At 31.7% G+C, this 70,850-nt stretch overlaps 8 protein-coding genes and 1 pseudogene across 14 annotated transcripts; 4 read left to right on the plus strand and 5 right to left on the minus strand.

Moving 5' to 3' along the window:
- Positions 1–6,545: 6,545 nt before the first annotated feature.
- LOC110660431 (E3 ubiquitin-protein ligase CIP8-like) lies at positions 6,546–7,206 on the minus strand (annotated as a pseudogene).
- Positions 7,207–7,653: 447 nt separating this feature from the next.
- On the plus strand, positions 7,654–8,301 carry LOC110658676 (putative RING-H2 finger protein ATL35). The gene has a single exon (XM_021816403.2). It carries the CDS (start codon positions 7,654–7,656, stop codon positions 8,299–8,301), a length of 648 nt encoding a protein of 215 aa, XP_021672095.2.
- A 14,759-nt stretch (positions 8,302–23,060) lies between these two features.
- LOC110660433 (E3 ubiquitin-protein ligase CIP8-like) lies at positions 23,061–23,744 on the minus strand. Its single transcript, XM_021818763.2, has one exon. The coding sequence runs from the start codon at positions 23,742–23,744 to the stop codon at positions 23,085–23,087; it is 660 nt and encodes a 219-aa protein (XP_021674455.2). The 3' UTR covers positions 23,061–23,084.
- A 447-nt stretch (positions 23,745–24,191) lies between these two features.
- On the plus strand, positions 24,192–25,239 carry LOC110660434 (putative RING-H2 finger protein ATL35). The gene has a single exon (XM_058133159.1). The coding sequence runs from the start codon at positions 24,192–24,194 to the stop codon at positions 24,837–24,839; it is 648 nt and encodes a 215-aa protein (XP_057989142.1). The 3' UTR covers positions 24,840–25,239.
- Positions 25,240–25,383: 144 nt separating this feature from the next.
- On the minus strand, positions 25,384–26,963 carry LOC110660418 (uncharacterized). The gene is made up of 5 exons (XM_021818745.2): positions 26,692–26,963; positions 26,522–26,571; positions 26,313–26,436; positions 26,125–26,223; positions 25,384–26,052 (listed from the first exon to the last, which is right to left on the minus strand). Exons 1-5 carry the CDS (start codon positions 26,876–26,878, stop codon positions 25,433–25,435), a joined length of 1,080 nt encoding a protein of 359 aa, XP_021674437.2. The 5' UTR covers positions 26,879–26,963; the 3' UTR covers positions 25,384–25,432.
- A 2,783-nt stretch (positions 26,964–29,746) lies between these two features.
- LOC110660417 (ABC transporter A family member 7) lies at positions 29,747–38,258 on the minus strand. 3 transcript variants are annotated; one of them, XM_021818742.2, is made up of 18 exons: positions 37,961–38,257; positions 36,682–37,063; positions 36,404–36,483; positions 36,153–36,294; positions 35,774–35,893; positions 35,565–35,689; positions 34,622–34,780; positions 33,872–34,034; positions 33,676–33,801; positions 33,493–33,576; positions 32,723–33,084; positions 32,190–32,390; positions 31,571–31,680; positions 31,380–31,464; positions 30,867–30,995; positions 30,663–30,768; positions 30,464–30,552; positions 29,747–30,185 (listed from the first exon to the last, which is right to left on the minus strand). In XM_021818742.2, exons 1-18 carry the CDS (start codon positions 38,036–38,038, stop codon positions 29,907–29,909), a joined length of 2,820 nt encoding a protein of 939 aa, XP_021674434.2. In that variant the 5' UTR covers positions 38,039–38,257; the 3' UTR covers positions 29,747–29,906. The 3 variants fall into 3 exon arrangements, with proteins under 3 accessions (XP_021674434.2, XP_021674436.2, XP_057988437.1); XM_021818744.2 differs by lacking the exon at positions 33,676–33,801 and having other exon boundaries at positions 37,961–38,258; XM_058132454.1 differs by lacking the exons at positions 36,682–37,063; positions 37,961–38,257 and adding an exon at positions 36,645–36,663.
- A 7,289-nt stretch (positions 38,259–45,547) lies between these two features.
- LOC110660419 (ABC transporter A family member 2) lies at positions 45,548–52,540 on the plus strand. Its single transcript, XM_021818747.2, has 16 exons — positions 45,548–46,033; positions 46,853–47,084; positions 47,283–47,452; positions 47,679–47,864; positions 47,962–48,057; positions 48,725–48,934; positions 49,159–49,318; positions 49,399–49,625; positions 49,747–49,864; positions 49,968–50,044; positions 50,155–50,244; positions 50,376–50,519; positions 50,608–50,913; positions 50,994–51,074; positions 51,791–51,967; positions 52,132–52,540. Exons 1-16 carry the CDS (start codon positions 45,665–45,667, stop codon positions 52,399–52,401), a joined length of 2,913 nt encoding a protein of 970 aa, XP_021674439.2. The 5' UTR covers positions 45,548–45,664; the 3' UTR covers positions 52,402–52,540.
- Positions 52,541–53,019: 479 nt separating this feature from the next.
- On the minus strand, positions 53,020–59,433 carry LOC110660420 (protein IQ-DOMAIN 31). 3 transcript variants are annotated; one of them, XM_058132455.1, is made up of 8 exons: positions 59,293–59,433; positions 59,070–59,109; positions 58,400–58,524; positions 57,439–57,735; positions 56,390–56,593; positions 55,598–55,675; positions 53,737–54,811; positions 53,020–53,344 (listed from the first exon to the last, which is right to left on the minus strand). In XM_058132455.1, the coding sequence occupies exons 3-8, from the start codon at positions 58,481–58,483 to the stop codon at positions 53,313–53,315; spliced, it is 1,770 nt and encodes a 589-aa protein (XP_057988438.1). In that variant the 5' UTR covers positions 58,484–58,524; positions 59,070–59,109; positions 59,293–59,433; the 3' UTR covers positions 53,020–53,312. The 3 variants fall into 3 exon arrangements, with proteins under 3 accessions (XP_057988438.1, XP_021674441.2, XP_057988439.1); XM_021818749.2 differs by having other exon boundaries at positions 58,400–58,542; XM_058132456.1 differs by lacking the exon at positions 59,070–59,109 and having other exon boundaries at positions 58,400–58,542; positions 59,293–59,415.
- A 6,548-nt stretch (positions 59,434–65,981) lies between these two features.
- On the plus strand, positions 65,982–68,651 carry LOC110660421 (uncharacterized). 3 transcript variants are annotated; one of them, XM_021818753.2, is made up of 6 exons: positions 65,982–66,147; positions 66,240–66,336; positions 67,091–67,448; positions 67,617–68,070; positions 68,151–68,209; positions 68,336–68,651. In XM_021818753.2, the coding sequence occupies exons 1-6, from the start codon at positions 66,096–66,098 to the stop codon at positions 68,375–68,377; spliced, it is 1,062 nt and encodes a 353-aa protein (XP_021674445.2). In that variant the 5' UTR covers positions 65,982–66,095; the 3' UTR covers positions 68,378–68,651. The 3 variants fall into 3 exon arrangements, with proteins under 3 accessions (XP_021674445.2, XP_021674446.2, XP_021674448.2); XM_021818754.2 differs by having other exon boundaries at positions 65,983–66,147; positions 68,154–68,209; XM_021818756.2 differs by lacking the exons at positions 65,982–66,147; positions 66,240–66,336 and adding an exon at positions 66,588–66,996.
- The last annotated feature ends 2,199 nt before the right edge of the window (positions 68,652–70,850 follow it).

The following is a 70,850-nucleotide window of genomic DNA, read 5'->3' on the forward strand; positions in this document are numbered from 1 at the left end:
CGCGCCAATCCAAGGGTGACCTCAACTTGAACTCCAATCATAAGGAAAATTGAGGAAAAATTAGCCTTTTGGAAAGGCAAGATTCTTTCACTTATTGGGCAGGAAACTCTAATCAAATCTTGCCTCGCTAGCTTGCCTATATATTACCTGTCTATTTTTAAAATTCCAAAAGGCGTTGCCAACAAAATTCAGAGACTTCTCCGTGCCTTCTTTTGGTCTGGTGGTGGCCCGACCAAGAAAATCCACCTTGTAAACTGGAGCCTAATTATGCAACCGAAATCCAGAGGTGGGCTTGGAATACAAAATATCCTTCTTCATAACCAAGTAGTCCTTTTTAAATGGTTACGGAGGTTACAACAAAATCCAACATCTCAATGGGCATCTGTTTTGCACTCCAAATATAGATTCCAGGTTGAAAATGGCATACCACAAGCTTTGGGAAATTCTATCTCTTCCGTATGGCAAGACATCAAAGGTCAGCTACTCTGTCTTTTAATAATTTTTCTATAATGGAAAATGTCCAGTTTATTATTGGCAATGGGGAGGCAGTTCTGTTTTGGCATGACAAATGGATTAACAACATGGCACTCAAATTCTCTTATGCAAGACTATTCAACTTATCTACTTGTCCTAACGACAAAATCAACAAATTCGGATCTTAGATTGGTAATTTTTTGGAGTGGAACTTCTCTTAGAGGCAGAATTTATTCGAATAGGAGCTAATTCTTCTTTCACACCTACTGGTAACACTGAACTCCATCCAGCTTTGTCCAAACAGGTCAGACAAATTAATATGGAAGCCTTTATTGAATGGTGTCTTCTCTGTTAATTCACTGTATAAATGCATTCTGAGTGCATCTTCTCAAACCATGGATCCTCTTCCTTTTATTTGGCAGGGACTAGCTCCACCCAGAGCTAAAATAATTGTCTGGCTTGCTTGCCATGAGAGAATATGCACAAGAAGCTGGTTATCTGATATTAATATTATTGAATCCTCCATGAATGTTTGCCCAAGATGTCAGGAAATTGATGAATTTGTATCACACTTGTTCTTATTTTGCAATTTCTCTTGGTGGGTGTGGTCCTGGATATTTAATTGGTGGGGTACCTCTTTTTGCATACCTAAGTCGTTTGCCCAATGGAAGAATCTTTCTATTGGGAAATTTCAGTCCAGAGTTTGGATGTGCCTATTTTATGTGATACTCCGGTCCTTATGGCTCTTTTGTAATAATATTGTATTTAATGGAAAGGAAGTATCTTTCATGGACCTCTGCTCTCTTATTCTGTTCTGCCTCTCGGTCTGGATGAAGGCAATAAATCCATCCTTCCCATTTTCTAGTACTGACCTGCTTATTCCTTCACAATCAATCAGATGTTAGACCAATCCACCGTATTTCAAGCCGCCTACGTCATGGTTCATGCCCCTAACTCTTGCTTGAAGCGGAATGTAGATGGTTCAGCTTTGAGTAAGCTAGGTAAATGTGCAATCGGTGGTGTCTTGCGAGATGAGAATGGGCATTTTATTTGCATTTTTTCGTGCCTGGTCGACTTAGATGAGTCTTACAGTGCTGAACTGAAGGCAATTGGAAAAGCTTTAGAGCTTCTATGCTCCACCCCCAACATTTTTAGAAATACTACTTGATTCTCGGGTAGCCCTTTCATAGGTTCAGAACCCGAATGCTGCTCCCTGACGTTTCTCCCAAATCATAAATGCAATCAGCTCCTATTTAATTGAGCTGCCAAATATTACTTTTTGGCATGTATTGAGCGAAGCAAATTCGATTGCAGACTCCTTAGCAAAGCAAGGCCTTAACAGACTTGAGGACTTCGTGGCATTTTTTAAAAAATCTAGCCTCAAAGCTATGAAGTTCCAGTTATGTAGGGGCTGCCATACCGATATCAATATTGTTTTATTGGTTATTTGTACTTTGGTGTCCATTAAAATGGTATTCTTGTTGGCATCCAGGAGTTGCGTTGTTCTGGCCATCAGGAGTCCTAGTTGCCTCTTTGGACTATTCTTGGTGGCTGTTGTCGCTGAGAATTGTCTGGTGTCCGAGAGCTGTACTGTTCTTTTGTCCAACTATCTGTTATGGTTGCTACTTGACTTGTCCTTTTGTCAATTTTGGTTGCTACAAGTTTGATCAATTCTGGTTTCGCATTTGTATTCTGTGAACTCCTAACATTTGTGAGTAGCTTGTTTACTTTAATTACAGGACCTCTCTTTAGTTGTAATCCTATGCTGGTTTTGTCTATTTTTTATTGAGTTTTTCTCTAGATTTTTTCGCTTAGCATTCGTTGTCCTAAGTTCGGTATACTAAGTTCGGTATACTAGGAATGTCTGATGATCGAGTTTAACTGGACAATAAATGCTAAGTTTTTCCTGAATATGATTTAATAAATTTTTTTGAGCTTATCGAAAAAAAAAAAAACTGTCCTGAGGAAATTGCAGTTTGAACATGCCAGTTTAAATTAAAATTACAAATAAACAAAATGCAAGCTTTTTAATTTATATATAACAACAAATTAATAAAATAAATAAAAGAGAGAGATGTAGACCATATTTATCAGGGAGAATGGCGGAAAGCATAGTTGCACCATAATTAGTTAATTTGATTGGAAAATCTCCCCTCTGCTGTTCATACACTTTAATTTGATTCTCTGCTAGACAACCAATTGGAATTAGAAAATAACAAAGCCACCAAGAGAAAACAACAAAACGAAGAAGAAGACATCCTGGCCATTGTTGATATGTCAAATGATCAGAATGACAATCTCAAATACCCGGAACTAAGCATATATAGACAAGAATTCTAATGGGATTATACAAGTGAGGATAAGGATGTAAACGCCAAATTTTCCAAAAAACAAAAAATTCGACAGATCAGAATTTTAGAAAAAGGAAGCTATACATGTGACTATTTTGTTATGATTTTTCCTTTTTTTTGCTTTATAATTTTTAAACTGGAAGATATTCTACCTCGTATGTTGGAGTCAGATCATAAGGAGGTATTTTTCTCCCCCGTAAATCCTTAATTTTAATGTAAACATCAGGTGCGAGGAAGCTGATGCTTGATTGTTTAATTACAGGTTTCAGCTGCCAAGGTGTTGCAGGAGACATACAACTATATCAGAAGCTTGCACAGAGAGGTTGATGATCTTAGCTAGCGGCTATAGGAGCGATTGGCAACCACAGACACTGCACAGGCTGCCATTATTAGGAATTTACTTATGCAATAGAGCTGACAATTGCCAGTTAGTTTAGCTATCGTCTTCCTTAATTATTTCCTCGTACTTCTCTCTATATCCTTCTTTCTTCTAGGTTTTTATCGTCACTGGCTAGAGTACCTGGCCTAATGATCATGATGAATGTGTACGTAGTGCATTTTAGTAGTTAGAAATCCCTTTTGCAAGCTTTAAATACGAGGGGCCTACCATTTTGCTGACGCATGAACTCATGCCAATTTTCTAACTTACGAATTGGATCTACTGTGCCAAGCCCCGCGCAGCTTTTGGTGGCATAAGGCACTTCTTGAAGGCTCCCCTCTCCCTGTACTTTGACGATAAAAAAATAAAAATAAAAATAATAATAATAATAATTCACTATTGGATATGAATGGTGCGGATCTAGAAAATACACTAAAAAATAATATATTTAATATTTGTGTCAAAGCAATTAAGTTTTAAATTTAAGAAAATAATATTAATACTTTTTATTGGTAAAGATGAACTTACAATAAAAGCACACAATAATTTATTTAATATATAGAAATTAATTGATTTTTTATTAATTAAAATATATTCTCTATCTTAAAAAGAGTATTCAATACTTAAATTAATGAGAAATTAATTTAAATAAATATATAAATGCATAAGAATCCTTTATTTTAAAAAAAAAATTCAATTGATCCCTCTTTTCTTGTAGCGGATCTGCCACTGCGAATTGCATACAGCATATCTCAACACATAAAATATAGGGATATAGGCTAAACTTCTAATGAGAAAAAAAAATAAAATTATGAGCTTAAAAGTAAAAAATATTTATCAGTGAATTTTAGCTAAATAATAATATAGTCATTTTGTAATTGAGAAATTTTTAATTTTAATTTTAATTAAAACCAAGTGAATAATAAAAAAATTAAAAAAATCCACATTATATATTAGGATGTCTCTACTTGCTGATGGGCTTCATTGACTTTGTCCTCCACTATATATAACATTATAATGCAAAATATATTGTCATTTATTTATATAAATGAACAATTAAAAGGAAAAAAAAGTAAAAATTTAAAATCTTAACCTGTTATATTATAAAATAATATTTATTTATTTGCTTCCTCATACAAGATAGAACATAGAAGCAATTAGTTAGCTTAATAAAGTCCTTAATTTTAAGTATGGAGATTTTAAGGTCTCCATTATAATGACGCCCTTGTTATTAATGGGCTTAACAAAGCCATTAAAGCTCTAATGGACACTATTTGTGTTGGGCAATTTGAGTGGCCTATGAGCTCATATTATCTGTTGAAGTAGACAACAATATATTCTTTTTCTTCTTTCTTTCTTTTATATTTTTTCGTTGAAGACTAAATTGTTTATTTACTACTTTTATTTGGTAAATTATAATATTAAGAAAAGATAGCAAAGTCGTTGGCCTTATTGATTTATTGATTTTCAAATAAAAGTCTCCACAAGCTACAAAACCTCCCCATACTCCTCCACCTCGTCTTTTTATTATTCTTCTCTGTGTTAATAATTTGATGTTTGGGCTTTTAATTAAAAAAAAAAAAAGAATTATATTAGTGAGATTTGAATCCTAATACTCACTCTTAATAACCTTTACCTCAAGATTTAAACACCAATTTGAGTGCTTATAGATATTAAATTATTTCCATTGTTTTTTTTATCTTTTTAATAATATTTTACCTATAAAAAAATTTTGATATTAAATCAATGATAGATTTTTTTTCTCATTTTGTAGTCCTAGCTTGGCTTTCATGTTAACGAATAATTTCAATTTTATTAATTTTTTTTATTTATATTCGATTTATCATGAATTTAAAATATAAAATATATGATAAAACTCACATATTAAATATATAATTCTACATGTTTATATTTTAAATCCATAGTGGACCGATTCGAAATAAGAATTTTCACGATTTTATTAGTTTGGTTGCTATGTTTTCAGCTCTTTCAGTTTCTTCAACCACTTCAGTCTTACTAATCAAGAAATTCATTTTATAATCATCTTAATTAGGTTTATCGATTAATTGCAAATACGAGCCTCTATAATTATATAGTATAACTGGTATATGCACACTCTGGTGCTTTTAGTTTAAGAATTAACACTTAGCCATTTACAATATTTGTTCTCTAAAATTCAAAAGGGGTTAAATGAAAAGCCTAATCTCTGATTTCTACAATTTGAAAAGGAAAAACATTAGCCATCTACAGTAGCACCCACCTTCTCCTTCATATTAATCCAACGAGATCTTAAACACTCACTCCACCTTATCTGCTTCCTATTGACTCACGTCAATTTTAGTTGCTTTGCTTTGGGTGTTGAGTTGGTGCCATTTTCATCATTACGAGGGGTTGAGTTTTCTCTAGTTCAGGTATTGATTGTCATTTATATGGAGAAGACATATAGAAGTTGGTTGTTGGGTTTGACTGCATTTTCTTCGATTCTTTGCTATGTTTAGTTATTAAGAAAATTAATAAGAAAAGAAACAGTGCGTTTTGAAGGTATAAGAAAATTACTTACTTTCATTCATGTATAAACGCTCACATTAATTTTTATAGGAAAAAAATGTACTTAATTGTTATGAAATTTGCATATTGAAAATATTATAGGTTTCTCAAATAGTTTAGACATGTAATAGGATAAAATGAATAAATTCAGAAATAAAATAATGTATTAAGCCAATAAAAGATATATTATAAACATAAACAGGATAGGGTATCATAAGCTCATCTTCTCCCCACATATTCCTTCCATGCCTGGTTCAAAAGCGAGGCACATTTTCAATCATGATGGGTAAATTTCCCAGCTCTAAACAAAGCGACATATATAAATAAAAGCAATTATATGAGAGCATTTGGTTGCAAGGAGAGTCCCCTTCACAGGTTCAGATGAAAGATTAATTTTCACTTGATCTCCAATCTCGAACTTAGAGGGCACTTGCACAGCTATTTTGTCCTCAATTAATGGCATATATGTTGCATGCATTGTCTTTTTTTTTTATAAGCAATATTTTATTGATAAATGAAATTCTAAAAAAACTTAACATGGACGTCACTAGCTAACTTAAACCTATTGTTGCATGTACTGTCTCTTACTCATATCATCTTGCATTTTTATTCAATTAATCAACTCCATAATTTTAATAAAAAAAAATTGTCAACTCTATAATTTTGATAAAAAAAATTAACTCTATAATAATATCATAGTAATGAGAAATGTTAGAATGTAACCGTTATAATTAATCATTGATCATTATGAGTATCATATGAATCACATCATAATCAATTGTTGGTACCTATAGCTAGGCAATTTCAAACCTGCACAATGGACAAGCTCTGTTCTTTTCTAACCAATTAAGAATGCACCCACTGTGATAAAGATGGAAGCAAGGCATCCGAGTCACCTCTGATCCAATCAGTTGCTCCTCCAAACAAATCATGCAGTGTTTTGTCGAATCTTCATTTTTTATTATCTCCAAAGCCTCCATTGCTGTCTTGGTTGCGGGCACTAAGCGTGATGCTAGGTCATCATCATCTCCACCGCCTTCAGTATCCATTGCCTCAAAACCAGGAGGAACATCAATTTCCACCCTTATATGCAAAACCTTTCGACCCATATAGCGTTTATTGCTTTCCATTTGACGAGCAAACCCCTAATATCCTATCCACCATGTATGGCTGAACAGGGATGTCCATGTCAAGCAGGATTTGATATATGGTTGACACGGATGTTTCTGGGCAAAACAACTCGTTTCGTTCAACTAGGAATCTGTCCTGGATCACGTCACACACCTCATCATAAAATTCCAATTCATCTTCCTCCGTTGCTGAATCATCCAGCGGAGGCATGAAGGTGGCCACAACCTCTATTCAGAACATATGGCAGGAAAAAGAATGATCTTCAGCTTCAGCTCTGTCCAGTGGAGTCACATGGCAACAAATTTCTTGACCTTCGGTTGACATCTCTAAGCTTACTATGAACATAAAGAAGGGAGAGATGTGAAAAAGAAATTAAATTTTCGAAGGAAAGAGATGGTAAAATAATAGCAGATTCAGTATTGCAGAACTGGAAAGTCTAATTCCTATGAAATTAAAAATCTCTTTAAAAATAGAAAGAGGAATAAAACCTAATATTGCTGTATTTGAGTTATAAACCAAATCCAAGTCTGATAAGGAAGTTAACCGTCTTGATAGGGACTACCTAATTAATAGCTTTGAAGTCAATCCTTTTCTAATATTGATGTGATTGCACCCAAAAATCCAAATCCATTTAGACTACGGACCCTTTTCCCAAATTCACTATAAATAACTAAAGCTTACCTATTATTACCTTGTTCTTGATCTTTAAGCATTAGATAGAAGAAAGATAATCTCTCTGCGTTGTTCTCTTCCTTGCTGTTCTTGTTCAAGATGCCCACAACCTATCAATGCGAGGCATGGCTGGGGGAAGCAGAAGACATGGATGATTCTTTGGCAGAAGCAGTGTTATTCATTCACATATATTCGCACATTATACCTTTTGATTCCACGGAGGAAGGTACCAGCAGTGCCGGCGTTACAATCACAATCTCGAAGGAGTTTCAAGTGAAAAGGGAATATCTAATACATGACTCCACTTCTTGGTCTACCATAATGAATATGCTTTCAGAGATGAACATGCCTTTATATGTTCAACCCATAATGATAATGAAAATAGCAGAATGTGCACAAGAAAGTCGAAACTTGGAACGAAAGGTTATTCCAATGTTTGTACATCTTAAGACTATCCAGTCAACTAATAGTAGTACAGGTCCTGATGAGGCTGATGCTTTCATGGAGTCTTTCGACTCGCAGAGCTTAAGGTTCATGGGAGCTAGTCGGTCAGCCATTGAAGCATTAGAGAAGGTAAAAGTTAATAAAGGTTCTTGGGAGCAATGTGTGATATGCTTGGAAGACATTTCGATTGGTATGGAAGCTACCCGCATGCCATGTTCGCACATCTATCATGGAAGTTGCATAAGAAATTGGTTAGAGAATAGTAATCTTTGCCCATTATGTAGGTTTCAGGTGGCCAGTTGAGTTAATTAGTAGTTCAGTACGATTTTGGCTTTGGATAGAACGTAATGACTAATGTATTCAATTGAGAATTTCTTTACTTTACTTTATTTTTATTTATCATATTCTTATCATATTCTTTCTTTTCTATAAAATTTTCGCCTTCTTTGTACAATCATCTGACGAAGACCCACCTTTACACTTACATTGGTTACAACCAAACCCAAACAAACAATAGGAGCAAAACGGGTAAAGAGGCGTTAAGTTCTAAACTCCTTTTTTAATGATCTAATCTTATTGGAAAACAAAAAAATGTGATCAAGTCCCAATATAGTATAAAAAAATCGAATATTCTACCAAATTCATTTGTTTAGGATTTGTTTTTTTTTTCAGCAAAAATCCTTAAAACAAAATTATTCATTCCCTCTCTAATAGAAGTGGGATCCTTATTTTTATTTGATCTTTATTTTTTTAATACCCCCTTTCTTTGGTAATGAAATGCATAGAATATATTAAAACTTCAATGCGCAATTTGAATGAGATAGATTGTTTAAAATTAAAATTTTGAATTGAGATTACACAAAATTGGAACAAAAAAAAATATATATATATATAAATAAGAACAATAAAAGAATAATAAAAGAATAATAATAATTAAGGACCCCCTTGGGAATGAAATTGTGCTATTTGCCCCCCTTTCGCAGAAAAGGGAGAGATGAATTGATGTATTTTCCAAATTAATGTTCCAATATCTTCTTATCATTTCTCCCCACACTTCCTCTCTCTCTTTTTCTTTTTTTCCAAGAAAAAAGAAAAAGAGAGACGGGGTACCCTGAAATAAATAATTGTTCCGATGGAACCTTCTCTTTTCCCGGAGATTGGACGTTGATATACGATCCAAGCGATTAATTTCTTTCTATTCTTTACTTTCTTTATTACTATTAACAAATCACATGTAACAAATCCAAATCACAGGACCGCGATTAATTAAAATAAATTTAATTAAAATAAATAAAATAAAAGGATGAATCCGCTCTTAGGAATCATTAAATCCTATAAATGGTTGTTCTGATGTATCATAGAAATTTTTTGAAATGCAAGAATCAAATAACTCTCTGTAGTGGAAAAAAATATCTCTATCTCTAAATTCCCCCTCGAATAAATGCTTCTTTTTGGTTTTCAAAGGAATGTTCTTATGTTGCCTTGAGCCTTGCACTAATCCTTTGAATCCGGTACCAACGTGTATCATACCGCCTAGAACAACGTTTTCTTTCATGCCTTTCAACCAATCGATACGATCATGGAGAGCGGCTTTTGCTAAAACGCGAGTAGTTTCTTGAAAACTAGCCTCGGATATGAAACTTTGAGTATTCAGAGATGCTCGCGTTATTCCCAATAATATGGCCCGTAATGATGGCTTCTTCCAAAGCGTCCCGTTCGCTCCGCTCGCAACAATCCAATTAGTTCTCGGATGAAAAAACATTAGACATTCCGTCTTAAAACCAATACTTTTGATGTTTTTTTAGGTACAATAATTTTTATATGCATATTATGGATCTGCACCCTTGGGATCGATAAACCTTTTGATCTTATTAACTAAACAGATACGACTTTGCACTATAGTTAGCTCGGTACCAATCAAGAATCCCCAAGGAATTCCAATTCTTGTTATACACTGCCCAACCCTCCACTCTCTTTTCTAGTTTTAATGATAGTGAATCAATTTAACGAACTTCTAACACTTGTTCAACTGTAGGAAGAACCTGAGTTATATCACCAGATATCGATTTTTAATATATAAATGAAACTAATGTATTTCCTTCGTAAAGTATTTCTCCATAATGGCCATGAACGGTTGCTCCTGGAGTGGCCAAATAAGGCTTAGCGGATCTTATTACTACAGAGTCAATGTGAACAATTATAACTTGACCCGATTTTAGATGTGGTCCCTTTTTGGCCATACATAAATTTTCACAAATAAACTGTCCCAGGCTAATTATTGTGAATTTTTCTTCACAATAATTATGATGGAGAAAATACCAATTCAAATTGAATGGATTCAAAACGCTGTTACTGCATGGATCGGGATTATGAAAGTAATAAAGAGAGAAAAAAGCCTTTATTTTTTCAAGCCTTACTTGTTGTGTAATGTAACATAGTAATTAATTATCCTTTTTCAATCAGGAGAGATGGCTGAGTGGACTAAAGCGTCGGATTGCTAATCCGTTGTACGAGTTATTAAATCAGGGTTCGAATCCCTCTCTTTCCGGTTTCGGTGATGACTTTGGAATTTTTTTTATCTTTTCTTTAAAATTTAGCGAACCTTTTTTGTTTTATTTAATATTTAAAAATGTAGAATAGATAAAAAAATGCTAAGAACATTTAAAAATCAAGAAAAACCTTATTTTTTTTTATTCTTCACGTCCAGGATTACGTCCTGGATCATTAGATAAAAATCCAAAGATGAAGAGAGAAACAAAGAATATCACTACTGTGTAAACAAAGAGTTTGAGATTAAGCATTATAAAATCTCCAAGATCTTTTTTTGGTTTAGAAAAAAAAAAAATAGATTCTCTATTTTTATACCACATATTCTATTTTAACACCAAGAAATGCAGTGGTTTCTAGAAATAGAAAAGACTTTTTCTTTTGTTAAATTCATTTGTATGTAATAAGAGTCGAGTCTTTCATTGCCAAAAAATTTCTTTCATACCTAAATTTAGATGTTTTTTTTCATAACTACAATTAGGGCTCTAATAGGATCTGGAATGGAAAAAAAAGTTCAGAATGAGAAAAAGTGGGATGATCTCAATAGATTGGCGATAAATAATTGAATTGAAGAAAGGGTTTGACGAATGCAACTCTATAGGACAACAAAGCGTATATACAAAAAGCTTTAGGTAAGCCGTTGAGAACTTTTTGAATCACTATATTACTTGATTCAAAAAGTTCTTACAAATGCCAATTTGGTTACAATTCATTTTTTTTAACTTAAATTTAAGAGACGAAAAAAGAAGTTTTTTTCATTGTATAACATAACAATTTTTAATTTTTAAAAATCATAGGATTTCTTTTTTTTTTTTTGTTTTATTTAGAAAAACTATCTAACTATCTATAAAAATTATTAGATAGAATAGCTTCAACCCTGTCAACTGATAATGAGAAAATAAAATCCGGATAAATACCAATACCTATTACGATGAAGGATAGAGATCGAAACAAATAACTCCCGGTCCGTAATCAAAAAAGAAGAGTTTGGGGCATTAAGCCTTATATCCATAGAACATCCGGCGTAACATTGATATTAAATAAATAGGATTTAATATCATTCCATCTTCAATTACAAAATTATTTTATATTTTTGACATTAAAAGATATTTTTGGCGTAATTATTCCAAAAATACTATCAATTCCGCAAAAACCGCTCATGCCTGGTAATGCAAGGGAAGCTAGTGATAAGATACTGAATGTCGTGAATATTTTTGGCATTGAGGTAGCCATTCCACCCATTTCATCAAGATAAACACGACGTATTCTATCATAACCCGTTCCTGCCAAGAAAAAAAGTGCGGCACCAATAAATCCATGTGATATTATTTGTAAAATGGCTCCATTGAGTCCCATATCACTTATAGAGCAAATTCCTATAATTATGAAACCCATATGAGATACAGAAGAATAGGCTATTCTTTTTTTTAAATTTCTTTGACCAGGAGATGTTGAAGCTGCATAGATTATTTTCATTACGCCTACTATTATCAACCAGGGAGAATAAATAGAATGAGCGTTAGATAATTATTCCTTATTGATTCGAACCAATCCATATGCCCCATTTTTAATAAGATTCCGCTAGAAGCATACAAGTACTATAATGTGCTTCCCCATGGGTGTCTGGTAACCATGTATGTAAGGGTATAATCGGTGATTTGACAGCAAAAGCAATAAGAAATCCAATATAGAAAAATATTTGTTCAACAAAGATGTGAATTAGGAAAGATTGGTCGATTAAATATGAACCGGAGACTGAATCTTGATATACCCCATAACAATACATTTTTGTTACCACGAGATATATTGGCAGCTGCAGATCGTTTGATTGAAATGAAATTTGGAATGGGTACACTTGACGATATGAATCATTTCACAAATAAACGTATTCGCTCAGAGCGGATCTCTTACAAGATCAATTCGGATTGGCTCTGATTCGTTTAGAAAATGTAGTTAGAGGGACTATATGTGGAGCAATTAGGCATAAATTGATACCGACCCCTCAAAATTTGGTAACTTCAACTCCATTAACAACCACTTATGAATCTTTTTTTGGATTACACCCATTATCTCAAGTTTTGGATCGAACTAATCCATTGACACAAATAGTTCATGGGAGAAAATTGAGTTATTTGGGTCCTGGAGGATTAACAGGACGAACTGCTAGTTTTCGGATACGAGATATCCACCCTAGTCATTATGGGCACATTTGCCCAATTGACACGTCTGAAGGAATCAATGTTGGACTTATTGGATCTTTAGCAATTCATGCCAAGATTGGTCATTGGGGGTCTTTAGAAAGCCCATTTTATGAAATCTACGAGGATCAAAAAAGTACGGATGTTTTATTTATCGCCAAATAGAGAGGAATACTATATGGTAGCGGCAGGAAATTATTTGGCGCTGAATCGAGGTGTTCAGGAAAAACAGGTTGCTCCGGCTCGATATCATCAAGAATTCCTGACTATTGCATGGATTTGTTGTGATACAAAAGTTTTTTTTGATTGAAAAAAATGTATAAAAAAATGTTATTGTTATAGTTATAAAAAATATAGTTATAAAAAAGTATTTTTCTATATTTCTATATTTATATAAAAATATAGAAAATAAAAAACATATACATATACGTATATATATGTATAATAAATTAATATTAGAATGGATAGAGAATATAAGAATAGATAGCGTAAAATACAAGAGGTGATCTATAAAATTTTATTTTATCTATATCTATATTTTTGATCTCTTCTTTTTTTGTTCAATTGATTAGAAATTTTTATATTTCTTTTATTTTATTTTTTTGCTAATTTATTTTTTTATTTGTGTCTTATTATTCATTCTCTTTTTTTATTTTGATTCCGATTGTATCTACATAATCTAATTTTTTTTAGGAGGGGGGGGGAAGGGTTGCTAACTCAATGGTAGAGTACTCGGCTTTTAAGTGCGGCTAATATCTTTTACACATTTGTATGAAGAAAGGGATTCTTCCATACTATCGTTATTGTTATAGTTTGTCAGACCACGATTGATCACGAAAGGAATGACTGGAAAAAAAGCATGTCGTATCAATGGAGAATTCTGAGAATATTTCATTTTTGCCGGATCGACCCAAACTTTATATGAATTTTTGGTGCGGAACATAAAAAAATGAATTCAAAATTGGGTCGAGTGAATAAATGTATAGACTCCTAAGGTTCAAATTAAAGTGAAAAAAAAAATCAAAGAGCATAAGTTCTAAATTTCAATGATAATAAAATATAAATAGACGTTAAAAATAAATTAGTACCTAATGCGGGAATTTCTATGAGCAGATTTTCTATTTTCTTTTAATAAGTCCTAACTATTAGGTATTCTCCACTATGAGGGGGAGATGGATGTGTAGAAGAAAGAGTATATTGATAACGAGATTTTTTTCCAAAATCAAAAGAGCGATCGGCTTGAAAAAATAAAGGATTTCTAATTATCTTTTTATCCTATCCTATAATACACATAAATACACATAAACCAATTAGATGGAAAAAAAGAGGGGATGGACTTATAAAATTTTGTATAGAATAGCAAAACAAAAAGTGATTCAATTTCTACCATTATTATGATATTACATATTCCAATACGATTGAATACCAGTAAAATAAATGGATTCGGGATTTAATCTTTCGATGAGATAAAGAACCAATAATCAGAAACAATATAAAGTTGATTTTTTTTAGTACTTAGTTTTTTCGTGGATTTCATTGTTTAGTTCAAAAAAAAACATAGAAGAAATATATTTTTATCTATTTTTTTAATCGAGTTCATATAATACGATTGAAATGCATAAGAAGGTTTGTTTATTAAACATACGCAGACATAACTATAACTATCTATAGTTATAGTTATAGATAGGCATACAGGCATTCCAACCCATTTTAGTGGAAGGCCGCGCTATTTGTTTACATCCATTAGTTTGTAAGGGATTCAATGCAGACTTTGATGGGGATCAAATGGCTGTTCATGTACCTTTATCGTTGGAGGCTCAAGCAGAGGCTCGTTTACTTATGTTTTCTCATATGAATCTCTTGTCTCCAGCTATTGGGGATCCCATTTCCGTACCAACTCAAGATATGCTTATTGGGCTCTATGTATTAACAAGCGGGAATTGTCGAGGTATTTGTGCAAATAGGTATAATCCATGTAATCGCAGAAATTATCAAAATAAAAGAATTGACGGTAATAACGATAAATATACGAAAGAACCCTTTTTTTCTAATTCCTATGATGCACTTGGCGCTTATGGGCAGAAAAGAATCCATTTAGATAGTCCTTTGTGGCTCCGGTGGCAGCTAGATCAACGCGCTATTACTTCAAGAGAAGCTCCCATCGAAGTTCACTATGAATCTTTGGGTACCTATCATGAGATTTATGAACACTATCTAATAGTTAAAAATATATTTAAATAAATTCTTTGTATATACATTCGAACTCTTGTTGTTCATATTTCTCTTTATCGAGATATCTATGTAGCTATAGAAGGGTTTTGCCAAGCATTCTCATATAGTATCTAATCTAATCATAGGGATCTATGGTAAGTAATTATATGATACCGGCAAGAATTCCAATCTCTTCGGTTCAACTAGGACCATAGTTCCTGAAGTTATACTCGCATCAAGATAGAGAATAGGTAGTTTCGAATCATTGACTCAAATCCATTGTCGAACCTTACTCAGCGGAATATGGAGGTACTTATGGCCGAACGGGCCAATCTGGTCTTTCACAATAAAGTGATAGATGGAACTGCCATTAAACGACTTATTAGCAGATTAATAGATCATTTTGGGATGGCATATACATCACACATCCTGGATCAAGTAAAGACTCTGGTTTCCAGCAAGCCACTGCTACATCCATTTCATTAGGAATTGATGATCTTTTAACAATACCTTCTAAGGGATGGCTAGTCCAAGATGCTGAACAACAAAGTTTGATTTTGGAAAAACACTATCATTATGGAAATATACACGCGATAGAAAAATTACGCCAATCTATTGAGATATGGTATGCTACAAGTGAATATTTGCGACTAACTGTTTTTACGTATATTATAAGTAAAAAAGCAGTAGGAACTAGAATGAACAGTGCAGTCGCAATAAATGCAAGAATATTTACTTCCATAATCTCATCGTTTCGTTTTTCTTTACTTCGCAATAACTCGGGATTTAATCCCATAGAGATAATAAATCTTTCGCCTCTAAATTCAATGGGATGATTTCCATCTCGATGATATCGAGTCTGATCAATATCATGAATAACAATATCTGAGCTATCAAATCGATTCATCGTCGAGAATTGAATATTCTTATTTTATTTCATTCATTTACTTTCAAGCACCGATTGTTCTTAACTAAAGTCAATCAGGTGCATCATATACCTGATTTTGTATAGTTTGGAGCTTTTCATTATTAGTTCATGCCTTTCTTGATCAGAATGTACTACTTTTACTTGAGTTGGTATGATAAAGACTCCCTTACAGGTTCAACTGGTATGGGTACATTTATTCCTGTAAAGTAATATCAAAATCAATTCACCAAAATACATACTAGTATCACCTAAAATTTGATTTAAAATCGTTTCATAATGATTAAATTAGTCTGTTAGAAGAACCAAAAAAAGAAAATTGACCCAATAGGAACAATTTTCATTTGAGACTCCATCATAAAACTAAGATCTAATACTAATAGAAGCCATAGGAAGAGTGGAACTTATTTTTTAATGATACATAAAACAACATTTTTTTCTAAAAAAAAAAAATAAAAACCAATTATTCATTAACTGAGCTGAAACGACAAGCTAATTAATAACAAAATTACTATTTATTTCTTGAAGAGGAACTCTGGTAGCTAGCTAGTTAACGAGTCGGCTTTGAACCTATAAATCATAACGTGCTTGTAAGTCTCTCCTGGATTCACAATCTGGGATGGAAAATTGGGGTGATTAACCAAATCAGGAAACCCTTGAGTCTTCAAGCAAATTCCAGCATGCTTCTTGTAGACAAATCCATCTTTACCCTTAACATTGTCCAACTTATTACTAGTATAGAACTGCAACTCAGGTTTATTAGTCCACAGCTCCAGCTTCCTTCCATATGCATTTTCTTTCACCACTGCAGCCTTCTTCAAAGTGCCCAGGATTCAAGTCCTCTACCACATAGTTAACATCAATATATGGGGGTCAATTAATTTATTATTGATAAAAATACATTCTCCATTAAAAAAGAGTGTTCAATGCTTTAATTAATAAGAAATCAATTTAAACAAATATATAAATGCATAAGAGTGCTCTATGGAAAAAGAGGAGTCAATTAACCCCTCTTCTCTTGCAGGGGATACAATGGCATATAACATATCTCGACACATAAAATGTAAGCATATAGGCTCAACTTCTAACGCGAAAAAAAAAATTATGAGCTTAAAAGCAAAAAATATTTACCAATGAATTTTAGCTAAATAATAATTTAGTTATTTTATAATTACGAAATTTTAATTAATACCAAATGAATAAAATAAAAAAATCCACATTATATATTAGGATGTCTCTACAAAAGCTGCTTGCTGATAAGCTTCATTGACTTTGTCCTCCACTTTACATGACATTATAATGCAAAATATACTCTTATTTATTTATATAAATGAACGCTTAAAACAAATAAAAAAATAAGTAAAATTTTAAAATCTTAACTTGTTATATTATAAAATAATATTTTATTTATTTATTTGTTTCCTCATGCAAGATAGAACATAGAAGCTATTAACTGGACTTAATAAAGCCCTCAATTTTAAGTATCGAGATTTTAAGGTCTTTGATTATAATGATGCCCATGTTGTTAATAGGCTTGACAAAGCCATTAATGCTCTAATGGACACTATTTGTGTTGGGCCAATTTGAGTGGCCTATGAGTTCATATTATCTGTTGAAGTAGACAACAATGTATTCTTTTCTTGTTTCCTTCTTTTATATTTTTTCATTGAAGACTAAATTGTTTATTATATAATTATACTAAAACACACAACACTTTCACTGTTTCTAAAGGTGAACAGTAAAAGTGTTGGTTTATCCCCTACTTATTTTGTTTTTCCCTTACCTATATGGCTCCTTATAACAATGTGTGTGAGAGTATATTTTTTTTTTTTCTACCTTTACACATGGGTTTTTAGGATAGTGAGTGTGAATGAGTGTCATGCAACAAGAATATTAAAATTACACTTTTATCCTTTATTGTAATTATTTAAGTGATAAGTTTTTAGCATTTTCCTTTTTTCTTTCATCTTCTACCAACTTCTTCCACCAAGCCTCCCTCTATTAAAAACCTGTGCTGGAACTCAAGGTACTCTTCCTTCCCCTTTTTTTAATTTCTTTATTTGTGCATGCTTTTGCTATTTTCTTATTGAAAATAAAATTATGCAAAAGAGAGTTTTTGTTTTTTCTTAGTTTCTATATATTTTTAAGAGCATACTATTTTATTGACATATTATTTTGGAAGCTCCATGACTTATGGGAAATAAAGGAAGATACATGATTTTTTTTAATAATGAATATTTTTTCCTTATTGAAAATAAAATTATGCAAAAGAAAGTTTTTGTTTTTTCTTAATTTTTATATATTTTTAAGAGTATACTATTTTATTGACATATTGTTTTAGAAGCTCCATGACTTTTGGGAAATAAAGGAAGATACATGATTTTTTTTAATAATGAATATTTAATATTACAACACAAATATTTAGGTATCAAATTATTAATTCATTTATTGAGGTAATTTTTTAATTATGTATAATTGATAAAAAGAAATATATTAATCTCATTGAATTATAATAGAGAAAATTATCATATAATATGAAGAAGATACATTATATAATATATTTATAGTTAATGATAATGATTATTAGAAATTGAAAAATTAAATGGTATTATCTTGGATTATTATTAGTAGTATTATGATAATGATTATTAGAAATTGAAAAATTAAATGTATCATTTTGGGTTATTATTATTATTAGTATTATTACTCTTTCTTCCCCTTTTTTTATTTCTTTATTTGTGCATTCTTTTACTATTTTCTTATTGAAAATGAAATTAGGCAAAAGAATTTTTTTTTTTAGTTTCTATATCTTTAAGAGTATGTTGTTTTATTGAGAAATTCTTTTGGAAGCTCCATGGGAGATAAAAGGAAGATAAAAGATTTTTTTTAATAATGATTGTTTAATATTACAACACAATTATTTAAATATTAAAATATCAATTTATTTATTGAGGTAATTTTTTTAATTATGTATAATTGATGAAATGAAATATATCAATCTCATTGAATTACAATAGAGAAAATGATCATATAACATGAAGAAGGTGTATTATATAATATATTTATAGTTAATGATTATATTTAAAATTGACTATATATATATATATTTGAATTCATATCATAGGGTGTGACGAAATTTTTACGCTGGTTGTCACCTACGCTTGTGTCTCCTCCCGCTGTGCGCAGAATAGTAGTTGCTCCTTCATACATATCTTTCAATACTTATATGTACCTAATAGATACCCTCTTTTATTCTAATACATTCCATAAGACCTCTCTTGGAACACTATCATAAGCTTTCTCCAAATCAATAAAAACCATGTGTAGATCTTTTTTCACATCTCTATATTTCTCCATCAAGCTTCTAATAAGAAAGATCGCTTCCATAGTTAAACGACCGGACATGAGGTGGATGAGTGGCCATACTAGACTAGATAAAGTCCGTAATGAGAGTATTAGAGAAAAGGTAGGAGTGGTGCCAATTGAAGATAAGTTGAGAGAAGGGAGATTGAGGTGGTTTGGTCATGTGAAGCGTAGACATACGGAGGCTCCAGTTAGACAAATATAGCACATTAGGTTAGAGGATAGAAAGAAAAAAAGGGGTAGACCTAAATTGACTTGGAGGAGATTAGTACAACATGACCTAGAAGTATTATACATTTCTGAGGATTTAACCCAAAATCGTTTAGAGTGAAGAAAGCGAATCCATATAGCTGACCCCAAATTTTTGAGATAAAGGTTTAATTGAGTTGAGTTGAGTTATATATATATAGCTGACCCCAAATTTTTGAGATAAAGGTTTAATTGAGTTGAGTTGAGTTATATATATATATATATATATATATATATATATATATATATATATATATATATATATATATATATATTAAAAGAGGCGGCACATTTTCTGTTCCTAAGAAGTAACAGTAAAAGTGTTGCTTTGCCCTTTCTAAATGTATATATTATATTTTGAGGATTTTCTTTTTTTTTTTTGAATTTGGATATTTGCTGCAGTTTAAAAAACTAAGTATCAGTGACTGCTGAGCCCTACCCTCCCTCCACTGGAATTTCTTCTTTTACCTTTCACCTCTTCTTTTTTTTCTCTATTTACAAATCTCTCTCTCTTTTTCCCTCTATTTTGCATGTGTTAATTTAATTTGTTTTTTATTTCAAATTTAAAATTATTAATTTAATTTACTTTTAATAAGTTATCTTGACTCCAAAAATATAAATATAAAGTAAATAAAAATTTCATGTGTCATAAAATTTTAATCTATATTATAATAGATTAAGTTAAATTAATGTATACATATATTTTTAAGAAAAATGAATATTTACATGTCTCATTTCAACTTTTATTTAAATTTTAATTGTTTTAAATTATTTAATTATTATACATATGCATTATTTTTATCTACCAAACCTATTACCATAAAAATAGTATTAGGCTTTTCTTAAATGGGTTAATTAATTTACTTTTTTTAAAACTATATTATTATTATTGTCTTCTTTTGTAACTAGATTCTATAATTAATTTTTTCAATTATCAAATTATATTTTATTTGATGTATTATAATAAGTATATAATATTTATAAGCAAATAATAAATATTATATTATCAATATTAGTTAATCTTAAACTAAACTATACATATATAACTGATATGTAATATAATGAAGAATTAAAACTTTATTTTAATTAAATTGACTAAATAATTTTTATAATTATTGATATATAATAGTCTTATTTAAAAGATGCAAGTTTAATATTTTATATTTTAATAAATTAAAATTGGATATGTTTTTCTTTTTTATTTTTATTTTAAACTATTCTTTTTCCTGATTTTTTTTTTCTTCATGGGCAAAACAAGTGGCAAATTTTTTTTAGTGCACACTTTTTTTTTCAATGAGTGCAGCAAATGGCAACACAAAAAGGAATGATAAACAGTAAAAGTGATACATTACATCACTGAAAGAGTTCATATTTATTATTTTTAATTAATTTTTATTTATTAACAATGGAGAAGGAAAAAAGTTTCTAATAATACAATCTAAAATTTACTGAATATTTATTAATGTGAGCTGCAAAATACAGTTGACCTTAAATTCAACAAAATTAATCACTTTTATTTAATCAAGTTTTTATTCTATTTTTTGTAGCTCTTATACATTAATTTAAGAGGTATTTTTTAATTTTTTACTTATTATCATCATTAATTATAAATATAATTATGCATATCATTTTGTTTGTATATAAAAAAAATAATATTTTTGAATTGTTAAGAGCTATATAGATATTTTGATAATTTATATTACATATATATATATCGATTATTGAGAAATATTATGTCAATCCGGGCAAGCACTGGCAATCATGCTTGTTTACTACCTTTATTTGGTAAACTATAATATTATAATATTAAGAGAAGAAAGCAAAGTTGTTGGCCTTTTTGGATTATTGATTTTCAAATAAAAGTCTCCGCAAGCTACAAAACTTCCCCATGCTCCTCCTCGTCCTTCTGTTATTCTTTTCTGTGTTAATAATTTGATGTTTGGTTTTTTAATTTTAAAAAAAAAAGAATTATATTAGTGAGATTTTAATCCTAATACTTACTCTTAATAACCTTTACCACGAGAATTAAACACCAATTTGAGTGCTTATAGATATTAAATTATTCCCATTGTTTTTTTATCTTTTTAATAATATTTTACTTATAAAAAAATTTAGCCATTAAATCAGTGATAGATTTTTTTTTTCTCATTTTGTAGTTCTAGCTTGACTTCCATATTAATGAACAATTTCAATTTTATTGGTTTTTCTTATTTAGACTCAATTTATTATGAATTTAAGATACATGATATACGGTGAAACTTACCTATTAAATACATGATTCTATATTTAAGTTCATAATGAACTAAATCTAAGTAAGAATTTTTCTAATTTTATTAGTTTGGTTGTTTTGTTTTTCAGCTCTTTTGGTTTCTTCAATCACTTCTATCTTACTAATGAAGAACTTCATTTTATAATCATTTTAACTAGGTTTATCGATTAATTGCAATTATGATTTCATTAGCCTCTATAATAATATTGATAGAAGTGATATATGCACACTCTGGTGCTTTTAGTTTAAGAATTAACACTTAGCCATCTACAATATTTGTTCTCTAAAATTCAAAAGGGGTTAAATGAAAAGCCTAATCTCTGATTTCCACAATTTGAAAACGAAAAACATCAGTCATACCTTCTCCTTCATATTAATCCAACGAGATCTTAAACGCTCACTCCACCTCATATGCTTCCTATTGACTCAAGTCATTTTTAGTTGCTTTGCTTTGGGTGTTGAGTTGGTGCCATTTTCATTATTATGAGGGTTGAATTTTCTCTTGTTTAGATATCGATGGAGAAGTTGTTGCTTTTGTCATTTATATGGGGAAGATATATAAAAGATGATTGTTGGGTTTGATTGCATTTTCTTGAATTCTTTGCTATGTTTAGTTATTAAGAAAATTAATAAGAAAAGAAACAATGCATTTTGAAGGTACAAAAAAATCACTTGCTTTCATTCACGTATAAACACTTACATTAATTTTTATAGGAAAAAATTGTGCTTAATTGTTATGAAATTTACATATTCAAAATATTTTATATTTCTCAAATAGTTTAGAAATGTAATAGGATAAATTGAATAAATTCAGAAATAAAATGATGTATTAAGCCAATAAAAGATATATTATAAACATATATAGAATAGGGTATCATAAGCTCATCTTCTCCACACATATTCTTCCCATGCCTGGTTCAAAAGCGAGGCACATTTTCAATTATGATCGGTAAAATTCCCAGCTCTAAACAAAGCTACATATATAAATAAAAGCAATTACATGAGAGCATTTGGCTGCAAGGAGAGTCCCCTTCACGGAATTATATGAAGATTAATTTTCACTTAATCCCCATCTCGAACTTAAAGGGTACCTGCACTACTATTTTATCCTCAATTTATGACATATATGTTGTATGTACTGTCTCTTGCTTATATCATCTTGTATTTTTATTCAATTAAGTAACTCTATAATTTTGATAACAAAAATTAACTCTATAATGATATCATAGTAATAAGAAATTTTAGAATATAACTGTTATAATTGATCATTGATCTTTATGGGTATCATATAAATCGCATCATAATCAATTGTTGGTGCCTATAACTAGGCAATTTCAAACCTGCACAATGGACAAGCTCTGCTCTTTTCTAACCAATTAAGAATGCACCCACTGTGATAAAGATGGAAGCAAGGCATCCGAGTCACCTCTGATCCAATCAGTAGCTCCTCCAAACAAATCATGCAGTGTTTTGTTGAATCTTCATTTTTTATTTTCTCCAAAGCCTCCATTGCTGTCTTGGTTGCGGGCACTAAGCGTGACGCTAGGTCATCATCATCTCCACCGCCTTCAGTATCCATTGCCTCAAAACCAGGAGGAACATCAATTTCCACCCTCATATGCAAAACCTTTCGACCCATATAGCGTTTATTGCTTGCCATTTGACGAGCAAACCCTAATATCCTATCCATCATGTATGGCTGAACAGGGATGTCCATGTCAAGCAGGATTTGATGTATGGTTGACACGGATGTTTCTGGGCAAAACAACTTGTTTCGTTCAACTAGGAATCTGTCCTGGATCACGTCACACTCCTCATCATAAAATTCCAATTCATCTTCCTCCATTGCTGAATCATCCAGCGGAGGCATGAAGGTGGCCACAACCTCTATGCAGAACATATGGCAGGAAAAAGAATGATCTTCAGCTTCAACTTTGTCCAGTGGAGTCACATGGCAACAAATTTCTTGACCTTCGGTTGACATCTCTAAGCAGACTATGAACAAAGAGAAGGGAGAGATGTGAAAAAGAAATTAAATTTTCGAAGGAAAGAGATGGTAAAATAATAGCAGATTCAGTATTGCAGAACTGGAAAGTCTAATTCCTATGACATTAAAAATCTCTTTAAAAATAGAAAAAGGAATAAAACCTAATATTGCTGTATTTGAGTTATAAACCAAATCCAAGTCTGATAAGGAAGTTAACCGTCTTGATAGGGACTACCTAATTAATAGCTTTGAAGTCAATCCTTTTCAAATATTGATGTGATTGCACCCAAAAATCCAAATCCATTTAGACTACGGACCCTTTTCCCAAATTCACTATAAATAACTAAAGCTTACCTATTATTACCTTGTTCTTGATCTTTAAGCATTAAATAGAAGAAAGATAATCTCTTTGAGCTGTTCTCTTCCTTGCTGCTCTTGTTCAAGATGCCCACAACCTATCAATGCGAGGCATGGCTGGGGGAAGCTGAAGACATGGATGATTCTTTGGCAGAAGCAGTGTTATTTATTCACATATATTCGCACATTATACCTTTTGATTCCACGGAGGAAGGTACCAGCAGTGCCGGCGTTACAATTACAATCTCGAAGGAGTTTCAAGCGAAAAGGGAATATCTAATACATGACGCCACTTCTTGGTCTACCATAATGAATATGCTTTCAGAGATGAACATGCCTTTATATGTTCAACCCATAATGATAATGAAAATAGCAGAATGTGCACAAGAAAGTCGAAACTTGGAACAAAAGGTTATTCCCATGTTTGTGCATCTAAAGACTATCCAGTCAACTAATAGTAGTACAGGTTCTGATGAGGCTGATGCTTTCATGGAGTCTTTCAACTCGCAGAGGTTGAGGTTCGTGGGCGCTAGTCGGTCAGCTATTGAAGCATTAGAGAAGGTAAAAGTTAATAAAGATTCTTGGAAGCAATGTGCGATATGCTTGGAAGACATTTCGATTGGTATGGAAGCTACCCGCATGCCATGTTCGCACATCTATCATGGAGGTTGCATAAAAAATTGGTTAGAGAATAGTAATCTTTGCCCATTATGTAGATTTCAGGTGGCCAGTTGAGTTAATTAGTAGTTCAGTACGATTTTGGCTTTGGATAGAATGTAATGACTAATGTATTTAGTTTCATTCCTTTACTTTCAAGCACCAATTGTTCTTAACTAAAGTCAATCAGGTGTATCATATACCTGATTTTGTATAGTTTGGAGCTTTTCATTATTAGTTCATGCCTTTCTTGATCAGAATGTACTACTTTTACTTCAGTTGGCATGATAAAGACTCCCTTACAGGTTCAACTACTTTGTATGGGTACATTTATTCATGTAAAGTGATATCAAAATTAATTCATCAAAATACATACTAGTATCACCTAAAATTTGATTTAAAGCCGTTTTATAATGATTAAATTAGTCTGTTAGAAGAATAAAAAAAGAAAATTGACCCAATAGGAATAAATTTAGTTCGAGGTTCCATCATAAAATTAAGATCTAATACTAATGAAAGTGGAAGAAGTCAAAGGAAGAGTGGAACCTATTTTTTAAAGATAGGTAAAACAGCATTTTTTTTCTAAAAAAAATAAAAACTAAACTGAACTGAAACGATAAGCTAATTAATAACAAAATTACTGTTTATTTCTTGAAGAGGAACTCTAGTAGCTAGCTAGCTGTGAACCTATAAATCATAACATGCTTGTAAGTCTCTCCTGGATTCACAATCTGGGATGGAAAATTTGGTTGATTAACGGAATCAGGAAACCCTTGAGTCTCCAAGCAAATTCCAGCATGCTTCTTGTAAATAAATCCATCTTTACCCTTAACATTGTCCAACTTATTACTGGTATAGAACTGCAACCCAGGTTTATTAGTCCACAGCTCCAGCTTCCTTCCAGATATATTTTCTTTCACCACTGCAACCTTTTTCAAGTGCCCAGGATTCAAGTCCTCTAGCACATAGTTAATATCATATCCATCAGGTAGCTCATTGAACTTGCTTCCAATCTCGCGGGGCTCTAAGAAGTCAAAGGGTGTGCCTTTTACGGGGGTAACTTTTCCAGTAGGAAGGAGATCATTATCTACTGGAGTGATTTGAGATCCAAAGAGCTGGATAGTGTGGGAGAGGATATTACCACTATTATGGCCACCAAGGTTCCAATAAGTGTGCAAGGCTAGGTTCACTGGAGTAGCCTTGTTGAGGGGCTGCGCGAACATTTTCACGGCCAACCTGTTCGTTCCAATTAGCATATATGTTACCGATACAGAAAGATCACCCGGAAAACCTGTAGAGAATCCATTAATTCAGGTTAAATATTTGGATTCATACAAAGATTGGACCCATGAAATATATTTACCTTCCTCTCCATCAAAGCTGTCATAGGTGAATGTTATATGAGAATTTTTATTGTAACTATGGACTTTCCATACAACTTCACTGAAGCCTTTGGGACCACCTGATAACAAAAACATGAAATTGCAGAGGATTCATATACAAATAATACAAACTAACTTCAAACTAAGAATATCATGGGTAGAATGTTACCATGAAGCATGTTTTTCCCTTCATTAGGAACCAATTTGTAAAGGGTTCCATTCAAAGTAAATTGGGCCCCTGTAATTCTATTAGCAACACGTCCAACAATATTCCCAAAGTAGGTTGAATCATTCTGGAAGAAAAGATATGAAATTGATTTATGCTATTTTTTATGATGATTAGAGAGAGGAATAGAGTTTAATTATAATGAGACCAACCTTGTAATCCTCAACCGAATCGAACCCAAGAACAACATCAGCCAACTTTCCTGAAAAAATTGCATGCAAGTTGAAATTAAAATTACAAATAAAAAAAATGCTAGCTTTTTTAATGTATATATAACAACAAATTAATAAAATAAATGAAAGAGAGAGAGAGTGATGTAGACCATATTTATCAGGGAGAACAGCAGAAAGCATAGTTGCACCATAATTAGTGAATTTGATTGAAAAATCTCCCCTCTGCAGTTCATACACATCAATTTGATTCTCCGCTAGACAGCCATAGTAATTAGAAAATAACAAAGCCACCAAGAAAAAACAACAACAGGAGGAAGAAAAAGACATCCTGGCCATTGTTGATATGTCAAATTATCAGAATGCTATAATCTCAAATACCCAGAACTAAGCATATATATAGAGAAGTCAGATAAAAAAAAATTAAAAAAAAAAAAGCATATATAGAGAAGAATTCTAATGGGATTATACAAGTGAGGATAAGTCAGATAAAAAAAAAAAATATATATATATATATATAGAGAGAGAGAGAGAGAAGAATTCTGATGGGATTATACAAGTGAGGATAAGGATGTAGACACTAAATTTTCAAAAAAAAAAAATTAATAAATAAGAGATCAGAATTTTAAAAAAGGAAGCTATATGTGTGACTATTTGTTATGATTTTTTCTTTTTTTGCTTTGATAATTTTTAAATTGGAAGAGGATAACTCCTCAATATTCTAGTTCCTATATTGGGGTGAGATCATAAGGAGGTATTTTTCTCCTCTGCAAATCCTTAATTTTAATGTAAATGATTTGTCTTTGAGATCGGATAGATTAATTTGTATTATCACCTCATTTAAATAAGAAATTATAAGAAATTTTAATATGGGCCTTACTTTTAATTAAACTTAATGGTTATAATTTTTTTTAAAAAGATATATACTTTTATATTATTATTTAAAAAGAATTCCTATTATTAATCAGCTTTAATCCTATAATAAGATTTCAGCTTTTGATGAGTTATCAATTATACTAACGAAAGATTTTTTTGTTTTTTCAAAATAATACAATTAATTTTAATTTTGATTGAAACTAAAATTTGAGATTTTGTAATTCTGAATAAGATTCTGGCATTAAGTTAACTTTTTTTTAAGTAAAAAAAGAAAAATATTTTTTGATAAGAAAAAAAATTATATTATAAAAAATTAAAAAAAATTGTATAATTAATTTTAATTAAAATTAAAATTCGAAACTTTATAATTTTAAATAATATTTTAATACCACTAAATTAACTTTTTTTATGAGAAAAAAAAATAGTAAAGGGTGAGTACTTGGAAGTTAAAACTATATATTTTTCTTGGATATGCTCAACACGCAGATTAGATTTGTTTGGTAAAGCTTAATAAATGTAAATAAATTAGTCATTTTACTCGTGTGTGTTGTATAAATTATTTATTATTTTAATAATATAAATTTATATATTTTATATTTTTATAATTATATTATAAAATTTTATTAATGATAAAATTTTTAATTAATTATAATTTATTTTTAACATAAATAAATAAATAAATTGGCTAATATATTATTTTATTAGTTAGAAATACATTTAAAAAATATGGGTCACTTATTTTTTAATTTAATCGGACAAAAAATTTTCAAATTATTAAAATATAATAATTTTAAAATTAATTCTAATTTAAATATACAATAATTTTTACAACAAAGCATTCATATGAAATATTTAATTTTTAAATTGAACGTGGGTCAATAAATAAGTTTCAATTTAGTATTTGTAATTTAAAACTTTTTAGTACATACAAATTATTAGAATATGAGAGCATTAAATTTTTTGTTTAATAAATCCTTTTAATTGAAAAATTTTTGCATTACTAAAAAGCATTTATTTAAATTGTCTAATAATTTTAAATTGGTACTTTAGATGCAAAATGGAGCATTTTTAAATTTTTTTTATTAGTTAAAGTATATTAAAAAAAATATGCTACTTTGGCCCATATTTTTAAATGTATTTTTTTACCCAACATTCAATTTAAAAATAAACCATTTAACCGTGCATTAAATGAATTATTTATTATTTTAATAACATAAATTTATATATATTTTTATACTTTATATTTTTATAATTGTATTTTTGTAATTGTTGTATTAATAAAATTTTTAATTAATTATAATTTTATTTTAGACATGAATAAATAAATAAATTGATTAATATATTATTTTTAAATTGTGACTAGAAACTAGCCATAATTTTTATACTTTTTAGACATTAAATTATTTCAAACTCTAAATCTTTTATAAAAATATCTATTTTTTAAAGCACAATATATACTTATACTCACAAATAGATGAGATTTGACAAATAATTTATTAAACATAAATATCAAAATTTTGAAAAAAAAATTAAAAATATAATTATATAAAAAAAATTAAATTAACAAAATCAGTGAGTAAAAAGAGAAAGATTTTAATAAGCATTATATTCAATGTCTAATAAGTGTGAGAAATAAATTTATTTTCTAATATTAATAAATTTTATTAAAATTTAAAATTTAATAAATAATAAATTATTTGTATTTTATTTAGTTCATACATATACATATTATCAGATAAAAAAGCAGAATCAATATTTAATATTTTTTTAATCTAAATTTTAAAAATTAAAAGAATAAATTAACTCAAGTGAATTTTAAATAATTAATATCACTATATTCTTATTTGCATATCAATTAATTTATATCTTTTGCCATGTACTATATGAATTAATTAATAGTTTTTACGAAGTGATATTTTTTATTAGTTGGCTTATAACAATTGGCTGACTAATTACATATTTTTAAGTTAATTACTTAAATAAATGACATTCATTTATAAGTTTAAGTATATATATATATATATATATATATATATATATAGACCAATCCGATTCGCCTTAACACCTTAGAAGGCAGTCCTTAGTCTTAATATTCACAAAAATATTTCCATCATATATGATGAGTATAGGCAAATTTTGTGACACGTGACATTGCAATCCTTCCTGACCACTAAAATGGAGGGACTAACATTGAATTATTAAATATTATTTACGTTTCAAATAAAAAGTAGTTAATATTAACAACATTTTAGCAATTTCTAAACACTAATTTGTAATTCATGCCATGTTAACAATCTCTAAACGGATCCAGTGAGCAAAAGGATAAAAGTATAAATAAATAGAACATAAATATATTATGATTGGAAAATGATATTGAGTTACATGCAGAGGTATGCGTCTACTATGCATATTACATTTTCTAAAACTAAAGCTGATTATTTGCAAAAGAAAATGATCTCCAACAAAGTAAAGAGATGTTGAATGGCTATAGCTAGGCCCCATTAGCCACCTTGATGAAGACATCCTCTAAGGTGGTATCAGACAAACCCCAAGCAAAAACTGGGAATCTGCTTTTAGCAATCTCAACTGCATGAAATACATCTGCAATTCTGACCTCATTTTTTGGCATCTCAAACTTCTGTGTTCCAGATGTATGGTAAGTCCGTTCAGCATTGGGGGAGAGTTGTTGCACCATCATCACCACCTCTTGCTCATGATCCAAAGATGTTGTCATTGTAAACACATAAGAACCACCATATCTACCCTTCAGCTGTCATGAAAATTGTAATTAAAACATGTCCTTTTCCATTCCTTATTATACAGTAGTGGGTTTAGCACATTCAAAAGGGGAAAGACTAAGATTTGTGTAACAAATCGACGGGCAGACTACAATAATCAAGAGGATTTGAAGAAAAGAAATGTTAAGCACCATGTTCTCTGCTCTGCAGTATGACATTCAATGCAGATATAGCAAACAAAATTTCAAAGAAAAGAAATCATTTGGATAATTTTTTTTTTCTCAAAAAAATCATTTTGATATGAAGTTACCTCTTTTGGGTTTCCTATGCACTGCAAGCTGCCATCAACAAAAACTCCTAATCGGTCACATAAGGCTTCTGCCTCTTCCATTGAATGTGCTGAAAACATGAAAACAAGCATAGTGAATGACAAGGGGCCAAAGTTCCTAAAATGCTGTTGCATGCCAGGAAAGAATTGAGAGGGATAGAGAAAGAGAGGGACAGCTTACTGGTGAGAATAATTGCACGGTCTTGCTTTGCACGCTTCACTACATTCCACAGATTGCTTCTCGAAGCTGGATCTAATCCAGTACTGGGTTCATCCATGTAGACAACCTTGCAAATTTTCAACCATTATGAGTGAGGTGGCTCTGAAGATGTTATATCCAAAGGTTTCATAAAGCAAAGTACTTTAAGGAGAGACTACAACATACTTTGGGATCCCCAATCAGTGATATTGCAACACTAAGCCTCCTCTTCATACCTCCACTATATTTCCCAGCTTGTTTATCAGCAACCCCACCATTAAACAAGTTGACACTCCTGAGAGATTCTTCCACTGCCTACGGTAACAAGAAGGTAAAAGCAAAGTAAATTTCAAATGTCTGATTCCATTAAGCAGGGCTAGAAAACCACAAATATAATCCATCTCACCGCTGCTTTACCACATTGTTTGTTTTCCACTCCAAAAATTTGAGCAATCACTGTGTAGTACATCCATGCATTCCACAGGTTTACTTCTAATTACATGCTCATATGTGTCACCTAAATCTAATTGCTATGGCCTTGTGTGTGTGTGTGTTTATTATAGCTTCTTTGTTTATAGAAACTATGCATGCCAATTTTCCATCCAAAAATCCTGCTAGGCTCCTACAGCCACCAATTGTTTAAAGAAAACAAACCACCTTTCAAATGACAATAAAAAAGTAAAGAAGATAATAGCTTACTTGGATCAAGGCAGAACCTTTTAGGTTTTTAAGTCTGCCATAAAATAGCAAGTGTTCCCTTCCTGTCAAAGTTTCCCAAAGCAGGCTAAAATTTGTCCAGAAAAACCAAAGCATATGTTACAAATGGACTGGCATTGAAGTGGAGGGCCAAAATGCATTCATTGAAGAAAATAACGAAGACTTAAGCTTACTCATGCTGAGGGCACACGCCCATACTGGTATAAATCCAATCCATATGAGTCCGTATGTCCAAACCCTGAACATAAGCCGTCCCCGATGTTGGCTTTGTGAGCCCAATCATCTAATCAGTAGAATAAAAAAATAAAAAAAAAAAATAAAAAAAAAAAGAAAGTTTCAGAAACACAAATGAATCTGATTTTGACAGAAAATTGAAGCCTAAAAATTGCATCCACATCAGGCAGAGCTTTTCACAGTAAGCTCAGAATGTCATGGAGAAGCAACTATAAAGGACAAAGTAGAGACCAAATATAAGTGTGTGACTTGGAGTGGAGAGTTTATGTGAAAATGCTGAAAGGAATAACCATTATCCAAATCTCTCCTCCAAAGAACTTTCTTTGGCATCAACAATTCAGAATGAGGCTTATATAGCTAACATCCCTCCTGAGCATTTATTAGTTCCATTAGAGAAAGAAAAATATAAAAGCTTGAAAAAAGTAATTATAATCATGTTACACTCCATCATCATCTTTCCAAAGTAATCCAGCTTGTAAAAGACTATTAAGGCATTTTTAGTGCTATGGAGTCTCTATATTCATGCAGATTAGAAAACAAAGAGCACTTTGTACTAACCATACTAATAAAAGAGGTCTTCCCAGCACCATTGGGACCGAGCATACCAAAGCACTCTCCTGGAGGCAAAGCAAGAGAGATCCCTCGTACTGCCAGTTTTTCAGGGTTTCCATCCCTTCCTGGATACACCTTTTGTAGGTTGTCACAGATAATTGCATGAGTTGTGCTTGGCTCCAGCAGTAACTGCTCAACCTTCTCTCTCTGTATTATTGAATAAAAATATATTGTGAGATCTACATTTATACATGATGACGTTGCTCAATTGATGCTAAAATTTTTGAAAAAAGATAAAATGGCAAATTCTGAAAAAGACATGAAGTAAACATCCTTCAAAGGCTTTTAATTATGTAGCTCTGCTATTATTGAAGGCAGAGGTAGAATACAACTCAAGACCATCAGCACTTGAAAATCTATTGTTGGATAAACAATTATTAGAATTGCAAGAACTACCCTAAGAGGTGCCCCAGATACACCAGCTCTATACCAGTAAACTGCATACTACGTAACAACACTAGATGTAAGGAAATTATTACCTCCTGAATGACATCAGGTTTATCCATATCAACAAAAACTTTAGATCCCTGCCTTTGCAAACTAGGCTTCCGAAAAGATGATGGACGCTTCTTCCCAAAATTTTGCAAGAAAAATAGAGGACTTTTTCCACTTCCAGAGGATAAAACTTGATCCACATAATATGCAACAAAAAGTAGCACTAACCACTCAACAAACATGATAATCAAGACCTGTCTCATTCCATTTTTGCTATCACTCAAATTTCCCCAACGCATCCCATGTGTCCCCATTGCATTCCCTGTAAAAGTGTATTGTGAAAACTCGTATAAACCACGATATAGAGAGAAACCAGGATATAACTCCAACACAATGATCCAGCCTCCTGCAGCAAACAGTAAAGTCCCATAATGAGTTAATATGGTAAAAAAATGAAGCATACAAAAACATTAAGCACTGAATCTAAGGCAACAACTGTTGGAAAATTAGGTGCCTTTTAAACCAATGACGTAATAATCATAGCATACTTTGAAGCGGCTTGCTGCTGGTTTTTAAAATCAAGGAAGTGATTGTTAACACCTCATATTTGTTAAAAAGCTGGAATACTGGATAACTATACAACCATTACAACAATTGATGTAATAGCACAACATCCAAATGTATGATCCCATTCCCATACATGGCATCAGTTAGCTTAACAGAACAAGAGAAAAAAAATGAAAATGGTTTCCTAATTTAAAGAGTACCCTAGGACCAGTCAAATTGCAGATGCTTCACAAAGTGTCCTACTTACTAGGAAATGATGAGTCTTCAACAAAGTTTGCGAAAAGGAAACCACCCAACAGCCCCGTTCCAAAGACGCCTATGTAGCCTACAACTGCAGCCATCAAAGTTCAACCACAAAAGATAAGAAAACCAGCTAATATCTTCAAAATGAATATTGACTGAAAAATATATCAAATAGCTAACAGAAAACCTGTAGCAGTCTTAACATTGGAAAAGAATGCAGCGACTAGAAAGGCCACGGAAATTTGCAGGTTTATGTATATAAAATAAAACACAATTTGAATGCCGTAGTCATTCAATGTGAAGAATTTCAACCCTGCAATGTAACTGCATTAGTAACTTGAAGCCAAGGCAAAAGAAGAAAGCACAAATGACAGGAATATTACCTATAACTGAGCCAAATATCACAAAAACCAACATGTACATCAAAGATATGGAAAGAAAATATGCATAGGAAATCATCCAGTAAGGACCATCACCAAGTCCATGCATTTTCATCATGATTCTCAGTTTTTGTTGTTTCTCATATACCAATGATGTCAGCACCACCTACATAAAAGAAAAAATATGAAATTAGGTGGCATGGCTACCATTCTTTAACTTATTGAATGAAACTAGAGACAAGGAAGTAATCGCAAGAGTAAACATACAGCTCCCAATTAGAGGAAATTAGCATTAAGGATGAAATCAGGGAAATGAGATTTAAACCATTGGACTCCTAGTGAAATTAGCAAAAACCACCCCAAATTAAGAGAACTTTTCTATATAGGCTTTGTTGGAATGTGAACTAAGCATCAGTGGAACACTTTTCCCCAGTGACTAAAAACACGTCCCCTTGAGGAAGAATTCTAACTCGATATGCTTTATGTCCCACAATGGAAGATTCCTTTTCATGTTTCAGCTCAATGGACAAGATAAAACTTGATATGAAAGTTCATTTGCCAAATAAAAGAAGACAACAGATGCTAATTCTGCCACAAAAAAACTTGTTGTGGTCACATAGTATAATCCTCAATACCCATAGTTTGACCTTTCCAGCCGATACAAAAAATTATAATAAACTGGTGATGGCGTACATGAGTCAAACAAAATTTGCAAACAGTTTAATCCTAATGAACTATGGTTCACATGCTTACAGGAAATAGCTGTAGAATAACCCATGTAAAGAAGAGTGTGCCAAGAAGAGATGCCAGATCCACATTGATTTTGCTGGCAGCTTTAGGCATTTCTTTGACAAACTCAAATAGCATTTTTGTACCAGGCCCTTGGAAAAACTGTAGGTAGGCATTTGACACCTGCAGGCAAGGATAATAAATTTCAGCAGTTTATACAGTTCAATTCAAATGAAGAATAGCTGAGAAAGCAAGAAAACAAGTAAAACAAAGAAAGGCATAATAGAAACAATGAAAATCTACAATAGTCATTGTAAATGATACAAATCCTAGAAACCAAACAAATAAATTAAACAAGAATGCAAATTTTTTAACATATTATAATCAAAATTGCAACCTTGTTCTTTTGACAGAGAAAAGACTTCCCTAGAACATAAGTTGCAGGCAGCATAACTGGTTGCCCAATACCCCCCTGCAGCCATACTAAAAAGATGTAACCCAGCTACAACAATATTGGACATATTACAATACCTCCCCTTAAATTGACAAATGAGATATATCAAAGTTCTCATTCACAAGAACAGGAAGTTTTCATGAAATAAATGGAAAAATAAACCATTAAGAAAAAATGAATAAAACAATAAAAAGTTTGCAGAAATTTCCACAAAATACTGAAATAACAAAGTATAAATTAAAGACAAAAGGGGACAGAGGGGGGGAGAGGAGGAACAATCAACTGTTCAAGAGAGTGCGCAAATGAAAGACCATATTCCATAATGCAGAGGTATTAGACACCCAAGAGAATCAGTAATCTTAAATCTATTTTCTATATCCATTAATCTTACAAAATCATAGTCCATTAAAATTCTCAGAACCATAGTTCTCAAGAGTCAAACCAGAAGGCCTAACAAATATTTAAACCTATAAAACCAACGTCTCATGATGCATACAAGTTTCTGACATTTACCAGATTCACAAAGCGAGGAACTCGCAGATAGTTAAATTGGCCTTGAATGTCACCCTCTTTATAGGTTGAATTGTACCATATGCTCACATTAAAATTATTACCGTTGGAGTTTAAGAAATCATAGGCTGCAGAAGGAGACATTGTAAGGATACATCAAACATGATACTACACTCACACAAAACAATTGCACGAGAATTAGGAAGGGCAACCTGCAAGTATCTCATTAATCTTCTCATCAGAATTCCCTTTACGGTATCCTTTGAATAGCTGTTCATTTATCTCAGAAGAACTATTGCGCCACAACTTTAGATCTTGAACACATGCTGCCTCTGAATTTAAGACACAAATGGAAAAAGAATTCAGAATATTACAAGCAAATGATCTTACATGATTAGAGAACCAAGTGGCATGGTGACTGAATAAGTTAGAAGGCATGGTTGTGGGACTTCAGAAAAGTAAAGCCCGTAAGCATGGGATTTAAAGGCACAAATAATTTCCATTGTGCCTTGTGAAGTAGCACAAGCCAAACTAGTAAGATGTGAATCCAACAGCACAATTTGCATTGTATATAAGGTGATAAATCTATACCTTTTTGAAATTCAATGACTGACTGAACAGAAATAGATAATGTGGAGTTTGATGCACATTGATGCTGAACATAATAGAGAGTAGAATTCTCAATGAAAGCTGGATCAATAAAATTATCTCTTTTTGGCTCTGTATCTGAACCCTGAAACATTTTGAGAATTCACATTAGTAGCCAAACCTACTAGCAAAAAATTACAATAAATGAATAAAAAGTGAAAGAAAATGCATAGAAAGAGAAGGAAAAAAATTACCAGCGCATTGTAGGCTAAACTGTCCATATAATTGGAAGAATTGACAGTGAAAGAACTTGGGAACATATTCCCAGCCAAATCTGGGTAGAACAGCAAAATCCCAGATTAAGATTCAGATAAAAACCCAACTGTTAATTTCCAATTTCCTAATAGGCAAGACAAACGTGATAAGGAGAATAAATAATAAGATGCATATAAATGATTATGAAGGTGGACATCAGACACATGTACACACACGCACCACACAAAAGGAAGGAGGGAGAGAGTGAGAGAGATACTTTCTCCAAGTGATTGATTATTTCCAGTGAAGAGTATAGTTACAGGACAGGACCCTGTACTCCTGCATGAATCATTTGGCAAGTCTGTAAATGGAATAACTTCAGATCTGACTGCACGATACTGAGGAGCTGGAATTTGTAAGAGAGGAGGCCATTGCGGGGGGCTCGGAATGGAACAGGTGGCAGCTTGAAATGCATCTGAGTATTGCAAACCACAAACTTTCTCCAGTTGTCCATTTCCATTTATATCAACATCTTTACAACCACACTTCCTACTAGCCTTGTTCAATTCATGGTCAAGCAAACTTTGAGTGATAACAAGTAGTATGCAGAGGATAAATGGAAATAAAATGAGCCTGCAATTTGTCTTAGCATTTCGTTTCTGGGGAAAAAAGAAGCAGATAAATCAAATTCAGTATCTTCATCATGTAACTGAATTTAAGAGACAGACAGAAAATCATAAATAAGTTTACCTAGAAAAGATTAGCATTTATTATATAAATAATTGTTTGCAGCACACAGACAAAATAGAGTTACTATTTGTTAATTAACGAAAATAGAATCAACCAAAAACAAGAGTTAAGAGGAGAGCACATTCCAATTAAAATCTGCCCATCAACTGGAAACGAAAGTTTCTCTATGAATTTGAAAATTGGACCAACTAAGCAATGAACTTAACATAGGTTTTAGAGAGGGAAAGGATAAAAGTATCAAAAATAAAAGGAAAAATGAAAAGCAAACTCTCAATCAACAACAAAATTCAAGTATGAAAATACCAAAGCGAAAACCGAGAATAGATACCCAAAACCCTCCTTGTACCCTCTCTCTCTCTCTCTCTCTCTCTCTCTCTCTCTCTCCCTTCAATTTCTCAGACCAAACACCCCCACTACACTCACATCTCAGAACTCACGCCAGTAGGTAAAAATGAAAAAAGAAAAGCGCATGCAGGCACGCGAACCGGGCTAGCAGTAAACCCAACAAAATCAATCCGTCACAGAACCCAGAAAGCAAAACACAAAGAGGAAGAGGGAAAAAGAAATACAGGAAACTTAATCAGCAAGCAAGAATCAAAACATAAAAACAACCAAAAAGAAAATCAATCATAAAATCAGCTCCGATTTTTCAATCAAAGAACCAACACTAGGCTCACAATTCACCAGAAATCAAAATTAGAGAAAGAATCTACTCGCAAATATCACACACACACACATAAGGAACACGTACACACACGTAAAAATGCCACGACAGAGAGTGAGAGAGAGATAGAGAGAGAAATAACCTGATAAGTTAAGTTCTTTCTAAGCAAAGCATCAGCTTGAGTCCAGAAACTTGAAGGGCCATGTGATGTGTCCGCCATGGATGTACTAAGCAAGGATTTGAACGCACAGTAATATGCCCAGTTGAATTGCAAAGTAATGCACAGTTGAACTTTCCCGCAACAACGAGAGAGAGAGAGAGAGAGAGAGAGAAAGCGAGAGAGAGAGTGTGTGTGTGTCAGTGTAAACTACAATTAAAAGAATGCGATTTCAATTATCTGCCATTTCCTCTGCTTTCTGCGGACTCTGTCTCTGTTCCCCATTTTATGCAGTTCGTTAGGCATGTAATACGCAGTTAGGCGCGACGTATGCGAGCAAAATTGAGTCATTTACTTGCCGAAATTGCCCTCGGTTAAAGGTCTATATTACCCTTCACGCATTTGGACAATTTTTAATATCATTTTTGGAAGTCCCTAAATGCCCTTTGATTGTCCCAAAATATCAAAAGTGCCCTTCATCCCCTCTTAACAGCAATCCCGGTCAATGCATTGTGGAGATGTCGTGCAATTTCCAAAAGTCAATGACCCATGCATTTGGTTTACCATTAAAGTGAAGTGACTATATTAAAGAAATTATATAATGATCAAATCTTGTGTTTGTTAGATTAAAATTTGATATAGAGAAGTAGCAGTATGTATATATATATATATATTCGATTGCATATTAATACTCTATTTATTGTTTTTAATTTAATGCTTTTTAATTTGTTAATGTTGTTTTTGTGGTTTAACATGCCTAAAAGCAATTTCAAAGGTAGCAACTCTCATTCCAGTCAATTTCATTTAATAATATTTTAATGGGAGTGAAGATTTTAACTTAATTTCACGTCAAGTAATATGCATATCTCCCCTACAATCACATTATTATGGGCTTACTTATTCCAGTGGTAGCATAATCCTTCAAACTAACAATATGCTTTTTACAGGTTTCATATGTCATTTTCGTATGAGCCTTATGAGATAATAGTTGTGATTGTGGTTGTGGTTGTTCCCATGTTCAGAAACGACGCTTGCTTGTGGACGTGAAATATGTTCCAAGTTGTTGGTGTTTACGTTTAATTTTTATTATTATTTTTTTAATTGTAATTTTCAAAGGAGGTAAAGGAGGAGGAAATTCTTCGATGGGTTGAAACTTTGAAACCTGAAAGTGATTTATATGGACAAAATATTAGTTGGAGAACCATCGCAGCATTCACACATAATTCGTATGACCAGGAAAATCATGGGAATTGGGAAGTGACTCAGCTGCTTCCACTTTTTATATGAGCCGTGTAGGCCTCCGCGGTGCCGCGGTTTCATTTTTCCATATATTACTTAGATTTTGAAGCACGTAACGTTAAAATTATATAATATATTTTAATAAATATAAAAAATATATATATATATATATATATATAAATAATTAATTTTAACTTTTTTTTTAATTTCGGACATCAATTTAGTTATTGATGATGAATTAAAGTTGTATTAAAACAATAAAATAAATTTGATCTAATTCAATTTTGTCTTTACAATATTATTTTTTTATTTTTATTATTATCAATATCAATTTTTTTACCAAATTAAAATATTTTAAACTGTGCATATTTCTTATTTAAAATTTTGCTAATAATAATAATAATAATAATAATAATATTTTTTCTTTATAAATGTAAAAGATAATTGTCAATATATGGTATAATGCTAATTGTATATATTAATTTTTGGCAAAAACATAATTAAAAAAGACTAAATGGTAAAAAAATAAATAAAAATTTTTATATCAATATTAATTTTAATCAAAATTTTTAATTTTATTAATTTAATCATAAACTTTTTATATTTTCAATTTTTGCTTTAAGTTTAACTAAAAACAATTAAAATTATCGATTAATATTTTTTATTTTTCACCTATATTTTTATTTTAACTAATTACTTCTTATAAAATTTTATATTTAACTAAAGTTATAAATAAATATAATTTTAAATTTTAAATTTATATGAATTATAAAATTAAAAATTTTAAATTTACTCAAATATTAATATTAAATAATAAAAATATAATTATAATTAATTTAAAGCATGGAGGACATTTTTTGCAAAGCCAATATTCCCATCCGTTGCCACATTTATATACAATAATAAATAATATAAATAAATAATATAATATAATATAAATAAATAGACGTTGGTGATATGATTAATAAATATAAAAATATTTATATAAAAAATGTATTCAATTTTACTTAATAATAATAAAAAATATTATACCTACATTTTATAAAATGAAATTATTATTTATTATTAAAATCATTTACTCAATTCAATTAAAATAAAATTTAATTATTTGTTAGTCATAAGTTCAATTACATATTTAATAAACGAACAATCAACTTTAAATAGATAATATCAAAAGTTCATTAGATATTATTTTTTAAAAATTTTTAAATAATAATAATAATAAAAAAATATTAACAAAAGAGTATAATATTAAAATTTACTAAATTTTTAATAAATAAAATCATACTAGTTTAAAGTAATGTTTATAAAAAAAAAAAGAAAAAGCTGAAGAATGATATTTCATTAATACAATATTGATATATAAAGTAATATTTAAAATTTTGTTTAATAAATATAATAATAATTAATATAAATTTATTAATTAAATAATTAAAAATAATAATAAAATTAAATAATAAACAATAAATTGAATTCACATGGTTTAAAATTAAAATAGATAAAAATTTAAAAATTTAATTAGTAAAACAGAGACTTAAATATTCGTTTTAGTTTAAAAAATTAAACTAATTGAAAAAAAAAATGGAGTATCATATAAAAAATTCAAAATATATCATGTAAAAATTAAAATATTTATTTTAATTAATAAAATAAAAAAAAATAAAGATAGTAAAACTAAGAAATCTCAATGGGAGAAAATAATTATAACACTGTTATTAGAACGGTAAATTTGACTTTATTAAAAATAAAATTGTTCTAAAATTATTTTATTAATAATAATTAAATAATTTAAAATGTATTTGAAATTAAAATAAAAATTTAAAATAATATATATATATATATATATATATATATATATATATATATAGTTTAAGATAAAAATTAAAAAAGAAAAAGAAAAGAAATAATAGGAACAGTAAAAAAAGAAAATATTATTAGAAAAGGAAAAACGGCATATGAGCAACGCGCAAAAAGGCTCGTCAGCAAGTTTGTTTGGATAAGTGACAAGCATGTTCTACTAACCACGCATTAAAAAAAAAGAAAAGGCTAAAGAGGTCATTTTACTATTCTTTAGAACAGTAGGATAATAATGATGAGATCATAATCCCATAGTTTTATATAAAAATAAGAGAAATATTAGTAACTAACGTTGACTATTTCGCAAAACTATAGCGGGGACAAAATATTGCCAACAGAAATGGCCTTAAGCAAGGATTTTTGAACGCACAGTAATATACTATGGGAGTTAAACTTTCGCGCCAACAATAGAAGCAATTTAAAAAAAAAAAAAAAAAAAAAACACTATGGTCATCAATAAATGTTTCGTTGGGCAGGAAATGAATAGGAAAGTGGAGTTTCAATGACTCATTTGCCCCTGTAAGCTTCTTAATTTTCTCGATTTGTGCCGCGTCAGTGAAAAGTGAAAATTGTGCCGAAACTGCACTTTTTGTTGTTATTTTCCGAAACTGCCATTGCCTGAGTATTCAGAGTGTGGACCAGAGTGCATGTGAAATATCATTGAATAATCACAATTAAAGTATAATTAGGTATCCAGTTCCACGTGTGCTTGTTGATTTCTTCCCTCAGTGGACTAGAATTAAAATATTGTATAGGCAGATCCATCGTACGTAATCTTGGAAGACATCAAGAAAATGCTTGCAGCCAATTTTTAAACGGAAAAATACGTAACAAGAAACAATTGCATTCGTCCAAGGTCAGAAGAAATGATTTTTTTTTTTTTTCTACAATTCAAAATTGCTCACAACGAACCCGCTTGACACAATACCATGCAAAATATTTGAATATACAATTTAGTAAACTGGATGATAATTATTTTAATTAACTCTATTTATTGGAAATAAACATTCTATTCTATTTAGAATTTTGAATCTACTTTAATTATATTTTTCTCAATGAAATCACTTTAATAGAATTTTCTTAACTGAATTTTAATAAAATATATAATTCAGTCAATTGAGCATTAATTATTTTAATTAATTTTATCTATTAAAGATAAATATTTTATTTTATCCAATATTCTTAATCCTAATTTAATAGGATTTTCTTTAATTAAATCACTTTAATTAGATTTTCTAAATTGAATCCCAACAAAATTTTATTCAAATAGTATATAAAGGATTTAAACCTCAAGTATTTCATTTCCTCCTATTCAATATTATACACTTATTTTTATATTAACTCTAATTTTAGCGATTGCATAATTAAGCAATAAGAAATTCCAAATATATATATATATATCAAGTTATAATTAATCTTCTCTTGTTTTTCATGAGATTTTTTTTTATATTAATTATAAAAATGACGGCAGTTCTAATTACAAATTTAGTAGTTCCTTAAGGTCTAAGTAAATAAGAGTATGGTTGTTGGTGCATTATAGTAATTACAAAAATATATATTGACTTGATAAAACATTATACTTTGAACATAAGAGCATATTCAAAAGATTACACGTCCTTATAATATTTTTTTATAATCGAAGTCAACAGATTGTAAAAATATATTTTCCGAAGATATTATTTTAAATATTTTGAAAAATTAATTAATTATAATTAAAGAAATTGACTTTTTTTTTCCACGTCAAAACGACGGGAAAAAGCAGCTGGTTCAGTTATTACTATGAGCGTTGTCGTATTGAATTGATTTACATTTTTAAATTAGAGGTTGCTTTTGTTTCTCATGTATGGATGTTTGGATTTATTTATTAGACAAATACTATATAAAAAATGAAATGACAATTAGTAAAAGGCAATTAATGAGTTTGTTCTTTCTCTTTCACGAATGCGATAATCCAATGATGACTTTTTCAAAGTAAAATTTTTAAAATTTACTGCATATCACCATTTAACATCACTGTCTGCCAGAAAGGCTAATAGCCAAATCTCCATAATGAGACATTCGGGAGCGACTACTGGTTAATTAGTTATATTCATTAATTAATTAACCTTTAATCAATTTTCGAAGTATTAAAAAATTTAATTAATTAACCTTTTAATTCATTTTTAATCGAAATTTATTATTGAATTAGAATGCTACATATACAATTGGATTTTTCTCACTGAAATTTTTGCATTATTATTCACAAAAAATATATTTTTATAAATGAAATTGAATAACACAAATTACAAAACCCTATATATAAACCTGACTTTTTTACAAGTTAATAATATAAATTTGGTTCTAATCCTTAAAACAAAATTTATTTATTTTTTCTAATTTATTGAAATTAGGTTTTATTAGAATGTTCTGGTTCCTGGAAACTGAATGAGTTTGCATCTAATCTCAATAGATTTGCTTTCCTAAAAAAAAATTATATTTATTATAATTTTCACCTATGTTAATAAAAAAATTACTTAATTTTCTTTTTCTTAATTAATAAATTGATCTTCATCCGTCTCCATATATAATTAAGAAATTCCTCAACTAATTTTTAGCTGGTTTTCTTTCCTTTCTTAATAAATTAGCTTTCACCACCTTAATATGAAATTACTTAATTAATTTATTAACTAATTAATAAAAAGCATTTTTCTTTAATTGTTTTTATACATAAATGTAATTATAAAAAAATATTTTATTTCATTTTTAATTTTTTTTTCTTACCTATGTTAATAGAAAATTAATTTCTTGTATGCATGAGAATTATTATATAGTACAAGTAACCTAAAATTAATTTCAAATTTAACCATTCATTCTTAAAAGAAAATTAGAAGTTAACCATAATATCAATTTTTTTTTCTTTATAAATTTACAGCATACTATTTGAGTTAATATAATTTTGATATAGATAAAATAATTCATAAAAATAAGATATGGATCTTATTAACTAAAAAGATAAATATTTTAAATATGTTAATATATATTTAAATAATAGAATAATTAAAATTAAATATATAAAATAAAATTATTAATTATTATAAAAATATAAATATTTAAATCTATAAAAAAATACAATTTGAAAAAAAATAATATTCTTGAATATTATTTAATTTTATAATTTATGAGTGCTATTTTATTATTATCATTACTTTTACTCATTACAAAGTAAAGTTTATTCTAAAATTACTTAAAGAAAAAATTTAATTGATATACATAAATTAACTTATAATATATTTAAGTATAAATATTAAAAAATATATAAAACATGGGAAATTATACAATAATCCCGGTGTGTCATGTCATCAAGTGACGTGATACACCCAATCAACAATAATACGATACATCATATGTATTGTTTAATAAAAAAATTTTTTTTTGATAAATTTTTGACTCATTTTTTTATAGTTGATGTTTTATTATGTATTTAATTTAGTGTACCAAATCATATCTATATTTTGATTTCAGGGAGATTACACAATAATTTTTCATAAAATATAATTAAGAAATTAAATATAAAGAAAACCATTAATAATAACCATTTCCGAAGCATGGAGTTTGGCTAGTATTTGAGAATAGTACGTAAATCTCAACAAAAACAACCAGATCCGTAATTCTCTATCTTAAGTAATGGCTACATCAATTAACGGTTAATATATTCTTGGCTTTCCTACTCCCACGAAGTTCCTTGTTACGTCTTGAGTGGCATATTTCGTAATTTCAATGAGTTAGTTTGTTCTTTCTCTTTCACGAATGAGATAATACAACGATGACTTTTTCAAAGTAAACTGTTGAAAATTCTATAATATTGTGAAATAATCATGGATTTTTACACTAGTAATTTTCTTGATATCATCATTTAACATCGGTGTCTCCACAATAAGACTTTCGGAAGTGCATTAAATTTACTGTTTAAATAAAAACTTCAATGAATTTACAAAGTATTATAAAAAAAATTGTATTAATCTCTCTCTCAAGAAGCAAAAACAAATAAAAAAAAATTGTATTAACTTTTAATTCATTTTTAACCCTTCTTTCTCTCTCTCCATATCCATAAGATTTGCTTAAAACAAATATACTAAAATATATTTATAGTCTCACCTGAAGGTTCGGAGGGAGAAACTCACTCTCTGAGCGAGAAGTAAGGGTGGGGAGGCCACGGTATCAATAGAGACAAGACAAGGACTTAGCCTCAGAAAAAGCAACGGTGAGTTGCTGCTTTCTTAAGTATCGTTATTAATGGCTACTTCAATTCCAAACCAGGTCAGTATACTCTTGCTTTCCTGCTTCCAATAAGTGTCGCTGTTACTCCTTGAGTGGCACATTTCATAATTTTAACTAAAGCCAAGCCCGATTTATACCCCAGTCACTCTTACCACTTTACCCCTGAGCGTTCCAAGTCAGCACAGATTGTAAATTCCGGGAAATTCGGACCCGATTATTTTCCTATCAGCGTTCCCAATCTATCCCCAGGTGTTAACCATGAACCAGAAACGAACCATGAACCGCGCTTTTTAAAGCAGCTGGCCGTCTCATTAAACCAACAAAGCGTTGAGAGCTATGGAATTACAGAGAGGATTTCCTCTGCTATACCAGCAATTTAAAGCTCTATTGAAGAAGAACCTGTCGCTTTCATGGAGGAACAAGAGCGCCTCATTCCTCCAGTTGTTTTCATCCTTGTTCTTCATTTTCCTCCTCTTCTGCATTGAAAAAGCCATGAACGCTGCCAACTCCGACACCACGGCGTATAAGTCGGTACTCGATCCTCAGCCTCTGGTTTCGCCGCCGATCCCTCCCTGCGAGGACAAGTTCTACATTAAGAAGCCTTGCTTCGACTTTGTATGGAGCGGAAACTATAGCGATAGACTGAATCGTATTGTCAGTTCAATCATGGCAAATAATCCTGGCAGGGTGATTACGTCCAATAAGGTATGGCACAAGGAAATGAGAACTTGTTTGATAACAAATGAAGAAAAGAATCTTGTTTATAATTAAAGAAATTTCGTTTCATTGTTATTGCTGTCTATTGATGTGTTTTAGGAATGTCTAGTTTTGAATTTAAACAAATTCTAATGAGAAATGAGAAGCTTTACTGTGATGATGAATGATCATGGTGTAAGGTAGTACAATTTGACGGTTATTATTCGGAGTTTTGATTTGGTATGGAGCTTTACCTGTTTAGGTTTGTTAGTTTGCCATATTGATTTCTTTTTTCCTTTTATATTCGTTGGATTTTTTTTTTATCAGAATCATCTCTCTCTCTCTCTCTCTCTCTCACACACACACACACACACACAATTAACAGTTAAACAAGCTATGAACAGTATTTATATGGCTGTAGATAGTAGCTTTTCGAATAAGTTGCAACTTTAAATTTTCTATTAATTTTCTGAGAGTGTAAATAAACAAAACAAATTTTGAGGGTTTCAATCTTTTTAAAGAGAAAGAAGTATTCTGCTAGCACCAAATTCATAGTGCTTTTTTTTTTTTTTGGGTTAGGTTTTCTTTAGTTATTAGGTTAGTTATGATTAATCACGTCTTTGAGCAATATGTAGCTTTCTCTTCTTTTTCAAGTCCAAGTACCGATTTTATTTTCATGCCACTAAATTTCTTATCATTTAATAATTTCGTTTTGGTTGTTCCAAAAACTAGTTGGGAGAAAAAATCTGGCAAACTGAAAAACCAAACTTGATTTCTTAGACATAAACATCATCATGAAAACGCTCCTGTTTGCCTTTCAATGTACAGGTTAAATCATTCAGAACAACAGACGATGTAGACTTTTGGCTTTTGAATAATCCTATGCATTGCCCTGGAGCTCTGCATTTCAAAGATATAAATGCCACTGTTATCAGCTATGGCGTACAGACTAATTCTACCCGAGTTATGAATCGGGGGTATTCTGAAGATCCTACATTCAAATTTCAAATCCCACTTCAGATTGCAGCAGAGCGTGAAATTGCTCGGTCTATCATTGGAGGTGTGAAATGACACATCTACTTTTCTATATTTGATTTACTAATTATATATATTGTAACTCCACATATCCAGGCCCAAACTTTAGCTGGGTATTAAGGAATTTATTTGTGCTCTTTTGGTGAAATTTTGACATATATGAAGAGTCTTATTTATTCATTTGAATAAATATGTTTCTTATTTTGTTATTCTGGATAATCAGATCCAAACTTTAGCTGGGTAGTTGGACTTAAAGAATTTGCACACCCAGCAAAAAACAATTTCTCTGTGTTGGCTTCAATTGGACCAACTTTCTTTCTTGCGTTTGCCATGTTTGGGTTTGTGATGCAAATTGGATCTTTGGTGGTAGAGAAGGAACTCAAACTTCGCCAGGTTTGACTCTATCTTTATTTGACTTGAATAGCACTAAAAATTATAGCTACATAGCAAGGGTATCTCTCCCACATCTTAAAGATCTCCATTCCCCATCTGAGTGTTCCAGACCTGAGACCTCCAAGTTGGAATCTCAAGCTTTAGCTATTAAGTTGTGCCCTCAGGGACCTGAATTTCTAATATTGTTGATGTGTATTATTTATTTATCTTTTATCTGCTTCCACAGGCAATGAGTATGACAGGTCTTTATGAATCTGCTTATTGGTTCTCTTGGATCACATGGGAAGGAATACTTTCACTCGTATCATCACTTCTCCTTGTTCTTTTTGGAATGATGTTTCAGTTTGACATGTTCAAGAAAAACAATTTTGCAGTTGTGTTTCTTGTGTTCTATCTTTTTCAGCTCAATATGGTAAGACTACTCACTGTCTTCTGTGCAGTTTTCACTTATTTAATTTATGCTTATTCATACCAACTCTTTTCTGTTATTTTCTCACATTTGATGCCAGGTTGGTTTTGCGTTTTTGTTGTCAAACTTCATTAGCAAGTCATCTTCAGCCACAACAGTCGGTTTCTCGGTATTTATTGTTGGCTTTTTTACACAGGCAAGATTCCTCCTATGTATTATTAACCACTGTTTTAAAAACCAGACTGGACAACCCCATTGTATTGCGTGAGCCTTAAATCTGAGAGTATATTTGTCTGGTTGATATGTATCACCCATTTTAAGGGAAAAAAGGGGAGATACTCGTTTGACATGACAGTCAAACCTTCAACTAACTGATCAAGACTGGGTTTCTGAAAATTCTCCTTTTTTTTTTTTTTTTGGAGCTTGATTTATTATACAAGTCTTCTATTGGGCCCCTGCAGATGAATAGCACGAGTAAATAGAGTCCCCCCTCTACCCCCCTCTTTAAGGCCTAAAATAGAGTCAAAGTCAAATTCTTGATTTCATCTCTTTCCGCAGAATTTCAAATCAATCTCTTTGTCCTCACATGACTTACATTGATAATTAGCATTTAAATTGTTTCAATATTTTATTGGAGGTTGCTGTTTTATTTAAAAGAACAGGTTAAATTAAAGCCAGTTTGTCCTCACAGTAGAAAATGAAAGGAGATGTCTATTAAATAAAAAATATAGAACAAATATGAGTCATTGTACTTGTTATTATTTTTATTTTCATATTTGTTATTTTATATTTAATATATTTTTAACTTCATAAAGTCATCCGTAATCAGTTCAACTGAAATAATTGTTCCCTTGTTGTTGCAGATTGTTACCATATTTGGATTCCCATATGGTATCCATGTCGCTAGTATTCTACGAACTCTCTGGTCATTATTCCCACCCAATCTTCTTGGTATAGCTGTGAATTTGCTTGCTCAGGCAACTGCCACTCCTGAAGATGTTGGGATCAGCTGGAGTAGACGGTCAGAGTGTGTACGAGATGATAGTGCAGCAGACAAGTGTGTAATATCAATTGTATGTAAAAACTTTTAAAGCTCACTCATAAGAAGACACACACACATGCACAGACACTATCTTATTTTGAGCTCACTGTTTATTTTTTTTTAAAAAAAAAGGTAGATCAGGCCATTGACAAAATGATTTTCTACTTTTTCCCCTATAGTTTTCTTCTCTTTTCTATTGAAGTTAAGTTGAATTCGTCTCATTCAAGCTGATTGTAAATTGTATGTTGTTGACAGAATGATGTTTACTTATGGCTTACATCTACGTTCTTTGTCTGGTTTGTTTTGGCAATCTACTTCGACAATATAATTCCAAATGCATATGGTGTCAGAAAACCTATATTTTATTTCTTAAAGCCTGGGTATTGGACTGGAAAAGGTGGAAATAGAGTGGAAGGTTGGTGAGCTTTGAGTTCGGTCTGTTATCTGCATATCTCCTTAGCTAATATTCTGACTGTGTTTCCCCGTTTTTAATAGAGGGTGGCATTTGTAGTTGCATGGGTTCAGTCCCACAACAAGAGCATATTACTCCAGAAGATGAGGATGTGCTTGAAGAGGAAAATATTGTTAAACAAGAAGCAAAAGATGGCTTAGTCAATCCAGAGGTTGCAGTTCAGGTACGTGGACTTGCAAAGGTATATGCTGGGACTACGAAGATTGGTTGTTGTAAATGCAAGAAAACTTCACCTTACCATGCTCTCAAGGTAAGCAACATCTTTTCAACTCAATTGTCTAGTTACTTTAAGAATGTACACAAACCTCCTTTTTTCCTTTGGCTCTTTTAATTATGTTGTTTGGACACAGCTCATTAAGAATTACCTGCAGGGCTTATGGATGAACTTTGCAAAGGATCAGTTATTTTGTCTCCTTGGACCAAATGGCGCTGGAAAAACTACCGCAATCAATTGTTTGACAGGCTTAACACCTGTGACCAGTGGAGATGGTATTATGCTCATTTGTTTCCTTGTTTATCAATCACAATTAAATTGGAAATGGGGATAAGGTCAACAGAAAAATAATAACTTCATGCACTGACTTGTTGACAGCTTTGATTTATGGATATTCCATTCGGAGCCCTGTTGGCATGTCCAACATTCGAAGAATCATAGGAGTTTGTCCCCAGGTGAAATATCTATGAGTATGCATGCACACACATTTGTTTGTGCAGATTTTGTCTTTCTTTATGTTTGTTATTGTGTCTATTTACAGACTAGTTTTTTCATCCTTTTACAGTTTGACATCCTTTGGGATGCATTATCTGGTGCAGAGCATCTCCATCTCTTTGCTAGCATTAAAGGCCTACCCCCAGATTCAATAAATTTGGTATGTGCTAATTACTTAGTGAACTTGGAAAGATGTTGTCATAATGCTTTCTTTCAAATGATAGTTTGAAGATTAATTGTGCTTTGACCATATTTTGCTTTTGCGGTTATTTATACTTCTGTTGAGTGTAGGTTGCTGAGGAATCATTAGCAGAGGTAAGACTCACTGAGGCAGCTAAAGTGAGAACCAGGAGTTACAGTGGAGGAATGAGACGCCGGCTCAGTGTTGCAATAGCACTTATTGGGAACCCAAAGTTGGTCATTCTAGACGAACCGGTATGAAGAATGGAATATTTTGAATTGTGCTTGCATGTTTGATCTAATTGTAGATGCATGTTTGTTAATTTCAATTAGTAATCTGCAGACTACTGGTATGGATCCAATATCGAGAAGACATGTCTGGGATATAATACAGAATGCAAAGAAAGGTCGTTCCATTGTCCTGACAACACATTCAATGGAAGAAGCTGACATTCTAAGTGATCGCATAGGAATTATGGCCAAGGGTAGGCTCCGATGCATCGGAACATCAATCAGGTTGAAGTCGAGATTCGGTACCGGTTTCATCACTAATGTGAGCTTTATTGAAAGCAATGCTGAACAATCTCCTCCAAATGCATCCGTGGATCTTTCCAATCAACACGAGGATGTAAAGCAGTTTTTCAAATATGTATGTTGATGACTAACATGGTTGAAAAGTCTCTATACTTTCAGAGTGCTCTATTTCTGACTCGGGTAATGTCTTGACAGCATTTGGATGTAATGCCAGCAGAGGAGACCAAATCCTACCTGACTTTTGTCATTCCCCATGATAGGGAGAAGCTTTTAACGGTAAGCATTTTTGAAATTCCTATTTTGTTTTCTTATTATTGTAACAGTGTCACTGTCACCTTCACGGCTTATATGTGCTATGTTGGCTTATATATGTCAAGTTGAAAGTAGGTTGATGGAAGAAATTGGTTATTTATATACATAATACGGTGGAAAATGGCAATTGCTGTGAACTAAAGATGCATTAGTGTGTATCATCTCAAAAAAAAAAAAGGGGGTTTGGGGGGGGTGGTTTGCGGGGCGTGGTGGCATTGGAGAAGAAAGAAGATACACTAGTGTATGGATTTAGCCTGCTAATTTAATAAAGCACACAGTTTATCCTTCCTGCAAATTACTTTGTCTTGCTGAAAAAAGATCACTTTGTTCAGAGACAAAGTATACACTTTGTTTTGGTTTGTGCAGAGACAAAGTATACTCTTTTTAAGGGAATTGCATTTTCTATAATTTAATCTGCTCGTTTCACTATTTACTTACAACAAAGGAGCAGGCCTGTTGGTCATTTTCTTTAATATACTCGCTCTTCAAATCTTCAATAAAAGCAATAAAATAGATATCCTGAATCTTCAATAATTGAAACAAATGTGGCTCTAAGAGTAACAGAGTCCTAGTAGCTGTAGAACTCTAGTTTGACCTTAAAGCCATTGAAGAGTACAGTCACAAACATTTTCAGCCCCCTTTTTTTACAAGTTTTATTTGTCATTTAAATCTTAAAACAGAGATTTTTTTCGGAGCTTCAAGATAGAGAAAGAGAATTTGCTATAGCCGATATCCAAATTGGCCTTGCAACGCTTGAAGAAGTTTTCTTAAATATTGCCAAGCAGGCAGAGCTAGAAAGTGCTGCAGCTGAGGGGAGGTTGGTTACTTTGACCTTAACATCTGGAGCCTCAGTTCAGGTAGGCACGATTTATTTTGAAGTTATATATATATATATATATATATATATATATATATATATATATATATATATATATATATATATTATCAAGCTACTTAGTAGGAAAAACAAAATCAAGTCTAAATTTGACTCTTTTATTTGCTGCCTAAAATGAAAATGTAGATACCTATAGGAGCTAGATTTGTTGGGATTCCGGGAACACAATCTCCAGAGAATCCTAGAGGCATAATGGTTGAAGTATACTGGGAGCAAGATGATTCCGGTTCTCTGTGCATTTCTGGTCACTCTGCTGAAATGCCTCTGCCTCTTAACGTTCAACAATTTATTTCTGCATCACAGCCACGTTCTAATATAAATTTCCTCCGCCGGGGTAAAGAACCAGTTTATGGAATCATGATCGATCCGAATCAGATTAGTCCTAGTAATTATTAACAATCATAAACTCTTATTTATTCTATTATTCTACACCTCTCTGATTTAGCGGTATTAGTCGATAGCTTTTTCTTTGGCTATTTGTATAGGACTTGATATTTGAATAGTTCAAAATAATATCTCTATTTCCCTTCTGGTATTTCATGGGAGTTGTAGAGAGAATTAAATATATACATCCATTAATTAAACTCAAAATGTGATAATCTCCAACGTGGAGGCAAAATATAAAATTTTAATGACCACCCAATAATGATCATTGCCATGTCAAACATCAGAAGGAATGAGAACCAGAAGAACGCAGATCTCTGAAAACCCTGTCCACATTTCAATACTTGAATTTAAGCGGAAACAACGATTCAAGGTGAAGGCTTTAGTTTTAACCAAGATTCAGAGCTCTGAGTATGTAACCAATCTAGAGATTCACTGTTTGCTTAGCTATTTTGATACACGCTATAATCTCAGGCCTTGGGGTGTGATGAGGAAATTCAGATGTCTGAAATTTGAAAAATGATAAATGTAAAGACCACTGAGCAATACAAGTTCAACGTGATCCAAGGTAAACAGAAATAAGTATAGTTTGATTACATCACACAAACTGCCACCTATCAAGATGAAAGAGAAGCAAAGAAGATTACATTATTAACAGCTAAAGATCATGTCCAACCACAGTTTAGAATAAATCTATAATTTGTAGCAGAACGAATAATTCAAAACCTATGATGTACATTCACTCACACAACCACCGCAAGAAAATCTAAAACAAGACCATGGGGACAACAAACTTTCAACTACAGACCAAGCTTTTAGTTTCACAACATAATCTTACATCACAGACACAAAAACAACAACTGCAGATGAAATCAGAACTCAGCTACTCATGCTAACCCCTTGAAACCCAAGGCAGCGAAAAATCACCTCCTCCACTCAGCCTGGGTTGCCTTTGCTGCAAAATTAATCAATATTCAAGTTACATGCAAAATACAGGGTCCTTATGTTTGACAGCACTAAATAGTTCTCTATTTAAAAGTGAAGAGTTGCTAGGTTTGAAAGAAGTCAGATAATGACAGTACCTGAACTTCCTCAAGGTGATAATTTATATCACATGAACAGAGAAGGGTGAAAAAATTCACAGCATAGCAGTGGAGATGTAAATCATTTGAATATGGAAAGGACAACTCTAGAAATTTATGTCCTAGCTCCTAAGAAGTGATTTTTGAAATAGTTCGACTTAAACTGCTTTCAGAAGTCATTTCACTATGAAATATGATGCATTCAAGGGCAACCCATGATAAAGCAAGAAATCAGTAATTCAAATGAGAAGATAAAATTTCATACCATTTCCTTCTCTTGATGACAACAGAGATCTGTCACTTTTACTCCCCCCTTTGCCCCCAGAATGAACAGTCCGTGTCCTTGGTGATTGTGAGCTGATTTTGCTATTTGCTGAAGATGGAAGAGAATGACGCCGAGCGAGAATATTTTTCTCAGCTCCATCTTGGCTAAACCTTGGGGAACCTTGTGCTCTCAGCTTTGCCTTGGCAGATTCAGTAGCTGCCATATAGCTTGGGAGTGCTGGACCACTCTGTAATCCATTCTCTGCACATTCTTGCTTTACTAGACTAGAGGCTTTCCTACTGAATTTATGATTTTCATTGATTGTTGGATCTTCCTTATGGCTTAACTCCCCATTTGTACCAGAATTATTTTCATCTTTACCACCATTCTCTACTGAAGGCATTGATTCAACAACAGTTTGATCACCATGTAATTCTGAAGCTTCCTTTAATCCTAGTGGTTCTGGAGTTGTTTCTGCATCAGGTAATTTGGGTGCTATCAAGGTTTGTTCATTCTTCACCATATCAGGTAGTTTGTGTGTTGCCAAAGTTGCTTCTTTCTTCATCTTCTCCCCTGAATTATTCATATTCTGTCCCAAAAGATTATCACCAGAAGTGCCTGATACAATTTCCAAACCTTGTTTTGGCTTCTCAATATCTACCTCTGACTGAACAGAGCAGTCAATTATTGGATTATGAACCTTTCTCAAATTCCGTTTTACCTTTTCAAGCTCATTTTGTGGATTTTCCTGCGATGTATCAGTTGCATGGCTTGAAGCTTTCCTACGATTGCGCTTCGGTTTCTCAGATTCAGAGGGTGCTTGCACTGAAGTATTGTCGAAATTTGCAGCAGGGACCCTCCGAACACTAAACTTTGGTCTACCAGTTTCAGCTTCTGGCATATGACCATTAACCTGCTTTCTCTGAGTTTTTGGGCAAGAAATTTTCTTCGGTTGGGGAATTGGTTTCCAAAAGCGAGATGCTGACCAACGTTCTAACCAGTTTGAAACTGAATTTGGTTCCGCAGAGTCATAATAAAGGTTTAAAGGCATCACAGTAGATAATGAAGCCACAAGCTGAAGAAACAAACCCAGCAGATATTAAATGGATAAAAAATGCAAATAAAATCAATGCATATTTTATAGTTGATACTAATTAATCAAACTACTAAACAACCATACCCCAAAATTGAAGAAAGCCACCAAAAACATAAAAGGTTCTTGTAGATAGATCTATGTTGATTTAATGTCGATGTATAAAAGGTACAGGAAGCGCATAGAACCCAGATATGTGGCAGATGCAACCTTGTCAAATCATTTAAGGAGCAAAGGGTTTAACATTCCCCTGAAAATTTGCAAAAGATACTGCTATCGTGATAATTACAACTCTCTTGTCATTACAGAAGAAAGTTTGACTAACTGGATGTTTCCTAATCAGCAAACTTCAGCAATGAATAAAAGTTTGAAAGGGTAGGTCTTGCTTGGATTATTTTTTATGTACTCGTACTTCTATCAGCACCAAACCTTAATACATGAAATAAGACACTCTTGAGGCCCTGAAATGAGTTGCTCAGGAGATTATGTTGAAAAATTTCCTTACACAATATCATTATTATGTCTCAATCAGATAGAAAATATGCTGGGGCCATCGGCCATGCTTATTTTCTCTGCTGAAGCGGCTTACTGCTTACACAAATAAAGCAAGATGCAATATGGAAAAAGCATAATAATCAATTCATCTAGTTCATCTTCATAAATTACACGTTTTTGTGGTAACTTAATTAACTGCTTATCAAAAAGAAAGAAATAGTATGTCCCTTCCCACAGGCATAACATGGCAGTAATGAATGACACCCATCATACCTTGTGAACAAAAGCATTTGCTGATAGCCTTGCTTTTTGGATAGAAACATTAGCTCCATTAGGATCCTCAAGCTTGCCCTGTGAAAACATATATCATACAGAAATTAAACAATAGTCAAATTGAAACATGTAGATCACCAATTAGTCTCACCCTGAGCATGTGGTCAGGATAAGACACATCCAACAACAGAAAAGTGATGGTATAGGTTGAACTCTTTAGATTTTTTCCAAGATACATGCTGAAACAAAATTTAAGTTTTCCAATGGATCTCACTCTCTCACACAAACAGACAAAAACATGTAATGTAATTCAAAATATCATTGCACCTTCCTAATAATAATATATACTAAAACAATAATTCACAGATATGCAATAAGAAAAATTGCAAACTTAACTTATTTAATTTGTACGATAACCTTATGATAAAATAAACCATATTGAATAACCTGCCTCTTGCAACATCGAGAAAGGTTTAAAATTTACAAAGACAATCTGCAAGTGAAAGTAGCCTAATGGGCTTATACAAATAATTTGATAATTGTGCTACTCCAATATAGTACATAAAAACATCTAATTCTAAGGTCATTGTCCCATACCATTTAGATGTGCCCCAAGTCCAACCATAGCATAGGAATGCAAGTAAAGGGTATATTTCATATATTTAACTCAACTATCAAACTATCATTACATTAGAGATTCTGAATGAGCCATAATGAGAATATATAACATTCATGAAGAAAGATGGGGCATGATTAGCAATTGACTATGGGAGGGATTACTCAAGAAATTACCAAAGGCTTCACCATGCCGCATTTTTTAAGAACATGCCGCCCTCTATCTGAATTCCTAACTTTTATTCCTCGAGCAAGTGCCTGCATCTTGACAATTCCCAGCACACAGCACAAAGTGGCAACAGCTTGTCTCCTGACCAAGTGCCCACGGATAAGCGCCTGGAGCCTTATTATGCCTTTAAGGGCCCAAAATGCCCGACGAGCCTTTGCATAATAAGCTTACATCAGTATATCTATAGCCCCTACTGAACATAATCTGATATGGTTTGTCATATGCAAAAGCAAATAGTAAAATAACCACAAATCGATTTGGCTAGAATATCAACCAGAGAATCATTTTGGCAGTTAGGAGATGCCTCCCATGTGCATATGTAAAAGTTTTTCTTCTTCTGGGGTGTCTAGGGCAGGGATCCCAGGGTATGAATTCCATTAGAAAATCTTACGAGTCCATAAGAGCAAACAGTGGGATTAACTCAACTCAACTAAGCCTTTATCCCAAAAATTTGGGGTCGGCTATATGGAATCGCTTTCTCCACTCTAAACGATTTTGGGTTAAATCCTCAGAAATTTGTAATGCTTCTAGGTCATGTTGTACTACTTTCCTCCAAGTCAATTTAGGTCTACCCCTTTTTTTCTTTCTATCCTCTAACCTAATGTGCTCTACTTGTCTAGCTGGAGACTCCGTATGTGTATGAAGAGCCAAAATTGAAGAGGCAAGGAAGGTTACATTTATCACAGAAATAGTGAACATAATTTTATGTGGATTGCATGGATTGCACCCTTCAAATATAGAAACCCTTGTGAATGAGATGGGAAAAAGAAAAACAAAATGAAAACTTTATTAGTTTTTGAGTTGTGCTAGTGCAACTGGCAATGCTCCTCTCCTAGGGAAATACCCAGTGCCTAAGAAACAGACCTATGACCTATCTCACTATAGCTCTCACGAAGGAATGTCTCACAACCAAAACCAAAAGGAGACACAATTTTAACAAGTTTGCTACAAATTATCCGACTTTCTAGAATGGTACTACTTCTAAGGAGAAGATTACCAAGAAACCTCTAAATGCAGCTTGTACCAATGTTGCAGCTTTCTCTTGCCTTATTTTCTCAGCATCAGATAAAGTGGCTTGGTTTGTAGACCCTTGTAAATCTACCTCTTGATTTCCTGGCAACAATATGCCCCCATTATGTGGTGAGTCTGCAGTCTCTTGGCTCTCAAGTTCTAACTGCCTTTCCGAGTGAACAGTGATAACGGGGGTTGGATGTGATATTACAGGAGGAACAGAAATCGAATCAGCTTCTGATGCCTTTGCAGAAACCAATACTTCTCTCTCGTTTGCAGTTCTCTGTACATAATGAGCGAAGTTACAAATAAAATCTTCACCTACTGTAACTTGATACACATGGGAGAAAGTCAATAGTCAAATCATACTGGTATTCATCAAACCAGTGATTCCAAAGTAAATGGATATATATCACTAAGTACGCAAATTTTTCAGTGAAGAAAAAAGACAACAAAAGAAAGAAAAGAAAAATCTAACAAGTCACTGCAAAGTGAAAATTTTACATGAATATCAAAATATAAAATACAATTTGAACTTTTCAACTGCCACCAAAACAATTATAAATTCCCAGTTATAATTCCGCAATAAACCATCTTAAAAGCCATAGCCTAGCCAGGTAACTTTAAGGTGCATTTCTATCATCAGAAATGTAACACTGTTATTCATAAGGTCTTACCTAAACGGTAAGACTGGCACAGGGTTGAGAGTTCAATTCCATTCCATCAAGATCAAGACAGAAACAAGAAAGGAAAAGCTAAAATGAGATGGAACTTAATTTGAAGCTAAAGTTATAGAGATCAAATGTTCCAAAGGTACATTAAATAGAAGAATTAGTACTTATTTCACATGTATTTGAAGTGTATGATGTGATGATCGCAATAATTAGGTAAGTATTACCAGCTACTAATTAAAAGAAGGGGTGAGTGAGGCAAAGAGGAAGCAGTACCTCCCTCCCTTTTGCTGTATGAGATTTGTAAGACTTCTTTCCAAAAAGTACGGTCTTGATCCATCTCCCTGGTGATTTGCCCATGACTGGATAAATGATAACCAGAGAAATCCAAACCCCAGTTCCTGCAATTTTATTTTTCCCTGCGTTAACAAATTCAACATGCATAAATTGCAAACAGAAGAAGTAATATAATTCAGAATGTCGCAACACGTAAAATGCCTGAACCAAATCTGCTCACTGCATTCATTACTTCAGTTTTCTACTTGAACCCAATCAAATACAGCATAATTTTCATAACATCACAGTCCAACATGCAAATTACGAAGAAAAATAAACGTCTTTTCTCCCTTTAATTGTTTTAGTTTCACAGCATCTCCAACTTTTGAAGCAACAAATTACCATATAGAATTCCCAATTATCTAAATATCAGCTGAAATGCCCATCAAGGAATGAGCTAAAGAACCAAAATCAGAGAGGAAGTGGAACAGCGAGAAGGAGCAAAAATGCAAGTCCAGAAAAGCCAACTATAGATCCCAAGAAAAAAGATCTAGTCCAATCAAGAAAACTACTCAAACTGCATCAAAACACAGAAACAACCAATCTAAAAAGGAACCAAAAGGATTAAAAAGCAAAAACAAGCTGGATTTGAACCAGATCTGGAACCTACCTGAACAATGTGTAACTTAAAAATCCCAAATCTACCATTCCTATATCAAAACATGAGCAATCAATCACCAAAAAAAAATATGTGTATATATATATATATATATATATATATATATATATATATATATATATAAAATTGAAAATTAAAAAAAAAAAAAAAGAAAAGGAAATCGAGGAATGTGAAGAAGATAGAGAAAAATATAAGTGATTTATAGAGAGAGTACCATGATTGAGTGCGCTTGCAAGCAAAGGAAATGTAGTGATCTAAAGCGATATCGATTTTTTCTTTTGCCTTTGCTTTGCTTGTTCTCTCTGTCAGTGATGGTACTGGCAAAGCTAGAGATATCCCTCAAAATTGAAAATATTGAAAAACAATATAACCGTTTTTTATCCTCTGTACTCGCGCTCATATTTAGCCTAAAAACTACTCACGGATACTGACAGTATACAGTTAATGAAATAATTAAATCAAACAGGTTGGTGCAAAAATTCGGGAAATCAATTACTTACGGTGAGCACGAGCACAGGTGATGATAGTGAAAATTAAAAGTTCTCGTGCTAGGGAGTACCCACAGCGCAGTTACTTCGGGGACAAGTGTCCAGCTTCTTTATTCAGACTCGGTGGTATATTAACTCGTGTGCCGTCGCTACAGCTGCCCCCGTCCTACGCTTCAAGTAGCGCGTGCAACTTTAAGACGTCGTTGAGTGACGGCAATGTTAGTCGAGAACGATGTGGTGGCGCGTGAAGTTGTAGGTGATGTTGGGGTTGTGAAAGAGTTGGTATGGAGTGGTGCATGCGCGCCACGCTGCAGTGGGGGTTCGCCTGCCTGCTGCGGCAAGATGTGAGTGATAAGATCGAGGCCCCTCATACTAAATAAAAATTCAAAAAAAAATTTTAATCCACTTATTATTCATAATTTTTAAAATTATTTTGATATAATTTTTTAAATAACTTTTAAAAAATTATTGTTTTGTTAAATTACTTTATATTTTGTTATTCAACAATAACAGGTGATTGTGGTAATTTTGAAAAAACATATATTTATTCCATTAAATTAGGAACCTTAAACATGAATTAATCAATTTCAAACCCAATTTTATGAAAAAAATTAGCAACAATATTCTATGTACTTTGACATAAAATAATTTAATAAAGAAAAGGGAAAAGATGTGAAGGGATCAATCAAGCATCAGAATTACATAGTTGAGAATGTTGTTGCACAGATTTAATCAAGCAATTGCTTCAATATTGAGCAAAGAGCACTTAATACAATTTTTTTATTTTAATTAATTATGCCGATATTCCATTTTTCCAGTCTTTTTTATTTTTGAATTTATATTAAAAGAATAACACATTATCCATTTTGTGTTTGCTTCGACAGAGACTTTGAACTTTATATTTTAAATAGCAATAATAATGGGCGTTGGTTTTCCGCTTTTTCTTTTGTGTTGATTTGATGGAGCATCAGCTTCCCTGGCCTTGTCACGTAACAAGAAACTAAATAAAAACAAAATATCATCAATTATTTTTATAATTTTCATTTTATTTTTATTTCCTAATTTTTAAATTTATTTTTAATAAATTAATTAACTGAATTTGTAATTATAATAAAGTTGTTAACCCAAAATTTAAGTGAGCTTAATTTTGATGATAATAAAAATTAATAGAATTTATCTAACTGATTATATGTACAAGATAAGTTTTAAATTATTCTCAATGTATAATTTATAATTTAAATCTTTAAATTGTAAATTATTTTTTAATGAAATTTATAAAAATGTATGATTTTATGATGTAAATTTAAAAGTTTATAAAAAAAAATATATATGCACAATGTAATTGACACTATTCTAGAATGCCTGACGTGGATTGACGTGTCACCGCCAGCTATTTTTTTATTATTTTACACAACTTGGCATTACGGAAGAAAAATGATTAGCATCGAGCCAGTACATAGTAACAATATCACAGAATTTGGAATAAAAAAAAAATCACAGAATTTAAAAAAAAAATAAAAATAAAAATACTTTAAAAATAAACAATATTACAGAATTTGGGTTAACCTATTTAGTTGAATTGGTAAAAGCTTCTTCAATCTCTGTTAAAAAAAAAAAAAACAAAATTTGACCCATTTATGCTAATAGTGTCAATCATGTAATATTTTTCTTATTTCGGCTGCTTTCTTGTTTTTCTATGGAGGAAGAATCTTCTTGATATGGCTTTCAATAGATTTCGCTTGTCCAATCCTTATTAGCAGCAATTTTGTGGAGGCAAAGGCTTTAGATTTCTTACTTGCTTCAGTTAAGATTGTTTGTTTAGGGGTTTAAGCTTGTTGATTTGGATTTGTTTCATTGAGTAGAGTTTGATCTTGGTTTCAGACTTGGGCCTTATTAATTAAGGTTCGTATCCGTGGTAAAGCATTTCAAAATCATTTATTTTGAATATGACACATTGATTAAAAAATTTATTCTTAAAATTATTTGAAAAGGAAATTTAATCTTAGCGTATCAAAAATTATAGGATAATATGCACATTTCAGTTTGAATACAAAAGCTAAAAAGCAGTATGCGACAACAATATTGATTTAACATATATATATATATATATAATGTTGAAGGGGATTATTATAGCATAATAAAATTGTTAGCTAACGCTTTCATCATTGCTTCTATGATTGCTTAGTAGTAATCTCACTATAAGATAACTACGTAAATTTGAAAATCATAACCTTTAATTTCCATTCAATTTCTTACCACAACAGTCCCCACTCCTCTTTTGTTGCCATTTCATTATTTTTTTCCCTTTTGCATTTTTAGCTTCTTTCCATAACTTTTGAAAGTCATGTAATTATAAGATAAAAATCATGAAATTTAATTTTTTAAGTTTTTTAATATTTAATTCCATTAATTTACATAATTTATTTTGTGATTAATTCATGTAATTGAAATGTTTTTTCATTTAAAATTATAGAATCCTTTATTTATTAAAATAAAAAAAAATTTACAATAAATCATTTCATATAAAGGTTTTTTAAAGCTCTTGTTTTGAATGAAGAGATAAAAGTAGTGATGGATGTAAATGTAAAAATGAGGGATCAATCGATCCCTATTTCTTATAAAACCATCTTTATATATGTGTACATTTATAAATTGATCTCTTAAATTTTAATTATTGAACTATTCTTTTTATAAAATTTTAAATTAAATGAAAATATAATAGAGAGACGTGTTTAATAACCTTAATAATGTTATAATTTTATTACTTTTTAATCATTTTAATTATAAAATATTATTTTTTATATTTTTAGTAACATTTTATAATCATTTTATATGTTGACCCATAACAAAATTTCCTAGATCCACACTAAACAAAAGATTTAAAAAATAATAATTATGAACATTATTTAACCTTTATCCTTGGAGATATTCTTTCTCTTGAGACTAGTAATTTTTAATTAAAATTTAAATTCAAAACTTTATAATTTTAAGTATAATTCTATTATTAATTAAAAAAAAAACAGTGAAAGTATTTTATTTAATAATTATAATCTCTTTAAAAAATTACAATCACACTCATTAAAAGAAAAGTAAAATTATTTAAATATTAAACTCATTATTATTATGGATATACCTAAATTCAATATACCAAAAAGAAACTAATCATGGAAAGAGCTACCTCTCACCATATAATCCATTAATTGTATCCAGTTCATTATATCTCCATTAGATATAGAATAAAATTAGAGAATGAATATCAAATAAGTCACTATATTTTAGGTTAAGGTCAAATAAATTCAAAGTCAAGTTTTGAATTAAATAAGTACTAAACTATGAATGACAATGGAGTAGGTCAGGGGTGGAGATCACTCCTCCCGCCCTCACCCAACAGGAGTTCGAGGTTAGGGCAGGGCATTCCCCATTGGAGTGTTGGGTGGGGCAGGTTTCTTGTGGGAATTTTTTTTTATTTTAATTTATTAATATATAATATAAATTTATTTATTAAAAAATAAAATATAATTAGAAATGTAAGTTTTACATATTATTTTAATAATATATTTATATATTTTATTAAAATTATAATATTTAAATATATAAATATATAAAAATTAATTATTTTTTAATAAAAAATAATAATATATTATTGTGCGGGGTGGGGGTTTGAGGGCGAGGATAATGTCTTCCCGTCCCGCCTGCACAAAACGAGGTCGGGTTGGGGTCAGGGAAAATTGATTAGGTTCAGGGTCGATCAGGTCGGGCTCGATAATCTTTGCCATCCGTAGATTAAACTTTCTAATTGAGACCAAACAGATCTAATTTTTTATAAACAACAATAAAATATTATTTTCTTTAATTTTAATAATAAAAATATTAGTTTTATATTGTAAATTTTGAAAATAATTATTGTTTGTTTATCATGTTTTTCAAAATTTTTAAATTATTTCAATTAAAAATAATAAGTAAATTTAATATTTAAAAATTAAAAAAAATAATATTTCATTCAGTGATGTCTTATTTGATTTTTATTTTTAATTTAAAATTTAATTTTGAGATTGCTCAAATACCATGTTGTCGTGAAAAGAAGATCTGTCTCGTCTTACATCCAAACACCCAAACTACTGCCTAGAACCAATAAATCAGTAAAATATTAATATTTAGAGACAGTTATATGATGTATTGTGCTAGAAGTAGTTATAGAGAAATTGATATGTGTATAGATAGACAAAAGATATTAAATTTATATCAATTAATTATTAATTTATCATTTCAATTTACAAATATTAATTTAAATAATCATTTTATTATATAAAATTCATTTTTTTATTTTAAAAGAGGATAAGAAGTTAAAAAGAACAAATCTCTTGTAATTAATAATATGGAGTAATGTAAGACGAACTCTTGAAGAGGGGGGAAAGAGGCGTTGATTTCTCCGGCTGGGTAATAAGTTCCCCCCTAACTAGGTTGTTTATTTGGTCTTCTTGCAAATATGGGAGCTTAAATGGTGAGGGTGTTAAGCATAAATCTATTTTGGGATTAGCCATGGCTAGATGAAGAATCGGTGATCTTGGTGTGCCACGGATGGTATCTGGTAGGCATTAAAAATGCTGTCAATGGTAGATCATTATGTCGTCCAGCACACCTTTATAGTTCAACTCTGGTATCCTCGGTGAGTGGCTCAGCATGGGAAGCTCAGGCGATTGATGGGCTGGTTTTGTCTTCTCAGACAGCGAAGGAATGAACAATTTGGCTGCTATAATGCTTTCTTCGGTTTTGAGTCTATTGTGTTGTATTTTCTTGTTTGGTTTGACTAGGCTCTAGTGTTTGACTTGTGTTCTTCTGTGAAAAGTAGTCAATGGATGCTGATTGCCCTTTCAACTAAAAGTATTTTGTGGCATTACTCCAGCAAAAGGCTCTGGTTTCTCCCCATATTGCTTTTGAAATCTCGTTTTTTGGCTCCCTTTGCTACTCCAATGGGTAGAGTTCTTTCCTAGGTTCATGGATTGTTGGCTTGTATCATGTAGGACTTAGGCCATAAAAGCCTCTATCATCTTCTCAAAAAGATTAATGAAATTTTATTTCATATTGTTGATTCATTTTATCTTAGTGATTAGATGAGGAATAAATTAATATTTGATTTTTTAATTATATTAAATTAATGAATTAGTTATCGTATTCTACTGTATTCTAAAAATATATTATTTAGTCTATCATATTTAATTTTGTAAAATATTTAGTTTCTCATTTTATTTTTACCAATTTAATCACTAATCAATGGATTAAAAGGTAATCAACGAAGGACAAAAATATTAATAATGCTAAAAATTTAATAACAAAAATATTTATAATTATAAAAATTTAAAGATAAAAGTGTTTTTCATTAACATTGAAGTTGAGGAAAAAAAAATATAGACAGATAAAAGTGTGTGAATGAAATCAAAACTTAAATACTAACTAATATGTTTTTCAAAATACAATAACAAAAAAGTCATTAATTTTGTTATAATACAAAAACTAAATAACAATTTTTACTTAGAATAATGGTATGCTTAGTTTTAATTTTATTTTTAAAATTTAATTTAAATTTAATATATTTTAATTATAATACTTTTAAACGGTAAAACAACTATTTATTAAAATATTTTTTAATATAATTTAAATAATATTTAATTTTAAAAAATAATTTAAACCTTAATAACAAACATGTTATTAATGAAACAATATTTTTCTTATACAAGATGTGGCTTCAATTTCTCGTGAATTTAATTTTTATTATACGGTTTAACGCGTTAAGTATATTTTCCTTAAAATTTTCAAAAACATTAATTTTTCTTAATAAATGCATCTCATATGGAAGGTTTTATGAAAGGCAGAGAAATATATTCTGATAAAGTTCATCACAACCGTTGATCAACATTGAAAGATGTCGAGGACACCATCTAGCCCACTATATAAATGCAAAGTGGGACGTGGCCCACGCTTTTAATTTATCACGGCCCACCAAAGCCAGATCGCAGACATCAAATCCAAATCCAACTAGAGAAAAAGACAAAAAAAGCCCAAGAGAGAATCCTTAATCCCCATCTCCCTCTCAACCGCAAAGCAAAGGCAGTTTCATGTTTCAACGGCTCATGATTTTGAATTTCAAATTTCCCCAAAACTGATTTTTTTTTTTTTCCCATGATTGATTGATAAGCGTTTTACATGGGACCCATCTAGGCTCCCCGCCGTTCAAAGTTCAAACCACATTCTTTACTCCTCTCATCACTCTTATCACAAGCAGCCACGCGTCAGAAATTGCCAGGTGTCGAATGCGCAGAGAGAGTAGACTGTTGAGGGAGAGTGTGACGAAAAGGTAATTGAAATTTGAGTTGTTAAATTCCCGCCCAAACGGACATGTTTCAAAAGGAAGATTTCATTGCTTATAAGATCTTCCCTGTCTTGGATTGAAAACCATAGTTGTGTTCTTGTTGATCACCGAAAAATATTTGCAGATTTTCGTAAGCTTTGATTAAAAAAGAAAATATTGATTATGGAAGAGACTGTGAAAGAAGTTAAAGAACAGCAGGCTGCTGTTGTTCCTGGTATGCCATTTCTTCTTCGCTCTACTTGTTGGGAGCCTTCTGTTAATTTTGTTTGTGATTTTTGTAGTTTTTTTTTTTTTTGGGAATGTTAGGGAAGTCGAAGTTAAGGTATCCGCTGAGATCGGCGACGAAAGCGAAAGAGGAGAAGCCACTGGTGGCTGAATTGTCAAATTCTTCTGCTTCCAAGAGGTAATTTCCTTACTTTTCCCTGTATAGAATGAGTGAATGATTCCCCCACCAACCCCTTTATATCTTTGTCATATGTCGTGGTGAGGAAATGAGTTTTTTTTTATATATTTTTTTTTATTTTTTTTATTTTTATAAATCAAGGGAAATAATGAGTTAATTACGCTGTCGGATAATTTAAGAGAAATGAAATTGAATTTTGCATAATCATGTCTCTGTATTTCAATCACTTGTGGTGATTGAATTACACTTCATTTTTAAGGAAAATGGTCGCTGGGCAGAATTAGGCAGTTAATATACAGGGATAAGTGCTTTTCATTTTCTTGATTTCTAGGGAGAATTCTATTCCGTTATTATAGTTAAATCATTTGATGGATCCGCTTTTCTAACGTGAAAAATTGAATTACAATTTGTTCTGATGAGAGGGCCTTTGTGCATCTAACAAAATCCCAATGGGGAATTTTCCAACTTTGACTTTTCTCGTTCATAAAACCTAAATTATTGCATAGAACATCCGGATCCAGTCAGTTTATCCTTTTGGTGCCTTCATTGCCATAACTTCCTTTTTTTTATGGATACATGGCGATCAGTCCTTCACTTAGCCCACTTTTTAAGCTGATTTTTGCATGATTGCTTTTGTAATTTTACAGTTCTCTCAAAACGGTGCAACAAACACCAGCAGCTTTGACTTTCTTTTCTTTCTATCCTGGTACAACATCTACCTATGCTGACGTAGGTTTGCTTTCCTATTTTTCAGGGGAAAGCCTGCGTCAAGTGTAAGTAAAAGCATGGGCGTTCTTGATCTCTCTGGCAAGGACAAATCTGCCAAGCCGCCCAGAAGGTTGTCTATTCCTGCCAAGTCAGTGGTCACTCCAGCTGCAAAACCAGCTTTGAACATCACTCCAATCTCTGAGGCTAGAACAAAGAGATCCACTAACAATCAGGGGAAAAGTGAGACACCTCTTTCTGATGTTTCCAGGACAGCAAGCCGAAAGAGGTTCAACACGCTCGCTTCAGCTTCATATTGGCTATCGCAAATTAAGCTCTCTGAATCTGCTGTTAAGCACTCAATTTCTCTTGGTTTTTTCAAGCTTGCTTTGGAAGCTGGATGTGAGGTATGCCAATTCTATCTTTTACTCACTTTTAATTTGTAAGCTTTAGTTTTTATGTCTGATGCCAATAATCTTTATATAGAATTCATTTTTGTGTTGTATTGATATTTGTGTTTTATTGGATATCTTGATATTTGATGCTTTGGTATTCAAATGTGTAATCAAATCCAGCCTCTCCAACGTATGAGGGATGAGCTTAAATCATATGTGCAACGTCATGATCATGAACTTGGTGAAATTGGGGAATCTGTGAAAGAATTATTTGAGAGCTATGGTATTGCGGACAATCAAGAGCAGGTGCAGGTTTCTGAATCCTGTTCTCAAGTACCTGAAGAGGGAACTCGATCATCTGATGATGAAGTCCTCAGCTCCTCCTCAATGGGAAATAGGAAACTGACGCCTAGGTCTTTAAATGCTGATGCTGCTCAAGCTTCCAAAGTCACAGAATCAGCCAAGAAGGTCACACAGAAGAATACTACTGCACCTAGGTCCAGGGCATCTCAGAACAAGAACACTGCGAATTCAAGATCTGCTTCAGGAACTGCTGGTCAGAAGCTGCAGAGGAAACCCCAGAGGCCAGTTAAGGACAAAATCAAGCAGGGAAAGAAATCTGCTACTGAAGAAGGTAGACACAGAATCACCGTTTATACAATGAATATTTTCAATATAATTGGCTGGCTGCAAGTTAATGTATTCTTCTATCAGCAGGTCCAATAAGCCCACCTGCCAATGGCGATACACCCGAAGAAAACAAAGAAAATCTGGTAATTTAATCTTTTAAACAATTTCTATTTATGATAGACTTCTGTGATCCATATCTGCTTCGCTTGTACAATTTAATTTTCTGGTTGACTTCTGCTGATGGATTCTAATATCTTGTTCTGTTTTAGGATGCTCCGCCAATGGAGATCAGTCTGACAGAAATCAGCTAGACAGTTCTGCAGCAAAACATACTCAATCATATCATTCTCGTACTCTTTGTGGGTCTTCAGTTTTTTTTTTTTTTACCAAGTGAGGGCTTTTCAGGAGACAATAGTTCAAGATGAAGATAGTGTTTTTCAGTCTGGTGTGAGATCGAGACAATTTCATTTGTTTTTTATGTCTGTTTAATGATTAATGTGCATCGCATTGGCGTTTAGTACTATAAATTTACTGGTCAAACAAATTGTATCTGACGAATTTATTATATACTTATTTTTGGCTTAATATGTTATCAATCTTTTCAGGAGAAAGGTATTCCTCGAAAATTGGATGCAATAATAAAAGTTCCCAGGTTGGTTTTTCCAAGTGCTAGAATTCAAATGAAATAAATTTAATAATAATTTCACCAAAAAGAATTCTGATTGTTGTATAATTCTTTTTGGTGAACTGTAGAGTCGTTGAAGTTCTTAACAAATGCAAGGCACTACTTGTAGAATGGACACGAAGCAGAACTTTTATTTTAAAATGTTTACCCACCACTTTATATTACACACTTAATGGGCAACTTAGCAAGCCTTTACAGGCAACAAGAACTCTCCATTAACTAAGTAAATCACTGAATTAAAAATATATATACTTGAATTTTAATTTCAGCTAAATCAGAAGTTTTCAAATTTATCATGAAATGGACTCATTAATGCATTTCACAAATGACAAAAAGTCAATTGCATGCCAAGCATCATTTCTCTCATTCTACAAGATAATTAATGCGATCTACCACTAGTTGCAATCAAACCAATCTACAAATTTTTATATTGAGGCAACAAGATTTCATAACAATTCAATGCAAAATGATACATAAATTTCTATTTTACATGAAGCCTAAAGATAATGGGAAAAAGTCAGCATTAAAGCAAAGACAAAGTAAACCTATGCTTAAATAATTGGGAGGGCAGCTAAGGGTACAGGATAAAAATTGATAATATCACAGGTTTTTCTAAGTGTTATAATTCAAACGAAATAAATTTAATAATGGTTTTACCAAAAAGAATTCTGATTGTTGCAGAATTCTTTTTGGTGAATTGCAAAGTCGTCGAAGTTCCTAAAATATGCAAGGCACCACTTGCAGAATGGACACACAGACAAGCATAACTTTTATCTTAAAATGTTAACCCACCACTTTATATTACTCACTTAATTGGCAATTTAGCAAAGCCTTTACAGGCAACAAGAACTCTCTAATAACTAAGTGGATCACTGAACTAAAAATATATATACCTGAATTTTAATTTCAGCCAAACTAGAAGTTTTCAAATTTATCATGAAATGGACTCATTAATGCAGTCCACAAATGCCAAAAAGTCAATTGCTTGCCAAACATCATTTCTCTCCTTCTACAAGATAATTAATGCGATCTTCCACCAGTTGCAATCAAACCAATCTACAAATTTTTATATTGAAGCACCAAGATGCCATAACAATTCAATGCAAAATGATACAGAAATTTCTATTTTACATGAAGCCTAAAGACAATGGGGAAAAGTCAGCAATAAAGTAAAGACAAAGTAAACCTAAGATTCAATAATTGGAAGGGCAGCCAAGGGTACAGGATAAAAGTTGATAATATCACAGGTTTTTCCAAGTGTTATAATTCAAATAAAATAAATTTAATAATGGTTTCACCAAAAAGAATTCTGATTGTTGCAGAATTCATTTTGGTGAACTGCAAAGTCATCGAAGTTCCTAAAATATGCAAGGCACTACTTGCAAAATGGACACACAGATAAGCAGAACTTTTAGCTCTTTTGTTGCACACTGGGAGACACATACGTGACCGATGGTGTGACGGCCTGATGTACTTGATACCCAGTGCCAGTTTACCCATTTATCCAGTCCAGTCATTCAGTATAGGTTACTTGGGCAACCAAAAATGAAAGTTGATAAATTTAATGAAATAATGAATATAACAAGTACCAAATAAATAAGACTACCAATAATTATAAAAAACTTGTCTGCATGAGACATCAATTCACTAACTGCATATTTATTTTTTTTATTAGTTTCTTTTATTTTATTATTGGCACCACTAAGCATTATTGCTTAGCGCATCGCTTTTTGCCACGCGTAGGTTCTGGAGAAACAGACAGAGAGCCCAGCAGACCACAGATTGAGTGAGGTCACAGATCTGCCTAGCGTCAGAGTCACCTCTCATCTACAGTAGTGGTAGGACCTTTAGGTCCCTAGTGTTTTTCACAGGTTCCAAAGAACTGTTTTCTCCATTTTTAGCCGGTACTCTGCCAGATTTTTTATATAATTTTCGGAACCTCAAATAAATTATAATTTCAATATTTCATAAACTGTACTTCATAACTATGAAAAAAATAAATTAGGAAGAATAAAAAAATGATTGAATTAAAATAGAGTGTTCCGGTACACTGCGTGGCATATCTTGCTCGGCTACACTGTAGACGGATAAGGGGTGTC

Source organism: Hevea brasiliensis, chromosome 13, assembly GCF_030052815.1.
Source record: "Hevea brasiliensis isolate MT/VB/25A 57/8 chromosome 13, ASM3005281v1, whole genome shotgun sequence".
In the NCBI taxonomy this organism is placed as follows: Eukaryota; Viridiplantae; Streptophyta; class Magnoliopsida; order Malpighiales; family Euphorbiaceae; genus Hevea; species Hevea brasiliensis.

Excerpts from the sequence above, each read along its gene's own strand:
- LOC110660419 (XM_021818747.2), top strand. The coding sequence starts at position 45,665 with ATGGAATTACAGAGAGGATTTCCTCTGCTATACCAGCAATTTAAAGCT. Across the intron at positions 46,034-46,852 it reads GGGTGATTACGTCCAATAAG|GTTAAATCATTCAGAACAAC; the intron begins GTATGGCACAAG and ends TTCAATGTACAG. Across the intron at positions 51,968-52,131 it reads CATCTGGAGCCTCAGTTCAG|ATACCTATAGGAGCTAGATT; the intron begins GTAGGCACGATT and ends ATGAAAATGTAG.
- LOC110660421 (XM_021818753.2), top strand. The coding sequence starts at position 66,096 with ATGGAAGAGACTGTGAAAGAAGTTAAAGAACAGCAGGCTGCTGTTGTT. Across the intron at positions 68,071-68,150 it reads GAAATCTGCTACTGAAGAAG|CAGGTCCAATAAGCCCACCT; the intron begins GTAGACACAGAA and ends TTCTTCTATCAG. Across the intron at positions 68,210-68,335 it reads AAGAAAACAAAGAAAATCTG|GATGCTCCGCCAATGGAGAT; the intron begins GTAATTTAATCT and ends GTTCTGTTTTAG.
- LOC110660418 (XM_021818745.2), bottom strand. The coding sequence starts at position 26,878 with ATGGCCAGGATGTCTTTTTCTTCCTCCTGTTGTTGTTTTTTCTTGGTG. Across the intron at positions 26,572-26,691 it reads TGTTCTCCCTGATAAATATG|GAAAGTTGGCTGATGTTGTT; the intron begins GTCTACATCACT and ends CAATTTTTTCAG. Across the intron at positions 26,224-26,312 it reads AGGGAAAAACATGCTTCATG|GTGGTCCCAAAGGCTTCAGT; the intron begins GTAACATTCTAC and ends TTTTGTTATCAG.
- LOC110660434 (XM_058133159.1), top strand. The coding sequence starts at position 24,192 with ATGCCCACAACCTATCAATGCGAGGCATGGCTGGGGGAAGCTGAAGAC.
- LOC110658676 (XM_021816403.2), top strand. The coding sequence starts at position 7,654 with ATGCCCACAACCTATCAATGCGAGGCATGGCTGGGGGAAGCAGAAGAC.
- LOC110660417 (XM_021818742.2), bottom strand. The coding sequence starts at position 38,038 with ATGGCGGACACATCACATGGCCCTTCAAGTTTCTGGACTCAAGCTGAT. Across the intron at positions 35,894-36,152 it reads AGTCATTGAATTTCAAAAAG|AGGCAGCATGTGTTCAAGAT; the intron begins GTATAGATTTAT and ends TCTTAAATTCAG. Across the intron at positions 35,690-35,773 it reads GATTAATGAGATACTTGCAG|CCTATGATTTCTTAAACTCC; the intron begins GTTGCCCTTCCT and ends CTCCTTCTGCAG.
- LOC110660420 (XM_058132455.1), bottom strand. The coding sequence starts at position 58,483 with ATGGGCAAATCACCAGGGAGATGGATCAAGACCGTACTTTTTGGAAAG. Across the intron at positions 55,676-56,389 it reads GCGGCATGGTGAAGCCTTTG|GGCAAGCTTGAGGATCCTAA; the intron begins GTAATTTCTTGA and ends ATGTTTTCACAG. Across the intron at positions 54,812-55,597 it reads CAAATGCTTTTGTTCACAAG|CTTGTGGCTTCATTATCTAC; the intron begins GTATGATGGGTG and ends TTGTTTCTTCAG.
- LOC110660433 (XM_021818763.2), bottom strand. The coding sequence starts at position 23,744 with ATGTCAACCGAAGGTCAAGAAATTTGTTGCCATGTGACTCCACTGGAC.